The 60,948-nt window shown below is 41.7% G+C and overlaps 7 protein-coding genes across 14 annotated transcripts; 4 read left to right on the forward strand and 3 right to left on the reverse strand.

Moving 5' to 3' along the window:
- Positions 1-3,724: 3,724 nt before the first annotated feature.
- On the reverse strand, positions 3,725-10,648 carry LOC122028613 (auxilin-like protein 1). 2 transcript variants are annotated; one of them, XM_042587455.1, is made up of 8 exons: positions 10,191-10,648; positions 6,096-9,684; positions 5,891-5,969; positions 5,700-5,770; positions 5,534-5,599; positions 5,370-5,459; positions 4,417-4,593; positions 3,725-3,963 (listed from the first exon to the last, which is right to left on the reverse strand). In XM_042587455.1, exons 1-8 carry the CDS (start codon positions 10,520-10,522, stop codon positions 3,928-3,930), a joined length of 4,440 nt encoding a protein of 1,479 aa, XP_042443389.1. In that variant the 5' UTR covers positions 10,523-10,648; the 3' UTR covers positions 3,725-3,927. The 2 variants fall into 2 exon arrangements, with proteins under 2 accessions (XP_042443389.1, XP_042443390.1); XM_042587456.1 differs by having other exon boundaries at positions 5,700-5,767; positions 10,191-10,647.
- Positions 10,649-17,837: 7,189 nt separating this feature from the next.
- On the reverse strand, positions 17,838-20,265 carry LOC122029663 (zinc-finger homeodomain protein 6-like). 3 transcript variants are annotated; one of them, XM_042588748.1, is made up of 2 exons: positions 19,381-20,265; positions 17,838-19,296 (listed from the first exon to the last, which is right to left on the reverse strand). In XM_042588748.1, exon 2 carries the CDS (start codon positions 19,134-19,136, stop codon positions 18,018-18,020), a length of 1,119 nt encoding a protein of 372 aa, XP_042444682.1. In that variant the 5' UTR covers positions 19,137-19,296; positions 19,381-20,265; the 3' UTR covers positions 17,838-18,017. The 3 variants fall into 3 exon arrangements, with proteins under 3 accessions (XP_042444682.1, XP_042444683.1, XP_042444681.1); XM_042588749.1 differs by having other exon boundaries at positions 17,838-19,292; positions 19,376-20,265; XM_042588747.1 differs by having other exon boundaries at positions 19,376-20,265.
- Positions 20,266-25,977: 5,712 nt separating this feature from the next.
- On the reverse strand, positions 25,978-27,605 carry LOC122030080 (GATA transcription factor 19-like). Its single transcript, XM_042589229.1, has 2 exons — positions 26,578-27,605; positions 25,978-26,487 (listed from the first exon to the last, which is right to left on the reverse strand). Exons 1-2 carry the CDS (start codon positions 27,022-27,024, stop codon positions 26,191-26,193), a joined length of 744 nt encoding a protein of 247 aa, XP_042445163.1. The 5' UTR covers positions 27,025-27,605; the 3' UTR covers positions 25,978-26,190.
- Positions 27,606-28,876: 1,271 nt separating this feature from the next.
- LOC122029932 (1,4-dihydroxy-2-naphthoyl-CoA synthase, peroxisomal-like) lies at positions 28,877-35,111 on the forward strand. The gene is made up of 9 exons (XM_042589073.1): positions 28,877-29,245; positions 29,599-29,721; positions 29,962-30,063; positions 33,626-33,664; positions 33,745-33,843; positions 34,005-34,052; positions 34,215-34,310; positions 34,431-34,553; positions 34,686-35,111. Exons 1-9 carry the CDS (start codon positions 28,985-28,987, stop codon positions 34,800-34,802), a joined length of 1,008 nt encoding a protein of 335 aa, XP_042445007.1. The 5' UTR covers positions 28,877-28,984; the 3' UTR covers positions 34,803-35,111.
- LOC122029933 lies at positions 34,931-36,522 on the forward strand. 3 transcript variants are annotated; one of them, XM_042589074.1, is made up of 3 exons: positions 34,931-35,067; positions 35,184-35,291; positions 35,826-36,522. In XM_042589074.1, exons 2-3 carry the CDS (start codon positions 35,254-35,256, stop codon positions 36,403-36,405), a joined length of 618 nt encoding a protein of 205 aa, XP_042445008.1. In that variant the 5' UTR covers positions 34,931-35,067; positions 35,184-35,253; the 3' UTR covers positions 36,406-36,522. The 3 variants fall into 3 exon arrangements, with proteins under 3 accessions (XP_042445008.1, XP_042445010.1, XP_042445009.1); XM_042589076.1 differs by lacking the exon at positions 34,931-35,067 and having other exon boundaries at positions 35,759-36,522; XM_042589075.1 differs by lacking the exon at positions 34,931-35,067 and having other exon boundaries at positions 35,253-35,291; positions 35,385-36,522.
- Positions 36,523-37,803: 1,281 nt separating this feature from the next.
- On the forward strand, positions 37,804-45,165 carry LOC122028616 (probable phospholipid-transporting ATPase 8). Of its 3 annotated transcripts, XM_042587460.1 has the most exons (12): positions 37,804-38,074; positions 38,171-38,276; positions 38,933-40,284; positions 40,369-40,479; positions 40,566-40,842; positions 41,199-41,287; positions 41,367-41,475; positions 41,550-41,759; positions 41,836-41,961; positions 42,838-42,936; positions 43,702-43,893; positions 44,451-45,165. In XM_042587460.1, exons 1-12 carry the CDS (start codon positions 37,875-37,877, stop codon positions 44,973-44,975), a joined length of 3,396 nt encoding a protein of 1,131 aa, XP_042443394.1. In that variant the 5' UTR covers positions 37,804-37,874; the 3' UTR covers positions 44,976-45,165. The 3 variants fall into 3 exon arrangements, with proteins under 3 accessions (XP_042443394.1, XP_042443393.1, XP_042443395.1); XM_042587459.1 differs by having other exon boundaries at positions 37,804-38,276; positions 44,451-45,163; XM_042587461.1 differs by having other exon boundaries at positions 37,804-38,276; positions 43,818-43,893; positions 44,451-44,588.
- Positions 45,166-46,413: 1,248 nt separating this feature from the next.
- LOC122029559 (carbonic anhydrase, chloroplastic-like) lies at positions 46,414-48,410 on the forward strand. Its single transcript, XM_042588599.1, has 8 exons — positions 46,414-46,561; positions 46,688-46,740; positions 46,836-46,884; positions 47,107-47,223; positions 47,311-47,364; positions 47,456-47,541; positions 47,898-48,003; positions 48,084-48,410. Exons 2-8 carry the CDS (start codon positions 46,691-46,693, stop codon positions 48,210-48,212), a joined length of 591 nt encoding a protein of 196 aa, XP_042444533.1. The 5' UTR covers positions 46,414-46,561; positions 46,688-46,690; the 3' UTR covers positions 48,213-48,410.
- The last annotated feature ends 12,538 nt before the right edge of the window (positions 48,411-60,948 follow it).

The following is a 60,948-nucleotide window of genomic DNA, read 5'->3' on the forward strand; positions in this document are numbered from 1 at the left end:
ATGTGTGATACAGGACCTTGATCTATACGAGCAGCGTGACGTGGGGTGGTTCTGTTGATTGCGGGATATATCGAGGCGGGTATTTCTTCCTTAATTCCTATTTAGTTCTTTAAACTTTAAAAGCATGGTTATATTTGGATAAGTAGGTTGCATTCCTTAAATCAGATTATTTGTTGTTTTCCTGCTTGTCACTTTTGCTTGATCTTGGATATAATCTGGGTTGATTCTTTACAGTCTCTATTCTTGTTATCTGTGACTCTATTGTTCATTCACATGTAGAGTGTTGTAGGGATGACCGTATTGGGTATTTGCGGTCTATACCTGTCTAGGTTGTGATTGGTACGTGTTAGGGGTTGTACATGATTAACATTCCATTTGCATAGTGGTATGTGTGGTTGCGTTTGTTATGGGTATTGGAGGTGTTTATGAGAGTTGAGGTTGTGGCATGGATGATGATTATATATATATATATCATGTTCATCATTCATTGCATCTGATGACCGTTGTCTCCCTTGTGGTTGAGAGAGTCATCAGTTGGTTTGGTTTAGCGTGCACCTTCGGCCACTCATGGGTAGTGGTAGCTGGAGCAGTTGCCGCTTGTCCTGTTGTGCCACCCGGTCACGAGGCTTAGTGAGATCCGGCGTTGTGAGCAGTCAGGGACCCTGATGCTATGTAGTTAGATTGCTACTAGCGGACTGTCCGCCTCGACCACTCTATTGTGGGCTGGAGGGTAGTACAGTCGTCACAGACCCAAGCCTCTCGGCCATACAGGGGTCGTGGTGTCTAGAGAGGTGGCGGGGGTGACCATGGAGCATGCATGCACTTTTGCATATGATGCACGGTGCATCTGTGGGGATACTTTTGCATACATGCTTACTAGATATTAGTTGCATGTGATTGTGTATTGTTGCATTTGTCTGAGCTATGTATGCTGCATATGGATGCCATGCTGCATACATGTCATTTACTTTACATATATTTGCAGTCGTATATGTATTGCACAGGTGTTATTGACTCGGTGGGTTTACGGATCATGGTATCAGGGTGTTGGTTCTTTTCGGGTATGTACATTTACGTTATATGCATTTATTATGTCAGGTATGTTCATGCACAGTTATTTTATCGGATATGGATAGATGAGTTATGTTATGATAGCATATTCTTATTCTTTACTTATGGAGACTGTATTCGTTGATTCCTATCTCATTATGTAGACCATGCTTTATCCTCTCTGTACCCGCTGAGTTCCCTGTACTCACCACCCCGTCTATATTATGTTGGTTTCAGGCAGTAGGTAGATGATATGGAGATGCTTGGAGTATGCTGCTGGCCGGTCCCCTTTCCCCCGTCATATCCGAGGACCTTTATCGGTTTTGTTTCTCTTTTCCTACACTTCGTATTTGTTGGGTTTAGAGTTGTGAGAACGAATTGTGTTTTTGATACGTGTATTGTGGACTTGTATCTGTGATGTGTTTCGTAGACTTTTGTATTTGTGGGTTTCCTCTTCGCCTTTCCGTTGTGTTTTGATATGGCCGTGTGAGCTACATATTAGTTGTATGCTTGTTTCCATTTTTTTTTATCCAGCCGTGTAGGTTGTGGATTTTAACTGCGTGGTTGTGTTTCTTTTGTGCACATATATTCCAGCCGCTTGTGACTGATGTATTTTGCTTGTATGTAAGGTTCAGATTGTCACCGATACAGGGGAGATGCTGCCGAAATTTTTTTGGGAGGTACTTCCCCGGGGCGTGACACTTATTATTTTCGTTCTTTTGCTTCATTTGTTACATCTATTCATTGTCTTTCTGAGCCTGAATCCTATAAAGAAGCTGTTTATAACCCACTTTGGCAAAGTATTATGGCTGAGGAACTAACTGTTTTGTAGCATAATCATACATGGGATTTGATTCCATTACCACTAGGAAAACATATCATTGGTTCTCGTTGGGTATATAAGATCAAAACTAAATCTGATGGATCTATCGAATAATACTTCTTGTTGGTAAAGGTTATTTTTAAAAGTATAACATAGATTATAAAGGAATATTTGCTCCTATTGTAAAAATGACAACTGTTCGTACTCTGATTGTTGTTGCTTCTGTTTGTCGATAGAGAATATCTCAGATGGATGTCAAGAATGCATTTCTAAATGGTGATCTTCATGAAGAAGTTTATATGATACCTCCTCCTGGTATTTCACAGAAACCTGGTGAAGTTTGCAGGCTTCGTAAAGCGTTTTATGGTCTCAAACAAGCACCTCGTGCTTGGTTTGAGAAGTTCTCTACAGTGATTTTTCATCCTAGTAATCATGATTCAGCATTGTTTGTCAGATGTACGAGTACAAGTCATATTGTTTTATTATTATATGTTGATGACATGATTATTACTAATGATTCTGATAGAATTGCTTCCTTGAAGTCTGAATTGGCTCATTGTTTTGCTATGAAAGATTTGGGTATACTACGCTACCTTCTGGGCATTGAGGTTACTTATTCTTCGAAAAGGTTATCTTTTATCTCAGTCAAAGTATATATCTAATCTATTTGAGCGTGCTCGTCTTACTGATAATAAAGTTGATACTCCTATTGAGACTAATACTCGATATTCTCCATCTGATGACTCACCTTTGTCGGATCCTAGTTTGTACAGAACTACTATATTAGAAGCTTGATTTATCTCACCGTGAATCGTCCAGATATTGCATATGTTGTTCATGTGATTAATCAATTTGTCGTTGCACCAACTACAGTTCATTGGTCTGTTGTTCTTCGCATTCTCAGGTATCTTCGGGACACTCAATTTCAAAGTCTTTTATTTTCTTCTACTTCATCTCTTGAGGTACGTGAGTACTCTGATACGGATTGAACTGGTGATCCTACGGATTGCAAATCTACCACTGGCTTCTGCATTTTTCTTAGTGATTCCCTCATTTCTTGGAAGAGTAAAAAGCAAGATGTTATTTCTAGATCTTCCACAAAAGCTGAGTATCGTGTCATGGCCTCAACTACTTGTGAGATAGTTTGGTTGCGTTGGTTGCTTACGGATATGAGTGTCTCTCTTCATCAACCTACTCTGTTATATTATGATAATCAGAGTGCTATTCAAATTACACGCAAATTCAATTTTTCATGAACGGACGAAACATATTGAAATTGATTGTCACATTACTCATCATTATCTTCAGATTGGCATCATCACATTACCTTTTGTTCCTTCAAAGTTACAGATTGCTAATATGTTTACCAAGACACATTTCATTTCATGTTTTCGTTTCTTATCTGACAAACTCTCAATGCTTCTAGCTGTAGCATCGTGAATTTGAGGAGGAATATTAAATTATATATTTATTTGTTTATATCTTTTAGGATAATTTGAATTTTTTCTTTTTTTTTATAGAATTTAAAATTTCTTAACTTAACTATATAGAACCTTATATTATACACTGTATTAAGATTTAATAATATAATTAATTTTTTTATTCTCTTAATTTCTAGCTTAACACCCTATACTGTTTCAGATAGAGTAAATTCCAGAAGATAATGTAATAACCGGGAATCAAGTTCAACTTAATCCATTTGGATATCTATGTGATGCTCACATTTTTTATATGCGAGCACACGCATACTAATGGAAGAACTCACTGAGGTTGGGAAAACTGTGGCCTTGGCAACAGAAATTGAGTGAGCTAAATGAACAGAAAGACCAGGCTTAAGTGGAGACACTTGTGTTCAATTCAACATAAATCGTTTCCTTAGCAGAAAATGTTCTCACAGCTTTTGCCAACTCCATAAACATATTTACATATGCAACGGAACGTACAAAGAATAATTGCAGAATCAAACATGCTAGTTCTATATCTAAAATGCATTTACTAACTAAATATGAAAGCTTGAGAGGTGAAAACTACACTAGTGTGAACATTCTGCATCTCTATCGCTCTTCAGAGTTGAATTTGTTCCACGCCTCCTGGATCATTAAAAAATTGCGATGAGTTTGCAGTACACAAATAAGGCAGATGAAAGGAGAACAAAAGTGACGCGTGCATCCAACATTTATGGTGCAACAGGCATGAGCATTTTTTATGATATAAAACGAGCCTCCAACCAGTTAATTAGCCACTATTTAGTAAAAAGAACTTCTACAAACTTTTCTTTTTAATTGCCAAAACACTAAATAAATTCACCAAAATCCTACACAAGATCACTGATTATTCTTTAGTATTTGCCCCCTTAGCTAATATAGGAAAGCACTTGTATTAAACACCCACTGCAAAAACAAAATAAGGGCCACTTTAACAACTATCTAATGTGCCGTATGCTTATACCTTTTCTGTTCTGTTCTTCTATCTTACATGATAACAATTAGTCAAAAGGAAAATATGAAAAACGTACACCAGACTAAAACAAATGGAGGACTCACCTTAAGCAGATCAAAGACCTTCTCACAAATGTACTTTTGCCGAATGCTAGCACCTCTTTGCTGTAATTTATCAGGATGAACATAGAGCGTAGCCTTCCTGTAAGCTTTCTTCACAGCAGTGGCAGTAATAATATCTGTCAACGAAATTGGCTGCCAACCACTCTCAGGCCCAAGGATCTGAGAAGAACAAAATACCAAATGAAAAGGCTGAAGCATCAGTAGCTCCAAATTTGTATGCTAATCCAATTCTGATTAATGATGTAACTGCACGAATTCTCAGTGATTGAATCTGCCTATCTGCTTGGCAAGCATTTAAAGGACTAATGGAGTTTCACTAATAAAGCTTTATAAACTAAAGTGGCATTGCTTAAACACAATGCAAAAACTCTCTAAAGACAATATATGCATTGATACTCCAGATTGTAAAATGATCCAATATAAGTAGAGCTATCGGATATGCTACTGGTCTTGTTTTTAGTCAAGACTATCACAGTTGCAATTCCCACACAATTTCTTGATGAGAAAGAACAATCTTTCTTTGATTTACTTCTCTTCAATTCTAACATGTCACCATACAGTCTCATGTGATACCAGAGGCTAGATAAAATGCAATCTGGAAACAGAAGACAAAAAATGAACTCGCCCACTGTCCCAAAAAAAATTCACTACATCTATTAAAATCTGGAAAGATCTAAGTTTTGGTACTTTAAAACATTTAATACATCTCAAAGATACAAATCCATTTTAGCTTCACTATAGTAATCCATAAGACAATGAAAATGCTCATAGATATTGTACTGTCCACTTGAGTTTGTGAAGTTAAAACACTATCTCCAGCAAACATACTTGAGTGGACACTATAAAACTAACATAAGTCTAAGATTGTATTATATGCACTGCACTACACTACACTACTGAGGAAAAAATTGAATGCTGAAAAGAAATGTGCATACATATTGCAGAGTTGACAACAGTGCACGCAAATTTCCTTCTTTTCCATTTGACCATCTTTTGATATCAGGATCCAGATATTCAGCCAATCTCTGCAATTACATATCAACACAAATATTAAGCAAAGTTTGAGATCTAGTATATTAATCACAAATCAAACCATTACATTTCTCTCTACTTGTTCCCTTTGAGCAAGAACATCTCGCATGTTCTTCTCAGCAAGAGCTTTTGCCTGACAATAAAGAAACATTATAATAAACAGATTTAAAAACATAAAATCAGATGTATTCCTCTCAAGCACCAAAGAAGTGAAAATCAGACAAGATGTATACCACACGTTCAGCTGTTCTTTGATGCCTCTCCAACCTAGCTCTGTACCTAAGAGTTGATTCGCTGTCACCTGCTTGTGATCAATAAACGAACACAAATATCTCAAAAAGGGGAGTGAGGCTATGGATATTCAAGTGTAAGAAAAACAATATCAAAGACAGGAGCTCTTGGCAATATTCCTCACATAGCTTACTTTGGCTATCCAAAGATGAATATCCTTTGGAGTTGTTCAAAGAACCAGTACTGTGAAACTGTGCACCAGTAGAGCCATCCTGCATGGCCGCCATACCAAGAAGTTGGGTAAATTATGAAGTTACATAAAGAGCTGAAAATGTACTCTGAATAAACAATCATGTATAGTTGTCACAAATCTTGAGTTTAAGATTATACTTGTTTACCTTATTCCGGGCCTTTGAATTCTCTACCATTCCATTTTCTTTACTCATTCTATCCTTGCAAAAACCATTTGGTCTCTCTTTGCGTTCCCTATCGTTTCCAGCAGCCTTTTCAGCAAGTGCTCTTTCTGCGGCACGCTCTCGAGCTTCAGCGATTGCTCGTTCAACAGCAGCACGCTCCGCCTTTAATCTAGCTTCTTTTAAAGCCTGGTTAGCTACTGATTTTTCTGCAGCTAGAACAGAAGCCTTATCTGCCTTCTCTTGAGCATCCTTTAGTGCTCTTTGTCGAGCCTCAGCAGTAACTCTCTCTACAGCAATCCTTTCTGCCCTTTCTCGAGCTTTAGTATTTGCCCTTTCATGTACTTCATGAATTGCTCTTTCCACTTCAACTCTGTCCTTCTCTCTTTCTCTTTCTCTCTCCCTCTCTACAACTTCCTCTAATTTCCTTGTCAGATTTTCTGATGATTTTCTTTCTTTTTCCATTCTTCCACTTTCATTATCTTCTGTCTTCTTAAAGTTTGAAATAAACTTTGAGGACCCAACGTTTTCAATGTCTGCAGCGTCTTTAGCTGATTGTAACTCTACAACTTCCTCTAATTTCCTTGTCATATTTTCTGATGATTTTCTTTCTTTTTCCATTCTTCCACTTTCATTATCTTCTGTCTTCTTAAAGTTTGAAGTAAACTTTGAGGGCCCAACATTGTCAATGTGTGCAGCATCTTTAGCTGATTGTAATTCTATATCATCATCATTTTCTGGCTGGGCATCCGAATCTTTGAACAGAAGGCTTCCCCTGGCGTCTAAATCTATGTTTAAAATGTCACTGTTAGCTGAAACATCTGGATTTGCTGCGTTTGCAAGGATCCTTCCAATCTTTTCATATCTGCTAACTTCCTTGTCTCCTTGCAGCATTGTTTGCTTCTTAGATTTTTCCAGCAAACAAGGATCATGAACTGCCTGTGGCATCTCATCATACTTCTGGTCTTCGCCTGGTAGTTGATTTGCCCTAAGTTCATTGCAATCTTGTGAGCAAGCACCGCCTGCTTTTGCATTATTGTGTTCTTCATACGGCATCACTCCAGTTCCTTTTCGGTTCATTAAGTTCCCTCCAATTTCATCTGTATCTTCATCAACTACCAGTCCAGATTTATATTTCTGAGACATGGATGGCTCTTTCTTTGAGCATGGTTCCTCCCTAGCTTCCTTCAGGGTTTCCACTGAATTTCCATCCATTTGGGCCAGGTTGTTTGAGTGACCACCTTCAACCTGCACTTCCAAAACATGTGGGTTTGCATGAATCTCTCTATTTTTTTCATTTTCTCTAATTTCCTTGTTTCCTCTAGGTGTTGTTTGCTTCTCAGATTTGTCCAGAAAACAAGGTTCTTGAATCACATTTCTGATCTCATCACCTGGTAGTCCATTTGCTTTGAGCTCATTACAATCATGTGCGCAGGTACCATCTGCCTTTGCATTCCTAGGTTCTTCATACAACATTACTCCAGTTGCTTTTTGTTTTATTGAATCATTGCCTATTTCATCTGTGTCTTGGTCAACTACCAGTCTTGTTTCATACTTCCCAGGCGTAGATGACTCTTTCTTTGAGCATGGTTCCTCCCTGGCTTTCTTCTGAGTTTCCATTGTATTTCTATCCATTTGGACATGGTTGTTTGAGTGGTCAGATGATTCACAAAGAGCATTCAACTCATTCCCTACCTCAAACATGCAAGATTCAAAAGCCACCCACATATTCTTGTCATGTGGAACAGCAGCTATCACAGATGCATCCAGAACAGCATCATCCTTAATCTCTTCACTGTTTATACCATCTACAGTCAAATCCTTCTTATGTTTTTCAGATTCAAAAGTTACTTTGTCAGATTCTAAATTTAATGTCTCTGACAATGTTACTTGGATTGCCTCAATGTCATGTAGGTTGTCCACAAATTCATCGTGGACTTTAGCATCTTTTGATTCATTGGCGTCTTCCTTGCAGTCATAAGTCCCTTCAAACTCATGGTTGTCAGATGTTTCCAGAATTTCTTCACTTCTTACTGACACAGAAACCTTCTCAACAGAGAATGGTATACTCAAATTTTCACCATGAACATTTTGAACCTCTTCAAGCTTCTTATTTTCTTCATTACAAGAAATGTGAGTATCCTTAAGGATACTGATGCTTTCTTGAAGCTGTAAGGCCATGACAACAACATTGTCTATCTCTTCAGCTGTTTCTTCTTTGCACGAATCATGGTCATCTTTCACATTTATGGCATTCTTTCTCTCATCAATCCATTCTTTATCTTCCTTCAAATTATTGTTACTTTTGAATTCAGATGACAGTGCCACGCCTTTATTCACATAATGACCATCTTTGTCAATGCTTGGTGTTCCTTTCATCTTTTTCCTAATAGCTTCCTGTTCATGTACATTTTCTACTATTACGGACCATTTTTCTCTTTCAATTTTTGAGTGTTCTCGATCCATGCTCCACTCCATGGATTCTTTTTCCGGAGCTAAACTGTTCTCTTTCATCATCTCTTGAATATGTTTAGACATTGTGACATGTCTTGTTGACTCTCCAACACCCAGACTTGCCTTAAAAACATTGATAAGTTTTGATCCATCTGTATGAATGCCATCGACTGTTTCATTGTCTTTTGCCAAGCTTTTCTGTCTTGTAATGACACTGGTGCTATCTACCAGAAAAGGTGGTTGAGCGATCTCGTGTTCATATTTTCTTTCATGGTGACCGAATTTCTTCCGGTTGTGATCATTTACACGTTTTCTCTCCATCATCTCCTTTGCGCTTCTTAATCTTGCTTCAGCTTGTTCCATTGCTTTCTTCATAGCAGCAGCAGCTGTACTTGCATCAATCTCTACATCCAAGGAAGAAGGACCATCCTTCACACCAACTCGAGGTGCATGGCTTTTGGAAACAACACCATATTCGGGAGATTCATTTGAATCAGATGAACTTTGTCTGTCTAGACTCATCTTCATACTAGGACTTGTCTTCAAAAATGGCTGATTGCTCTTGTTACATACTTTTGGAGGTGGTCTTGTTGGTGGTGGTACTTGCAAAGGTTGTGTTCGGAGACTGATGTCTACAACACTCACATACATAGCATTGGAAGATGCCAGATCATCACTGGTGACTGAATTACTGATAGAAGAAGGTGAATGGAGACTTAAATCCACATGATTAAGTTCTGAAGCAGAACATTGACTGCTAAATTCTCTAATAACTGCTTTGACTTCATCTCCCGAGGTATTTAAATCAGCACCATTAGTGTTGCTGATGGAAGCGCCAGGATTTTGTGTTTGCAAATGGCCAGCACATTCAAGAGTGGAACTAGTCCTAGGAGGATCAGTTTTGAGTAATTTCCCTCGTGCAGCACCATCATTGCTCCCAGGATTTTTCCTATTATTCGACAGGTTAGATTGCACAGAATTTTGATCTGAATGGTTGCAGTTCAACGGGCAGCAATCATGATCATCTTCTATGCAATTCATATGAAATGTTTCCACATTTTCCAGAGAAACTTCAGATTCTTTAGCGACCTGACCATTAATGGTAGGATCCTCAAAGTCCCTGTTAATGATATGGAAACCTAGTCACTCATAATTAATTAGATGCTGCTTTGATAGTTCAATATGTGTCAAAAAAGAAAAAGCGAAATCAATGCCACAAGAGAGAACAATCAAATGGTATCGATCTTTGAACCCCCTACCCCCGCCACCACACACACAAAAAAAAAAGGATATCGATCTGTTAATTTAGACCCACCTATAGATTAGCATGTCAGCATGTCAATAATGGAAAACAGAGTTCAGCCTAGACGAACGCGGCTTTCTAATGTCAAAATGGGCAGGAGTTAAACTCTTGGAATCCACTCAATACAGCAGATTCAACAATAGAGGAGTATTAGAGAGAATGCAATGCATATGTTATAGTGTAACCCGATCAAAATGACTAGCGCATAACATCCTCCTACATCTTCTCATTCTAGTTCGTTGTGCATGAAACGAAGTTTTCTACTTCAGCGAAGGGAAAGCCGATAGACAAAGACAACTAACAAAAGAGACTCCGAAGCGCACCTCCCCTTGGTGGAACCAACCTCCAGGCCTCGCGACGAGGAAAACAACTCCTCATACGATACAGCAAACCCTCCAAACTCCGAGCCTCCGAAAACCTCAGCGTAGTCGAATCCAGGGCCGTCGCGAAACCCGGGAGGTTCACCGTCAAGGCCGTCAACCGCCGGAGGGAGATCGAGGAAGGGGATGCTACAGGAGCTCGCGGAGCCTCCGAAGATCTCTACATAGTCGTCGAGGCGAGCAGGGAAGGGAGAAGCGGCGAAACGGTGCGGCCCGCCGAAGACGTCGGCGTAGGCGGACGAGGCGGGCTTCTTGGAGACCCTCTGCCCCTCCATGGCTGCGAGGAAGAGGGAGGGGAAGAACAGGTGGCTCGGTTAGGGCTTCTCCTGGGCTCCCAGTCGTCTTCGCCGTCGTCGCGTTTCGCAGTGGAAGACCAGTGAGTCGACAGTGGAACACAGTGAGACGTTATTTATTCTTTATGATATAAAAAATTATAATTTAAACGCCCAAAAAATATTTTTATAAGACCGATCAAAAAATATTCGGTAGGCGGAGGGGGTAAAATGTAAAACGTGTGGGACCCAGGAGGAATGATGCACTAGGGGTGTCAATTCGGGTGGGTCGGGTCGGGTTGGGTCGGGTTGAGTTTTTTTTTTTTTTTTTTAACCCAACCCGAACCCGACCCGAACCCGATCAACCCGAACCCGACCCATATAACCCGAAAATCCGATTCAAAACGACTTTTTTGGGCTATTTTCCCTATAATTCTTCACTTTTATCTCAATATTCCATCATTATCATACAAACATGATATTAATATACATAAAAACATCTAAATTTTTAAAATAAAATTTGATCTATGATGCACCACTACGGTGCAACTCTCAATAATAAAGAAAATGCATGACAGTCAAATAGTCTAGAAATTCTATAAATTATGATAAAGTATTTTTCTTATTTGAATTTTTTATTTCCCACTACAGATTATCTCTTTTTTAAATGACAATATTAATTATTATTTCTCCCTTTTTTTAATTTGTTTATTAAAAAAAACAAAGAAATGTTGGTTTAGGAGGATTATTGTGCATCATAATTTGTTGTCCCACATGCGATGTGAACATGATGGCCAAAATGTACGACGACGAGCCGACATAATGAAATTCTATACGACTTATTTAATTTGCACGATTATTCTCCTTCTTTCCGGTTTTTGTTCTTGTTTTAGAGATTTCTCTATACTTTATTTGCTGGAAGAATCAATCGATATCAAAGAACAGGAGCTGATTTTTGACTTCTTACAATATCCGCGATATATTATCGTCATAATGCAAACACGTCCTCTACTGCACTTGAGTCGATGCCATAATAAAACTTAAAACGAGGGTTAAATTCAATTAATCTAAAATGTTTTTAATTATATTTGATTCCATATGAAAATAGTGAGAGGTGAAGTATCGGTGATTTGATTAGAAAATGCTTACAAGCACAAGGAGAAAAATGATCGTTAATGATCCAGTGATAAGGGTTCATCCCTCATAGGATTGTTATCATGGAAGAAATTAAAGTAAAGGCGGTCAACACTCCTATATCGCTGATCGGTCGGATAATTCATTTGCACGACCGGAGGAAAGGATAGCCAGGCCGATATCAACCCGATGTTACCATAGCTCAGTCGCATACCGAGCTTCCGACGCTCAGAGGACTATGGCCCGGCGAGGCACCCACCGTGCGGACAGCTCACTCGGACTTAAGTCGAATCTCAGAACCGACGAAACGGGAGTGCAACTGAGCAATCACTCGGATAGATCTCGACACAACAGCTGAGCTCGGACAGTGGAAGGTTACCCGAGCGGCTACCCCATTCGGCCCAAGGGCCAAACACCCAGAGGCCTGAGGGTTGGCCGAGCGGGGGTCCCGCTCGCCCGACTAACAAACAAAAAGGAGGATTAACCGATATCTTTGTCAGAACTCGTGCCATCGACAGATGCCATGGTTTGCTACATGCCCCCGCAGACGATCGTACGACGGAAGTTTCCACTGTCGTGTCAGAGAAATGCTCGGGTCATTGAGGTATGGTGTCAGAGACGCTTTCTTGACATGTCTTTTCAGGGGAAAGGTTTGAGAAGCGTGCACGTCTCGAAAAGTATGCACACACACTCCCAATAGCCCTATATAAGGAGCACCAAGTTTTAATGGAGGTATGTTAAGATTACTGTAGCTACTATTACTCTGCTTCTTTCGATTCGCTTTTTGCTCTATTCCTATATCGTCGGAGGCTGACTTGAGCGTCGAAGGGTCATCGCCAGGGAACCCCTCCCTGGCTCAGCACTACGTTGTGGTGATTACAGGATTCTCCAGCTTGGAGTTCACCAACGATCAACAGGAGCGACACGTCCCCCAACATCCATTGTCTCGACTCTCGGACATGATTAGCCAGTAAGTTGACCAGGGAGTCCTTGGTACGACTACTCCAACTGTCAAGGTAATATCCTGGAGGGAAGAAGAACAGTGGAATGGGAAATGAGTTCATTGACTAGTGTACCTGCACTAACGGAGAGGGATCCCTTTTATAATACCTATGTAATCGCCAGCATTAACAAGACATTACATCCCTGCTAGACAACATGTCTAATCATTGCACTTCAAATGTATCCAACAGCTCTATCGTAAATATGGGAGGAGTATTCTATTATGTGCAAGGATATGGTCTCGCTGACTTTCTGACAAATTTATTAATAATTAAGTGGGTTAATGGCGAGAACAGTTAATGGGTCATCTGTCCCACTAGTAGGAAGATGGATCGAGGATAAGGAGTCTAGTTTCTTGTTGGGGGGTGACTAGGCGTGTAAGTTGTTAAGTGAGAAGTTACGACCTTGGAATGTCCGATCAGTATTAACCAATCGGAGTATAATGGGAAGTAGAGCCCTAAAAGTAACTGAGCGGGGAGCTAGACTTCGATGACATCCGAGTGAGGAGCTAGGCCTCCAGATGTCCGATCAGTATTAGCCGATCGGAGTGTGATAGGGAGCAAAGTCCTATAAGTAGTTAAGTGGGGAGTTGGACATTGATGACATCCAAGTGGGAAACTAGGCCCCTCAGATGTCCAATTGGTATTAACCAATCGGAGTGTAACAGGAAACAGAGCATCATAAGTAGTTAAGTATGGAGCTGGACCCCAATGACATTTGAGTAAGGAGTCAAACCTCTGGGATGTCCAATCGACTTTAGTCGATCGGAGTGTGATAAGAAGCATATCCTCGTAAGTAGTTGAGTGGCGAGCATCCGAGTAGAGAGTTGGACCCCTGAAATATTCAATCGACTCTAGCCGATCGACATAGAAAGGATTCACCGGGTAGATTATTCACACTGACCTACCTTAGACTTTAACTACCATCTACTTTGGCCTGTTAACCTTTAAACCCCAGTCGGAACTCCTCATCATCCGCTCTATCAATATTCAATCATATTATATAAACGTTAAAGGTGCGTAGGTTTTTCTTGATAGAATATTATTTGCGTCTAAAATGCGTCGAAGTGAATTGATTAATTACCGACTCATTCACCAAACTGGAAGACCAAAACGTTAGTGGAACAATCGATGTGCGATAGAGGCACTCCACCAAATCCATTCGCTGTCATAATTAGTGTTTATTAATTAATTATATAAATAATTATTGTGGTGGAACCTGATGTTCTCTTCCAATATAATTTTTTGTTAGCTAGAATTAAGTTTATTCATTCGTTTATTAACTTTACTTAAAGTTCATCAGCGCATCATCACATCAACCCGGTAGGGCTGCATTATGCTGTGATGAATGCATGCATGCACCACGTAGCGTCATTAGTTAATTATTAACAACATTAATTGAGAGTTTACTATGATATAGTGTTAATTTCTGAAAATTTAACAATATCGATCTAGTTTAATTAATTATATAAATTAATAATAACTACTCATGCATGGTGGCATTATCAAAAGAGTACCATTAATAAATCTAATCATAGATAATGAAAATACATTGTCTTCCAAAATCATTAGCTTCACAAATCCATCTTAGCCATCATTGTTGCATACAACAGGACGCGAAACACAACATTCTTTAATCTTAATGGAGGATCCAGAAAATGTATAGCAGGTGTTCATTAATTCCCCCTTTTCCTAGTTCCCCTTCTCAATTGTTATAACTGAATCCAACTTGCTTTTATGGTTTAGTTCATCCATCATGCCATACCCAACAGTCCCTTAAAGGTGTTAAAATCCAGTCCAATTGAGAACACAATCAGATCGTAGTGAATTGGTCTTACTGTATTTCCTTCTATCCATCCCCAGTCTCCTACCAGACAAGTATGCCTTTGATTATGCCGTAGAGGATCTTCAAATTTCGTGAAATATTTACAGTGAGGTTTTTGTGATGCTCCACTACTAGAGAATTTCATACATAGTAAGAGAGAAAAAATTTCACATAATTAGCTGGAAAATGATCTCCAACGCAACAACTTAAGCTTATTTTTTTTAAAAAAATGAACAAGGTACTAATTTGCAATCACTTAAGCTTTGTGTTGGCTGGCTAAATTCAGTCCACTACTGGATTATCTAGCAAGCATCTCGGATTACTCTAAATGAAGGACCACCATGGAGACAACCACAGAGAATCCAGCCATTGCTTTGTGGAGATGGACGTGATAAAGATAAGGATTCTAAAAGTCGACCGGATCTTTGTACTAATTTTGATTCCTATATGTATGTTCTAATGATGAAATCATAATCATCGGCCAGTCCTTCTTGTGGATCTTAGCCTTTCATATCACTCAGACAAGCAGAAATTTTTAGGACTTTGTATAGATTAATTAAGGATTCTGTAGGCTTTGCCACCGGCCAGCTTCCAAAGTCGTAGGAGGAGAAACACTCCTTTTACTTTTGTATCAAATGTCTGGAAAATTTTCATCTACTTTTGAAAAAGATTCTGTATTGTGGAAATTGAGATAGCTGCGGATGGTTACTGATTCACAGCAATTGGATCATCTTTAGTGAATTAAGATTAACAGTGATGTTAGAAGCTGACATTTGTATAAACAATGATTCAATGTCTCTCCAATATGCCTGGTTGCAATTCCATATCTGAAGTGGTCTTGCTTTAGGAAAGACAATGTCTTTCAAAGAAGTGGAATTGTTGAGACAGAATTAATTGCATCACTAGTTTTACTTTTCTAACATTACACTTTATCACACTGAACATTTGTGATGCATGAGGAAAAAAAGGACTTCTAGTTATGTTCTTGTTCCCACTTCCCAGTGTGCTCTAAGATCTTGACTTGTCTTTGTTGGCAATAGTTAGGCATATCCCTCCCCGTGCTTCTTTGGCCTCTGAATCTCAAGTGTTACTTATCTTGATTTTAATTAGAGGACCTGCAACTTGAAAGCAACTTGAAAGCAACTTGAATGCTCTGCAAGTACTGCTCCATTGAGCTTTGGCCTTTGGCTGCCTGCAAAGCTCCACTCTCTGCAGCAAGTCCATTACAAAACTACAAACCAAAACTCCTTTTTTGAAAAGCATCCGAAGCCACTCGATATATATTGTGAATGAGAAGTGGTTTCAAACAACAATCTGTATTTGAATATATTTATTTCTGTCTGTCAGTCTGTCTGTCAGCAAAAGGCCAACATCCGGCTCTCTGAAACTGGAATACTGGCGTATTTTTTTTAATACTTCGACACTCTAAATTACCTTTTTTTATTTGTTGAATTAGCTTTTCATTCATATCAAGGAAGGGTTAAATATAAATAGCAGCAAAACGAAAGGCTTTCGATGTGATATTGGCTGGCTTTCCGAGCTTTTGGCTTAGTGAATACGTCAGGTGCTTCTTTTGGATCAACGTTGCTTCCCTTCGCCAACTTGAAGATTTACTTGAAATTACTAAGCAACTAAACCTTTATCGACAGGTTGAAGCTTTGAAGTGCTACCTCAGCTAAAGAGGAACATCAAGAATCAAGCATTTTCCATGTGAAATTGTGTGCCAACTTAATTCTCTTTTCTGGATTTCAGAAAGCAGAATCTTATAGGACAGTATCTGTCAACTTCATTTATGTTTGTGACTTTAGAATCAGTACAAATGATACTTGAAGACTAGGATGCGTGTGGATATTAGGATCAGAGGTTAACTTGTCAATTTAGAATTAGTATATTTAGTGTAGTTTAGGACCTCAAAGTTGAGAGTCTCTCTCTCTCTCTCTCTGATTTCTCGGTAATTGATCTTTAATTATAATACAAGATTCGAAGTAAGCTTACTATTAATAGAAAGGGATTTCTAAAATGGCAATAACTTCTCTTCACATAATTTGCTTAAAAAATAGCGTACCTTATTTTAATTGCCATGACAAAGATACTCCTTCCAAATCGAGTATACGAAACGCCCTCCTTAAAAAATGAAACACATGTACATGAACAAAAGCAAGTGAAAGAACCGCCATAAAGTGCATTCTTTTCTCTCGTTTTCTACTTAGATAAATCTTATTAATTTAGAAGCATCAGAAAGCATTTATGTTTTGATGCTTGCAGAATGGCAAGATGTGATAATGGTGGACAATGAATGGAAGAGAGAAAGAGGGAGAGCCCTTGTGTCAAGGATAATAAAGAAGGGGTGGTCTCTAGCTGTGAGACACAAGTAGCAAGTGGTTATAGTGGTTATGGGAGAAGGAGGGCGAGTTAGTGAAGCATGAGAGAATAATTAGTGAGGAATCGACTAGTGTTAGTTGGGAAGGTTAAAGGGGATGCAATTTAAACATTCTATAAACTAATAGCTGTAATATTCTGTGGATCCACTATGAGATTGACATGACGTGATGATCCATTTATGTCTCTTGTCACAATGCTAGATGTTTTAGGTAAGTTTCGATGAGAAAACTATATTATCATCTACCTAATCATCAGCTTCTAATCATGTTTATCTAATCTCCTCGTTGCGGATCGACGCAGAACAGTCATTCAATTTTCCAGGGAAAAACGGAGCAATTACAGAACATAAAAAAGCATCAGATTTTGAGAAGTAGATGATCATTATTGCCCAGCAGATGCAATAGAAGAAAAAACAAAATGCAGAGAAATTGAGATGCATTTACATTGCCTCCTAACTGCAAACATAGAGGTCCAATTCCAAATCCAGAAACATTAATACGAACTAATTTTTCGTGCATGCAGATTTCATTCCCCGAGAAACAAATATGAAATTTGCAAGCTCAACTGACCTTGAAGTTGCAGAGCATGAGCTGCCAGGAAGCATGGGATACATTTCCTTTTGCTTTTCTTAAATCTTATACCTTTTGATCTTTAAAAAGTAACTCATAAACTAGAAAAAAAAAAGAATTATAATTCATTCTTTATTGCAGCAGATAGAGGGGCAGCGTGATGTAAATTGGACATGAAATAACCGACAGATTTCTAAGCAACAGATAATTAAAGAAAAAGAATGCTGCTGAATTCATGGAGAGGAACACAAACACATACAAATGTAGATGATGATGATTAAGGCACTTGATTGCTAGTTTTCAGTATGAATTCAAAACACAAACTAAGGTCCCGAGAATGTTGTTGTGAAACTCTTTGCTGAAATCAACGCGAGGCGAGATCAAGTTATAAAGTTCAATTCGTTGGATGGAGCTAAAATGGCCACGAAGATTGATAGATTAATGCGGATTGTAACATAAAAAAAAATGAAGGTTGGAGTGCCAAACAGCAGCGATTAGATGAAGAGCGAGGAGAGGGGAAGCAGCTCAAACCAGTATGAAGCCAATATTTTGAACACTAATTTGGCAACGCCGAGCAAAGTAAGCAACTACTGAAGGTGCTGCGGATGATGGTTGCGCTGTTGCACTAAGGATTGTTGCTCCTGCTTGGGATGTGGAGAAGATGGGGGCGGCGGAGGAGGAGGCTGTTGCGGCTGCTTTCTCGCGGTTGCGTGCTTGTTGTTGTGCATCCACACCTTCAAGACTTGTCTCTTCACTCCAATCTCCGAGCAGAATTGCTGCACCATGGCGTCGTCTTGCCGCTGGATACGCCACCCGATTCGCTCCGCGAAAGCCAGCATCTTGTCCTTCTGCTCCGCCGTGAACTTGGTCCGGAACCGCTTCCTCGGCATAGCGACGGCGGCAAAGGTCGTGGGGGTCCCGGTGCGTATTTTTTCCTCGCTCGATGACTCGGTGGTGGTGCCTCCGCTCCCGCTAGGGTTGTTTCCGCCGCCGAAGTGGACGAAGCCAGGCATGCCGGCCGCTGGGGATGGGCTGGTGGAGAACCCGCTGAAATGGAACTTCTGGTGGTGCGAGGGCGGCGGCGGCGGCGGGAGCAAGAGGGGTAGCCGCGTCGCTCCGCCATGGTAGTACGAGCTCCCGCTGCCGTCCGGTTCCCGACGGTGGAAGCTACGGTGGCAGCCGCAGGCCGCGCACTTGAGCGCGTCCGCTGTCTCGGGCTCGCCATCAGGCATGAACTCGCCGCAGCCATCAAGAACGTGGCCCCCGAGCGCCGCCGCGTGGTTGCGGAGGCACTCCTTGTACCTCACCAAGACATCCGTTTCAACGGCTCCAGCGGAAGTCTTCGACTTGGAGTTGGTCGTCGTGGCTACACCAGAAACCCCCGGAGGAGGCGGCGAGTTGGAGATGGAAGATTGATCTGTGTTCTTCGCGACAGACTGTGAAGGGTGATCGATGACGGTGGGAGCCGTTTCAAGAGCAGATGGCGGCGGCGGCGGCGGCGGCGGAGCATGGATAAAGTTGTTCCCATTTCTCAACCCTACTCCTCCTCCGCCACCGCCTCCTGCTGCCCTGGGCGCAACAAGAGAAGAAGAGGAGGAAAGAGTCGGCTTAGAGAAGGCGGATCCTCCTCTGACCAAAGAAGGATTGTAAGCGGTAGAAGAAGAGGAAGCGATCCCAATCTCATTCGGATTGTGCCTAAACTCCATCAAAATCTCAACTTTCTACAAAACGACCCCCCGGCGAGCTTCGACCACCTCCCGCCTACAACACGCAGCCACCGCCCCCTCCCAACTCAGATCTCGATCGGCATGTAGGACTAAATCAACTCCGCGCCGGGGCAATCGAATCCAGCTCTTCCTGCACTGACTAAAAAGCAAGCAAAAAAATGCGAGATGAGAGGGACTAAACGAGCAAGTGCAACACTAAAAGCGGCAGCGACTGGAACCTCACGGCGCGTGAATAATTGCTGGCTCGACCAAAAGAAGAGCTAGAGCGAGCTACAGAGACCGCAGCAACAGCGAGGAGTGAGTAGTGGGCGTGGCGTGGGATACGGTGTGCATGGTGATGGTCTCCTAACTCCCCTTCTGTTCGCGAAAAGGGGAAAGGTGTGAAGAAAGCCCGTTGCTTATCCTTGGCTCATCCATTCAAAGAGACGATACGAGACGATACGAGACGATCAGGAAGGAGAAGAGAAGAGAAGAGAAGAGAAGAGAAGAGAATTGGGAACAACCGACAAGGTTACGCTTCGCCCCTCCCACGCCCTGCACCCTGGTCCAACCCCTCAATAATTAACGCTGCAAACTGGTGCTGCTGTCATTTATTATTCCTGCAGAGATTTGTATCAGTCATCACGCATCGCCTACGTGTGTGGTCTCTGCTGCTTTCACGTCCACCACAGCTGTAACCCTCTACCTCGACCCTCCTCACTTACTGCTGCTCTTCCTCTTCCTTTCTTTCATCTACTCCATTCCAGCAATTGAATCAACCAACCCTCACGAGGAAGATGTGTGTCTGTGTTTGTGTCTGGGAGCTGCGCCTGCGACGGACGGGGCCCTACGGACAACCCTTCGTTGTTGCGGTGTCAGACTCTTTACCCTTCTTTCAACCTCTCTTTGATTCAACTCTTTGAAATTTAGATTTCTGCTTCCTCTCCTCCTTGTCACATACGCAAGATTAAATCTTTAATTTCTTGTCACCGTCTCATCAACAGCGATCGCAGGGAGAGTGAAGCGATTGGCTGTCCTCTGCAAGCTAATTCATTTATTGATGCGGTAGTGGAAGGCTTTAATTTCCCGCTACTCCTGTTCGTGCTTCATCAACGAGTCACCCCTTTAATGCTTTCTCCAGTAAAACAGCTTGAATTTTGACTGGAATTTTTCCAGGCAACTCTTCCCGCGAGATACTTATTTGCTAGAGCGTTTTATACCTTGCGTGAACCAGCTTGCTCGTGCAAAAATATATATAAATAAAAGATAATCACTCTAATTAAAGCCACAAAGTTTATAGGTCTTTTCTATAAACATTGTGCCGTGCTCGACAATCTCTTCTTTAATTTGTTTGTTCTCGTAATTCAGGTCAAAATTTAAGCTATCCAACAAAAAACATTATTATCCTGGATGAGCCCTTCAAAGAAGCTTCCATCTATATCTCTTCTTCAAACTCGTAAATTGATGGCCATGTAATTTTAGAGAACGGAATAATTAAAATCATTTTAAAATGAAATAAATGTTTCATGAGCTTCCATTATAATAAGCACGAATAGTGTTCTTTTTCCAATGTCTTTTAATGGTTCAAATGATTTGATTTGAACTTCCATTATAATAGCTTAACGATGAATAATGCCCGATTGTCAACTTTGAATATATTTTATGTGTAGTTTCGGGTGTGAAGTCGCGAATTAGAAAGCATTGCCTACGACTTATTCATCTAATTTACAAATGCTTTCCTTAATTGCACCAAAAATTAAAGTTAATCAAATTAATAATACAACATCTTTGGAGTTAATCTTACAATTTGCACTTACTGTGATCTAAACACAACTTTAATTAGGATAGATACTTTTATGAGTCAACTAATATAAGTCAAAATGTGGTCAAAAGTTGAGACATTGAATGCGTCCCTCCGATCCATAGATAGTGGTGTACATGGGGACGCATGAGGCAGCATTTCTATTGTCTGAGTGGACTCATCAATGCTCTTCAATTTCTTCATTGGATCCTACAAATTTCCTTCAAAACTCTACAGTGAATGTACTTGAGATCGAGTGATAGTCTAACTTCCTGAGGACGGACTTTGGGTAGTTCCTTATTGAGTTAGTTTTTATCGGGTCGGTAGTTAATCAGATCAACAACGGACCAACCGACGTTGCTTCTCCTAAATCATATCGACAACGGACCTACCACGTGGCCAATGTTCCTTCTCCCAAATCATCTCAAGTAGTATAGATTAACCATCAGATAAATCAAGGAAGCACAGATGGAAAATGACGTAACAATCTAACACCACGAGTAGTTTGAGCATCAAACCTTTGTTGGATGAGTATTCCGTCTTATCGTTTACCATTGCATCGTGTCTCAAGGATGCCCGATACGTCCTAAACTCAAAATTTGAATCTTTTAATTTGCTCTAAGTGTATTATATGATCGATGATGATAATGATGATTGACTAGTTTATTCAAAAGTATCCTTTATAATTAAATATATTTTAAAAAAAGTTTAATATTTTTCAGTGTGTAATCATATTGGTGAAGTCCGAAGCCCTAAAGAGACAATTTCCCGCCGGAGAACGGGCGGGGACCGCCGAGACCCAAGTGGCGGTCACCATCAACCAATATCATAAAGAAAATTTCGGCTCGGGATTCGATCGCAATCTAATCCTTTCCATAACAAATCGATTAGATTCTAATTTAATCTAATCCCGCCATTTTGATTTAATTTAGTAGATTAACTAACACTTTGGTCGAGCGGGCAAACGCAATGTGGCACACGTGGGATTAATTACGCCTGCTCCACTGTTAGGTACTAACTCAATAGTTAATGATTGCAATTAACGTCGAGCAGAGGAGTTGCTCATAATTAAATAATTAATTAGAGCAGAGGAGTTGCTCTTAAAATATTAAAAAGTTGTTCTATCAAATTTTTTATAATATATATATTTTTAAAAAATTATCATCTGTCTAAAAAAATACAGATGGATCAGTTAACCAATTTAAATATATATAAAAAATACGTTTTTATATATAATCTTTGAAAATTACTACGTTATTTATTAGGAATATAAACAAAGTACAGAATTTCTTTTAAAGTGCATCGGATATCAGTAGAAAAAACAATGGAGCATCCTCTTAATTATTAAACCCCCAAAATAGAGACGCTAATTAAATTAGTCTTTAATTAAACAATTGTCGGGCAAAGTTAGTCGACCACGTCTCCAGCATTAAGGTGCTTGTCGCATGGCACACGTGGATCACCCCCAGCCGCTGGTGGGTTCTTTCCTTTCCTCAAACTTCGTACTATTAGATTAATTTTTTTTTTTTTTGTTTTTTCTTTTGTAACGAGATAAAACAGTTGAAAGTTTTTTGATTAGAAAAATAAGGTGAGGACATTTTACATTAATGACAGGATCATTATTTGATAATTATTCTTGTTAATCATCACGATCCTTATTAAATACCAGTTTGTGCAGGTTAAAAAGTGTTAATAAAGTCATCCTAACAGGGTCGAAGGCTGGATGACAAGACTTGAGAGTTGACATTTTGACTCGTACAATGAACACTTCGCCTTTGAACTTGGCAAGTCCTTTTCGCACCGCATTCTATGCGCTTACTTTTTTTTTAATTACACAAAGCCCATTACCCACCGCTAACAATCACTTCGTGGCAGGGCACTATTGGTAGTCACTCACCTTAATGATTTATAAGTGCAGTCTTACGGTAACCAAAGTGGTTAATGTTTTCACCGTTTGTTCATTATCAATACCAATTCCCTTAATCACTATATTAAAATATAATATTATAATAGTATTTAATCCGATCTACAAATTACAAAGACAACGTCCTAGTTAACTTAAGGATTAACGGGTAGAAAATTTAATTCATGAAATAATTTTCTCTCACTCCTGAATGCATGGAGACGATTAAACAAAATATTAGTGTCTAGAAAATAAGAGTGATCAAGATCCTCCAATATTTAAGTTAATTTTAATTTAGACGGATGGATAAAAAATAATAGAGAAGGTGCATGTAATAATAAATTGTTGATGTTCAGATAACATACCTTACTAATTAACGGATAGGACTCCCTTTTTATATACCACCTTTGATAACCTCTGCAATCATATGTTGGAAAAAATATATCAAAGGTCGTTAGGTAAAGAAGAGTATACAACTTAAATAATATGTAATAATTGTTCGAGAAATCTTTCATTAACTCATATGTATATTTTTTTTTGTCGTTTATAGTTCATGTCATTGTTGAGGCAATTGAAAGAATATGTTATCATTAGTGATCGGCTGATTGAGAACATAATAACCCCTTATAAGGTAAGAAAATATTCTTTAACAAGTTGTTAGGATTCCTTGAGATTATTATTTTCCAGATGCATCTCGGCCGAAAGTTGGTCAGATCGAGCGCCCCTTGAAATGAAGGATGAATGAAAACCTAAGTTTTATAAGACTGGCCAATATTCTGTACTGCTCTACTATACCTGTGTGGTCATGTTAGAGCTCTGAATGAGTTACTACTTGATTTTTGCTGTACTGCTCTACCATATCTGTGTAGTCATATTGGAGCTTTGAATGAGTTACTGCTTGGTTCTTATTATTATTCTATGTCATACCTACATGATTATATTAGAACTTTGTGCAAGATACCGTCCGATTTTTAAGGACACTCAAATATATAAAAAACAAGCTGTATTTATAGAAAGCAAGTTATATATTTTTAATTATAAAAACTGCATATATTTAGAATATGAATATTTTAATTTAGGTAATCTAGAATATGCTCTAATATTGTTTATTGTAAGACAAAAAAACCTTTTGCAAATGTATCTATTTTATGGGATGAATCTGAAATAGAATTAAAGTATTATTCTGTAGATATATAGAATCATATAAATGAGTTCCTTGAGTTAAAATTACCTTATGATTATTCTGTTTGATTTTGTCTGTCACATCATTCTCTGAGTCGGTTCGTTACATATTAATTTTAATATTTACATGAAATGGTGTTCTTCTTTAAAATTTAACATAATGATATATTTTTTTAATACAATATGAATCGAAGCCATTTAGTGCTGTGATAATCTCTATTCTCCGCGACTTCTTCTTATCTAATTCATCTTCCTCACGAACTCACCAGACAAATGAGTTCAAACCATATCTAAATCTACAGTGTTTTAATGTATTCAGTGGTCGTCTTATCGTACAGTACTTGGTGTATTATCATTACTGCAAGAAACAAAAACAATAGTTTAAGTACCATCCAAGTCGTTTTTGCACGTTGAGAACTCTTCTGCTCGATGATCTCTGCGAATCAGCAGTTGACAGAAGCACTAAATCAATCAGAATTGACAGTTTATCCAAAGACAGCAGTTCGCTGAATGACAACCAATTCACACCTCACAGATTCATCATGATCAATATCTCAACATCTCACTGAAAAAAACTTGCACAAACAATAATTAATGCAAACGTAAAGACAGGGAGACATGTAAAACTTGCACAACTCGCAGCCACGCACCTAAACCTTTTGTTTTCTTAAACAAAAAAACAAACATGAATTGAAGGAAACTGTTTTTGCTTCAGTAAGTGAGATTGGGTCTGTTTCGGATGGCCCCAAAGTCCTTTCCTTGTTGCTGATCTCACGGCATTAGCATTTTATCAGACCAATGTGATGTACTGCAAAGAGTGTACGCAACAATAACAAACTATATATTCAAATATTTGTGATTGGCTACGTGTACCTTTCAATCATCCAAATTCTCCCAATTCAGAGTTCCTAGCTGTATACTTTTTTTGCCGTTCTAACATTAATCAGACTTTTTCACTGATATAAGCCCAACAGTTTTCAAGTAAGTTCAGTGAACTAATATGAAAACCAGAATTCAATAACTGTTGTAAGTTATCTTTTGGAAAGGTCAACAAAGAATTTGTTTCTTCAAGAAGATGGTTACAGGATCACATAGATGATGGAAACAACTTAATGCTACGCAGAAAAAGTATATATATAAATGGGAGTCGCCATTCTTTTAGATCCATAGATGCTATAATTAATGTGGGGCACTATGTCATCTTCGTGGTATTCTTAATGATGAGAAGAACAGTCCTATGACTTTTTCTAAGCGTTTTGGATACCCGTACCGTCATGTCTGGGAAAGAAAGAAACATTACATAGATACAAGACTCGTCGGCTATATTTCATAAACTCTTGCAATAGAACTCTCTATTGATTTATTCCAGGGATCATAGATCGGTCAAACCAGGTCAAATAAATAAGTTTTTCTTGTATCATTTTGACGAACAACATAATTGCAATATTGACAATAATTTTCCAGAACAAAAAAAACTTAAAGCAGAGTACAAGCAGTATAGTACTATGCTGAAGTATCAATGAACTACCATGTCATCCTAAGCACAACTAATTAGCACATTTTGTATTGTTCACAATTCACAAATAGTCGAGTAAAACCACAGATCAGTGGGGATGGAGCATAATCTAGTTAACAAAGTATGCACAAAGTCAGCTGATTCTGAAATTAGTTGGTTAGAGCTGAGTTGTTTAGGCAAAACCATTAAGATGTATGCTCCAAATGCATCATTTTGTATAAACAAGATTTCAAGTTTTGTGCAGCTTCTTTCCCAAGTATGGTCGTTTTCATTTATCCACCTTCTTTCCCTTCCCTCATCCAAGTACATAAATCTTGTTGATTTTCTTACTTCCTCTTCTGTCTCTTTCTCTCCTCCTTCCCCTCCCTTTGTGTGAATATTGATTAGTCCATTGCTGTATGTTAGCTGAAGCGGTTTAAATAAAGTAAAGAAAAGAAAGTATGTCTGAAATCCTTTCATTGCTAACCAACAAAAATGACAATAAAAAGGTAAAAATATACCAATGAAGGATATTAAATTCCATGATTAATGGTAAATTAGTAAACTTAGTTAATTTTATATCATCGACTGTGGTGGCTGCAAAATGTCGTAATATTGCCGACGATTCCATCGGGCTTTTAATCAAACACTTGGAATTCTTGCGCATTTCTAGTTAATTGTATTGGGAAAGGCCGGGCCGATCTCGGGCCGAAGAAAACTGCCCGGGAGGTTCGATGTTGAATTGCCACGACAGGTACGGAGCCTCCGCGTTGTCAGCCACGTCATCGTACAAGGTCAGCGATGAGCTGCTCTTGATGGCGGACGAAGCGTAGCAGCTCCACGGTGGCGGGTGCTGCCGGTCGTGGTAACCAAACTCCCCGGTCACCGGCGACGACGAATGTGGCGCCGTGGACCCCGCCGCACGGCGCTCTTCCTTCTTGAAGCGAATGCCGCAGGCGTTGCACAATGACTGCGCCGAATCAAACCAATGAGACAAATGTTAGTTTTTTGATAAATAAGATGCATTGACAAAATGCAAGCTTGCGTTGTGACTGATTACTTTTGGTCCACGCGGTCCATTTCTCCACAGCGGCGTGGAGGTGGTGTCGCAGTTGGCGCACCGCCGGGCGAAGAGCTGCGGGTCGCCGCCCAAAGCCGACGGCAACCCTCCACCGTTCGGCGACGCATTCGAGCCCATGGAGGAGTTCTTGGACCGAGACCGGATATCCCACACGCACGACGATGGCCGTTGGATCTTGGCGGAGGATTCCGAGGTCCCGTGCTCTGTTTGACGCGTGGAAGGGGTGCCCAACGAAAGGGTACAGTCCACCGACGAAGGCGAAGAGCAGCCGGAATACTCGTCCGAGTCACAGCCTTCTTGCATGAACTGCCGCGTCATAGTGACCGGGTAAAGAAAAGAGGAGGCGGCACCGCCACCGCCACCACCGTAGACGAACCCGCAAGAGCAGGGGTACACGCTGCTCTGATGTTCGCACTGGTGCAGCATAGCTCGGGGAATGAAGAAAGAAAGAGCTAATAAATCGGAAACAGAGGGACGCAGCAGGATGTGGGAGCTCTTTTAAAAACGGAACAGAGCACGCAGTTCTACGCCTGCGAGGAAGACTAGCATCGGGATGAAAAAAGTGAAGAAAATAACTTAATTAATGGTGCTTGTTTTTAATAGGGAAAACACACTGTATAGAATGCAGCCTATGATCATGCTTTGGGCATAAATTATATAAGTATCAATGTCGGTAAGAGATGAGCGATCCTCCTCCGGGAGTGTGAGCGCTTCAATTTGCGTCGCCTCCTCCTCGTCACTCGCAGTGAGCGGGTGGGTGGCTGCCTCGGGGCTTGAGAGCGGGCAAGAGATCAGAGAGAAGGAACTTGGCGTTGTGCGTCGTTGCCGCTTGCTCTGCTTCTTCTGATGCGAACACTGCCAGAACAACGACGTATGCGCAGGGTTGGCTGTACGCCAGAACAAGGCGATGTGTGATGACACGGCGGTGGTGTCACAGTCTTAAGAGGCGGAGGCGGAGGCGCAGCAAACCATGGGCATGCCGGTCAGAGGCGACAGATCGCGTTGGTCATCGGGCGGTCAAAAGAGGCGTAGGCCACGTGACTCTCAGAACAGTCTTCCACGCATGGAATGCAACGGAATGTAATCTAGCACTAGGCACGTGATCGTCCCTGCCCCTCACGTGACGCTCTACGTCGGAAATATGCACAGAAAATAAAGAAAATGGAAAAGCAAAGAGGCGAAAATACAAAGACGAGAATAAATTCAAATCTTTGCTGCGTCTTTTGACATGCTGCCAAGCATTCTTAAGTTCCATTCGCTGTGAGTCTCTACGTGGAGCCATGGAGGCATCTTTTGGAAAGCGGAGAAGGTCAGGGGAGAAACGATCGCTCGCTGCGGCATCATGCTGCAAAAGGTTGGAACCGTCAACCTAGCGGTCCTCTCAACTCGGCCCCACAAGTATGAGAGGGAGTAAATCACGATGAATACGGGCCCGGTTATGACATGATGGTCTCAGGTGTTTAGCACGGACAGATATTGATATTATCGTATTTACTGTCGCAGACCCTCGACCTCTCGACTCATGCTGCAAGAATCCATGCCATCATGCCATCATCCTAGGCGGAGCCTACCGAATCCAATCGTCGTGAACTACTACGAGCGTTGCGGCGGACCCGAGAAAGCTAAGGGAGCTTGGGAGCGAGCAAAAGAGAGCGACCGAAGTCGCCGATTCGAGCATCATCATCCCCGTCGCGCTGTCGCGCCTCGAGGACGGAGTTCCCTCGCTTTCTTGACCACAAGCTACTATGGACGACTGTACACGCGGCGGTCGCAGGCGCGCCAGGTGTGTGACGTCGTCGCGAGATGGTATTGGCTGTGATGTGATAAGACGGTTTCGGATGGATGGGCGCCAACTGGCGCCGTTGCTTTTTCAAGGAATAGGAGTTACGTTGCAGTTGATCTTCCTGGCGAGATGTGACTGGTCGTGTGTGGTGGATGGTGGTCCCGGGCATGGTGGTGGCCGCGAAGACCGTCGCCGTCTTTTAACGCCGGCGACGCGGGGATCTTGGAGGTCGCTTCCGCCGGAGGCAAGTTAGGAGGCGGTGGGTCCCACGTGGTTAAATCGTTTTACACCCCCGAATTGTCTCCTGCCATTTTCTTTTGTTTTTCTCACTGGTTTTCTCTCCCGATCAATCTGTCTAACACCAAATTTAGTCCTACGTCGATCTCAAGCTCGGTCCGGCAGAGCCCAGCCCAGTCCAAATTTAACAATTTCTCTTCTCGGTGTGATTGCGCGCACTGTAGGCATTGGTTGCCTTATCCAATATCCTGATTCCGTTGGTCGTCGTCAGGTCCATTTATCCTCAATGCATTCGAGACTTAACTTCCTTCGGCGGTTCCCATCTCGGAAAGGGAGCTCGGTGCCGCAGAGAGAACGATCGCTACGATGGTTGACATATCGGGAAGGCAGCTCGGCGCAGCAGAGAGAAGGATCGCTAACATCGCCAATCACCTATCACCTCCGCCTTCCACTTCACCCCTGCCTTCGATTGTCCGGCAAGCGACCGCTTCAACGGGCGACAGTTACCATAGGGTCCATGGTCAGGTGCCGACGCGAGAAACGACGTGGAGACCGGCCTGCGACGAGTCCGGAAAGGAGTACATCGACATTCTGTATGAAAAAGCGGTGGGCGAAGGGATTGCGAAGGTAACATCTTTACCAAGTTCATTTCTGAATTTTGATGTTCCTGAGTTCCTAGATATCTTTTCTATTGGGGAAAGTACTCGGGAACGTTTTCTTTCCAAAAGACTCAAATAGGTCTAGTTTGTTGAACAAGAGATAATGCAATTTCTTACTGAAAATTTCTCCTTACGGGAAGATAGTCATGATTTTCCATTTAAATAGAATTATATAGATCATGTATACAGTGAAGAATTCTTTTCATCTGTAAAATGATTTATATTCTTCTGTAGTTTCTTGTTTGCTTTGAACCAGTATGTTCAGAATGAGTATATATATTGGCTTCAACATTGTAACTCATTTTAAGCGTTCCTCTACAGATCACAATCAATCGTCCAGAAAGAAGGAATGCTTTTAGGCCAAATACTATCAAAGAACTTATTCGGGCGTTTAATGATGCGAGGGATGACAGCTCTATTGGTGTCATCATTCTTACTGGAAAGGTACGCTGTAGATGTGAAATGAAAGCCATTTAAGTCGATTATTTGCTTCCATAATACGACTTGGTTATTGAAATGAAATTTACCATTTATGATGTATCATTGACCCAAATAGAGAAAGATAAGGGGAGAAAGAAAACCCAAAAAAATTACTCTCTATTGTGGATTGTGAAGAGACATATCTTAAAATTAATTTACTCTTTCTTGCATTTTGTTTTACTTCTTGTATTTTGCTTTGAATAGGGAACCAAAGCTTTCTGTAGTGGTGGTGACCAGGCACTAAGAGGTCCTGATGGTTATGCTGATTTTGAAAATTTTGGCCGTCTTAATGTGTTGGACCTCCAGGTGAATGTTTTTTCTTTATCTGTTGGATGAGTTGTACACCTTAATGCTAACAAATGTTTAGATGCCACGGCTCTTCCATACATGTATATAATGCGCCTGTAAATTTTTGGATATAAGTTAGAACTGTAGGTATAAGAGAACCCTTAAGCATGTTGATATTATTTGGAAACTAATGCTTCATGAAAACTAAGTATGTGCCTATACCATGTTTGTTCTTAAATGTGAATCTTGTAAGCCTAACTTTTCTCTTGTTTCTTTGTTTTGTAAGTTTATAGTTGGTTCTGCTCTGTTCATTTATGGTAAATCCTAGAGTGTAATTTATCCTTGTTCAGATACGGGCTCGAATGTACAACATGCTTGAGAAAAGAGTAGTTGCTACTTGGCTTCTTTGAAATCTAAGTACGTAGTTTCTAGTGTCTTACTGATAAGAAAAATAGATGAGTCAAGGACACAAGGAGGATAAAAATAAGTTTTTCACATACTTTCATTGATCATTACATATCCTATTTATAGGCTAATACATCACATATTAAAAAACCCACTAACTCCACTAATACCACAACATTAACCACTATCCTCCACCACTAACTCAACTTGCCAACTCATTGACCCACTAACACTACATTACAACCATTACCCTATTATTTCTCTCCACTAACTCAATTAAAACATGCTATCTAACACACTAATTTATCAACAATCCCTCCGTTAAATTGATATTCCAAATATAATAATCAGTTTAAAAAGAGTCAAACTTTTAAACTCCATGTAGAAACACCAAGTAGCTTTCTAAGATTTTGAAATGTAGCAATTTTGAGAGGCTTGGTTAGTATATCAGCAATTTGATCTTCGCTTCTGCAATAAACAAGATTAATGACTTCATCATTTGTGAGATTTCTCAAAAAATGATACCTCACATCTATGTGTTTACTTCGACCATGTATCACTGGATTTTTAGAAAATTTTATTGTTGAATTGTTGTCACAATAAATCCGAATAGGTCCATCCTCTTTGAAATATAATTCTATAAGAATCTTCTTTAGCCAAATAGCTTGACAAACACAAGATGTTGCAGCAACAAACTCAGCTTCCGTGGATGATAATGTAACGATTGATTGTTTTTTCGAAGATCATGAAATAGCTCCTGTACCCAACATGAAAATATACCTAGATGTACTTTTTCGATAATCTAAATCTCCTGCATAATCACTATCTGTAAAACCAAATAGATCTGACTTTTCTCCCTTTTTATAAAACAATCCAAACTCTTTAGTACCTTGCAAGTACCGAAAAATTCTCTTTGCAGCTAAGAGATGCATTTCTGTAGCACAATCCATGTATCTACTAATCATACTTACAGCATGCATAATATCAGGTCTCGTCGTTGTCAAATACATTTAACTCCCCACTATCTGTATATAAAGTGTGGTATCAACCTTCTTTCCTCCAATAACTTTATGTAACTTCACTCCAAATTCAGAAGGAGTATTTATAGGATTGCAATCTTTCATTTGAAACCTGTCTAGAATTTCTTGCACATATCTTTTTTGAGAGATAAAAATTCCAACAGAAGCTTGCACCACTTCAATACCAAGGAAATAATGCATCATACCAAGACCAGACATTTCAAATTCTTTCATCATAGATTTTTTAAAATTTCCAAATATAGATATGTAGATTAAGTCACCTGCATATAAACAAACTATCAATATTTTTCCTCCATCATCAATCTTAATAAAAAGAGTGTTCATAAGAGCATTTTTGAAAGCCTTCCTCCAAAAAATAAGTTTCTATATGATTATACCAAACTCGTGGGGCTTGTTTTAATTCATATAGAGCTTTCTTTAATCTATAAACTATATGCTCATTACCAAATTTCACATTAATTGATTTTCTGCTCATGTACTAATAATGAACTTTGTAATTCATCAATTGAAAGTAGACTTACATCATTTGCTTCTTCAATAACACAGACAACAAAATTAAATTTTGGTGTAATAGATCAAAGATTTTTTTCGACAATGAGAACATCCTCTGTCTTGTCGCCAAGGATCCGCATTTTATTGACGATTGTCATCGTTCTTGAAAAATAATCTGAAACTGATTCTCTTTATTTCATTCGGAGCATTTCGAACTTCGAACGAAGTGCTTGAAGCTGCTGCCTCTTAGCTCTTGATATTGTCCATTTTGGGCATAAGTCCTTATGGTTTTGCTCTTGGGCTCTACCCAAAAGGTCTCATGCCAATGGAGATATCTTTTTCTTATAAATCTATGATTTTTTTCATGTGTTTTCAATGTGGGACTATGTTTGCAACTTTGCAACTCCAACAATCCCTCCCTCAAACAAAGGACCACAGACTTCCCACGTCCGATCCTCGACCCACCAGGTATTCCTGCCTCTCGGTCCACCCAACCTACTAGGACTTCCTTGCCTAGCCGCAACTAGGACTTCCTGCCTGGTGTTTAGTCCTCTTAATCCGAACATTGGAGCCCCCACTTCCTTTGTTCGAGGTCAATATTGTACCCACATGGCTCAATCAGACTATAGCTCTTGTGCATAGTCGGCAGTTAAACCTTCTGCCAGTCCGGGCTCTGATACCAATTGTTGGATCGAAAAGAATTTAGATATCTCTACAAAGGTATGATATTGTCCACTTTAGGCCTAAGCACTCATGGTTTTGCTCTTGGGCTCTACCTAAAAGGCCTCATGCCAATGGAGATATCTTTTTCTTATAAACCTATGATCTTTTCCATGTGTTTTCAATCTGGGAATATGTTTGCAACTTTGCAACCCCAATAAGTACTTTTTCATAGAATCCCAGATATCTTTGGCAGTATCCTTGTAGAGAATGATTTCCAAGATTGAGCGATCAATCGCTTGGAAGAGATAATTCTTTGCTTTAACACCTTTCAATTGTGCATCTGTTAGTGCAACACCTTCTATCGGTTCTGCTACTCCAGAAATCACGACCGTCTAATATTCTTTGGATCTTAAAAAATTCTCCATGAGCATGCTCCAATGGTCATAGTGACCATCAAATCGAGGAATGGTAGGTTGTACAAAACTTTCAGAAGACATAACTCTCTTCGAAACTTCGCTCTGATACCACTGATAAGAAAAATAGACGAGTCAAGGACACAAGGAGAATAAAAATAAGTTTTTCATACATTTTCATTGATCATTACATATCCTATTTATAGGCTAATACATCACATATTAGAAAATCCACTAACTCCACTAATACCACAACATTAACCACTATCCTCCACCACTAATTCAACTTGCCAACTCACCCACTAACACCACATTACAACCATTATACTTTTATTTCTCTCCACTAACTCAATTCAAACATGCCCACTGACACACTAATTTTATCAACACTTACAAGATTGATGTTACTGAGTTTCTTAGTTTGATACATGTTCCTACTTTATGAATCTTATAATTCTCATTGAGACTTGTTTATATTGCAGTGTTACATGAAAGATTTGCTGAAAATATTGGTTATTCAGTATTCTTTGTTAAGAGTAGTGCTAGCTCATTCACAACTTTTTTCAGGTTCAAATACGTCGGCTTCCCAAACCAGTAATAGCAATGGTACACTACTTTTATGCCACTCTCCCTAAGCTTTGTTCTTCCACCTCTATATGTAGTTGTATGCTATGATTTGAAATCAGGTAGCAGGTTATGCTGTTGGTGGTGGTCACATATTACACATGGTTTGTGACTTAACTATTGCTGCTGATAATGCAATTTTTGGTCAAACTGGGCCAAAGGTACTAATTTTCTTCTTTGTTCTTGAAGACTTCTTCATATCATTTTATCAGTTCTTGTGCAGAAGAATGCTTCTTATATCAATTGTTTCTAGTACCATACAGTTCAAAATATTGAATTTTTCATACTTTCTTTTATATCGATCGATGCATATACGTTACAGGTTGGTAGCTTTGATGCTGGTTATGGATCCTCCATCATGTCCCGTTTGGTGAGTTTTACTTTGACACTAACGATGTTCTAGAAATGAGGTTATGTTTACTAAAGATAAAAACATGGCCATTTAATTTGGTGAATGCATCATCTTTATTCTCTTCAATTAACCTTCTTAGTTTTATAAACTGATCTCGTGTACTTGCTATATTACATTTAGATTGGGCCAAAGAAAGCACGTGAGATGTGGTTTTTGTGCCGTTTCTACGATGCTTATGAAGCAGAAAAAATGGGACTCGTGAACGTAGTAGTACCTGTAAGTCTGTTAAAATAAGTCAGTTCTCTCTTTAAACAAGTCTTAAACAGATTAAGAACAAGTCTTTGTTCTTATCAGTTATGTTTTCATGAAAACTACAACTATTTTCTTTCTTTAAAGCTGGAGAAATTGGAACTCGAGACACTGAAATGGTGCCGTGAGATTTTACGCAACAGTCCAACGGCAATCCGTATCTTGAAATCTGCTCTTAATGCTGTAGATGATGGCCATGCTGGTCTGCAGGTATCCAATTCTTGATGCATTTCACAATAGAACAATGTCTATTAATTTCATTTGAAAACAAGAACAATGAGAAACAATAATACACGAAACATCATCTGCTTCCCCTTATCATCGTTGTTTTCTTCTTCTTAGGAGCTGGGAGGAAATGCAACGTTAGTCTTCTATGGTACTGAAGAGGCTAATGAAGGGAAGAGAGCATATATGGATCGCCGGCAACCAGATTTCTCTAAATTTCCACGAAGACCTTGATCTCACTTTCTTCGATCATATCATCTACTTTTTAAGCTTCATTTCGGACCTTTGCTTGTTCATCAATTAGCACCTTTCTTGATATCGCATGCTATACAAAAGACTGATGATCTGAAAATGGCGATCGAGTTCGACAAATAGCTAAGGATTCAACTTTGGCCCGTCTCCAATTCATTATCTTCTTGGATTGTATATTCATCCACAATCATTAGGACGTGCAGGGTCAACGCAATAGTTGACATTATACTCTTTAATTGATATACCTGTAAGTTCATATGTATTAATTATTTCGGTGCAGAATTTATTTTATTGCTATCTTCTCCCGTAGTTGGGTCCAGCTTTGCCTTGTTCTAATATATACAAAGGTTCTTGTGATAACAGAGACCAAAGAAACAGCTTCTTCTTCTTCTTCTTCTTCTTCTTCTTCTTCTAGGTGTTAGCTGCAGTGACCATGTTTCAATCTTCACCAGAACTTAAATTTTCCTCCAGGTCAGTGTGGAAGCCACTTCAACTCTTTTAAGTCGATATACAAAACTCTGTTCATCTTTTTCATTTAGTCACTTAGCCGATTTCAATTATTAGAACCATATAAAACATTGGATACATTCAACTACGGGACTGCAGCTCTTCTCCCCACAGTGCCAAATTTGGAGATCCAGCTCCCAAATTACACAAACATCTCAACATCCCAATAAATTTGGCCTTGTTAAAAGAAACTGCAATCCTATACTTTGTACTACTCAGCACAGGCAAACAATGATGACTGCTCAAAAAGGCTATGAATTGATCAAAATCTTAATTTTGGAAAAATTATATTTCCTGTGGCAAAGTTAATATATAATTCAATAAGTGCATTCATATTTTAGTTAAGGCATTGGTTCCAATTAAGTATATTTTTACTATATATGGATTTTAAACAAAGATGAAAGACTCTCTTAAGTTTTTTTTTTCTTTAGATATCGCGATGATCGGATATTCATGGCAAACGGCAATCTGTATGTTTTGTTTCGATTAATTGGGCAGGCCCCCGGACGGGCTGATGGTCAGATCCAGTCCCGACGCCGGCACCGAAGCGCCGGCGAGGTACCGCCTCCCGATGGCAGACGTCGTCCATGGGGGGAATGACCACGTGGAGTGCCCCGGCGAGTCTTGCTGCTCGTGCACGGCGTTGGCGATCGGCGACTGCGTCGCGCTGGGCTGCTGCCCCTTTGCGGTGGTGAACGTGCTGGCGCTGACCCTGGTGAAGTTGCCGTGGGTGGCCTCGAGAAGGTGCTTGGCGTCTCTGCGCCGGAGAAGGGCGTCGATGCGGAGGAGGAGAGTGGCGGACGTCGGGGGCGCAGAGGAGAAGATGAGGGAGGCGGCGATGGTTAGGGCGGCTGGGAGGAGCTCCGGCGAGTGGAGAGAGGACGAAGGTGGGACGCCGCCTGGATTAATGGAAACAGAGGACGGGGTCTGGCTGGAGCTCTACCAGGTGGGGAACTGGGGGTTCGGCCGAGTTTCCTTCTCCGGCATTCAAAGGGAGTGGTGCTTGCGGCCGCGCAGCGGCGGCGGTGGAGGAAGTGCACCGGCGGCCACTTTTGGAACCGTCGAAGAGTTTAATTAATCGCTACGTATTCTGCGAAATCGCATCGGTATCACGGTATGTCAGAGAGAGAGAGAGAGATTTGTTCGGTTGTGTTCTTGCGCATTTTAATAAAAAAAAAACCTTTAACCCCTCTTTTTTCTATCCATTAACATTTTATCTCTTATATTTTAAAAAATAACATTTAATTTTTTTTACCAAAATTAAATATAATTTTTTTATAATATTAAGGGAAAAAATATATTGACTTGATATGAAAAATAATTACATATATTTTGAGGGTTAACTCTTTGATTATTGATTAATTGGATGATGTAAGAAAAAAAATTATATCTTTATCTATTTTTATGAAATCTTATATAATTATGGACAGAGATGAACTTAAAATTTTAAATTTAGATGAAATGAAGAAAATAATTATTATACATTAAGTGACAAAAATATACATTTTAAACTACTTTATTTTATTTTATTTATATAATTAAGTATTAATCTTTATATATTATTAAAAATTACATATAATTATTATATTAATTTTAATTAGTAAATCAATAATCATGCATATGATGAAAATATCAATTAGGATCTTAAATTATCTAGAATTAGTTCAAATATTAACAAAAGAAATAGAAATGACATAAATTATCAATAAATTCAATATAATTTTTCACTCTTAAAATTATAAAAAAAATCAAAAAATAATAGTATAATCTTTTATAATTTGTTTACATTTAACTATCAAAGAGGGTTAAATATATTTTAAAAAATATAAGAAAGTAAAATACTCTGGATAGAAAATAGAGGAAGTTTAAAGATATTTTTTTTCATTAAAAAAAGGGCTGCGGTAACTATTAAGGAAATTATTGAAGGTTCAATTTTTTTTAAAATAAATAGAAAAATTAACTTTATAAAATCCACACTTTTCCGAAACAATAATAAACATTGCCTGATATAAAATTATTACAATTATTTGTTTTTTTTTACCAAATCCATTCTTGCTAAATTATTAGTCCATCAAATTCGACAAATCCTAATTAAACAAATACCAAAATTAAACAGCATTCTAGAAAATAATCATAGCAAATAAAAGTTGTGGAAAGCAAATGTTCAATTATAGTTTAATTTGAAGGAAAATAGAAAACAAAATTTTATAAATTGAAGGAAAAACGTAAGAAAAATATTTGATGCTCATCAAATGTTAAATATATATTTAATGTTTTTTAAAAAATAAGAAATTCAAAATTTGAAAGAGAACAACATGAATTATTTTTATTACAAATCACAAGTCTCCGGATATACCGAGATAGGATATCCAGATTATATTTGTGGAGCGTATTTTTTTAATTTATCCCAGTGGATTTGTATATATATTTTTTTCAAATCACAAAAGGAAATTTTAGTGAAATTAAGTTTAAATATTTGTTTTTATTCTATTTTAATAAAGCGAATAAGGTTCCCTTCTGCCTGAGCGGATTCCTTCCTCCTCCACCATGGCCGGGGACAGGAGGAGATCGGTCCATCTCGTGGAGATGGGCGGTCTCTTTGGCCGCCGAGGCCACCCTTCTCCGGCTGAACCTACCTCCGTCGGCGGCGACGACGATGGCTACTCGAGGATGGTCTATTGCAACGGTACGGCGAGCCCTGAGTCATTGGATCTGGACTATCCCGACAACACGATCTCCACCACCAAGTATACGGTGGCCAATTTCGTACCTAAGTCCCTATTCGAGCAATTCCGGAGAGTGGCCAACTTCTTCTTTCTCATAGTAGCTTGCATCTCTTTCAGCCCGCTTGCTCCGTATCGGGCCGTCAGTGTGCTCCTCCCCCTTGTTTTCGTCGTCGGTGCGACTATGGCGAAGGAGGCCATCGAAGATTGGCAGCGGAAGAAGCAGGTGATTTTCATGGTTGAAGCAAGTAAACACGGGCGACCTCTTCTCGATCTCGTGTTGCCATAACTGCTCCTTTTGTTTCAAACAACTCTTGATCTTGGTTTATCTGGGATATTTAGTCATAGCTGGAAGTCATGTATTACGATTGCCATTTATTCCTCACGACTAGTCGACTACATTTGGAGAATCAAGAGAAGTGGGTTCTTAAGAACGAACACCGTTTTAGTTAGCATCTACATGCCCTCTCTTCTAGTTGTTTGCTAACATAAAGTCCAGGATGAGGCAAAAATCTGCATCTCCCTTTTTTACTTGACCATTGGCTACTTTGAAGTAAATTATGGAATGCAATTTAGGAATTAGGTAGTCATATCTGAATAGTTTTGCATAAACAGATGCTACCTGACTGACTATTAATTCATTAGATAATGTAGACATTTTACAATAACCTCTAGGTCTGATTTCATATGGAGAGAATATGCTTGTCTTAGATCAGAGATATGGAGGAAAAAAAATAAAATATACCTTAATAAATGTTTTAGTTTATTTGAATGATTAGAGTGTTGTAGTTTGTTATTAGGGATATCCATCTGACTATGAATTTAGTTTGAAACTTTAATGCATCTTGTTGTATGTTATTAAAATTTCAAAATTCTTGTCAGGATATAGAAGTCAACAATCGGAAGGTTAATGTCTATGATGGAGCTCATTCTTTTTACCAAACAGAATGGAAGAAACTTAGAGTTGGAGATATTGTTAGGGTGGAGAAGGATGAATTTTTCCCTGCTGATCTACTTTTGCTTTCTACAAGTTACCATGATGGTGTTTGCTACGTAGAGACCATGAACCTTGACGGAGAGACAAACTTAAAACGTAAACAGAGCTTGGAAGTGACTTCAACCTTGCACATTGATGAGAATCTCCAGAATTTTAAAGCATTAGTCAAATGTGAAGACCCAAATGAAAAGTTGTACTCCTTCATTGGGGTTCTGACTAATGAAGGTGTGCAATATCCCCTCAGTCCCAAACAAATTCTGTTGAGAGATTCTAAACTTAGAAATACTCATCAAGTTTATGGTGCTGTAATTTTCACTGGACATGACACAAAAGTAATGCAAAATGCTATGGATCCTCCTTCAAAGAGAAGTAACATAGAGAGGAGAATGGATAAAATAATTTATGTACTTTTTACTTCTCTGGTTTGTATTTGCTCCATTAGTTCTATCTTCTTTGGCATCAAAACAAAACAAGAAATTAATGCTGGAAGCTATAGGTGGTATTTGAGACCAGAAAAATCATCAATATTCTATGATCCTAATAGGACAACTTTGGCTGCCTTTTTTCACTTTCTGACAGACCTTATGCTATATGGGTGCTTGATTCCCATTTCATTGTATATATCCATAGAGATAGTTAAGGTTTTGCAAAGCATGTTCATAGACCGCGATCAGGAAATGTACTGCGAGGAGAGTGATAAACCTGCACGTGCTCGGACATCAAATTTAAATGAGGAACTTGGACAAGTTCATACCATACTCTCAGATAAGACAGGTACACTTACATGTAACTCTATGGAGTTTGTGAAATGTTCAATAGCTGGTATTTCTTATGGCAGTAAATCATGTGAGGCAGAGAACAATCTTTCAAGAGTCACAGAATATGATTCATCTGAACTTCATGATAAACCCGTTGATTTAATGAGGCATAATACTCAAGGATTTCTGGAAAGGTCACCCAAAGGCTTTAACTTCAAAGATAACCGGTTAATGCATGGACAATGGATTAAAGAACCTAATTCAGATATAATAGAGAAATTCTTTCAGGTGTTAGCAATCTGCCATACAGCAATTCCTGTTGTGACTAAATCTGATGAGATTGTTTATGAAGCTGAGTCACCAGATGAAGCTACTTTTGTTACAGCTTCTAGGGAGCTTGGCTTTGAGTTCTACAATAGAACTCAGACAAGCATCTCATTGCATCAGTTTGATCCTAAAACTGGCAGAAAGGTTGATAGGTGCTTCTCCATTAACTTGATATATAATGTTCAATACTAGTATCCATCCTCTATTTTTGTCATTGTAATATTTTCAATATGCAGGACATATGAACTTCTCAACACCTTAGAATTTAGTAGTGGTCGCAAACGAATGTCAGTAATTATAAGGACTGAAGGGGACCAGTTATTGCTCCTTTGCAAGGGTGCTGACAGGTTTGTTTGTTAACTTTGCACTAATTTCATAATATAATCGTGTGAGATATAATCCCTGTCCTCATACTTATTTCTTCATGGTTTAGTGTCATTTTTGAGAGGCTTGCTGAACATGGAAATTTATTTGAACATAATACCAAGCGCCACATCAGTGAATACTCTGAGTCAGGTCTACGAACATTGGCAGTTGCTTACCGTGTACTAAGTGCAGAAGAATACATAACATGGCATGAGGAGTATCTCAAGGCAAAAAATTCAATAAATACTGATCATGATGCAATTGTGGATGAAGTAGCTGACAGGATTGAGAGAGACCTTATCCTTTTAGGTGCTACAGCTGTTGAGGATAAATTACAGAAAGGGGTAAAGTGTTTCTGCCTCTAAAAGGAATGTTGTATGTAGGTTTCATTTTGATTATCCATTCACCTTTCTAGTGTTACCTGTTACTCGTTTGTATGTTTACTGTGAGGAAAAAAATATTTATATAAAGCATCCCTAAACTTGAATAATTTTTGGCTATCCAAAAGAGTAAAATTCCTCGATAAATAATGTTCTGCTCCTTACCTGACCAATAAAATACCTTTGCCATCTTGATTCTACTCCAATAAGTTTTCTTTCTAGATATCAGCTCAAAATAGATATGTGTGTATCATGTGTCACATCAATTAAGAACCCGCTAGACAGACGACCGTTTACTTATTCTTCTCTTCATTTTGTAGGTTCCAGAGTGTATTAACAAACTTGCACAAGCTGGAATTAATATCTGGATTTTGACTGGTGATAAATTGGAAACTGCAGTTAATATAGGGTGATGCTTTCTTGATATGCTATTAAACTAGGCATAGCTCCTGTCTCGCTTGTTATGACTAATCCATTAGACTGTACAGGTTTTCTTGCCAATTATTGCGCAGAGGAATGGAACAGCTCATAATCACTCTTGATCAATCTGATATTAACGCTTTAAAGAAAAATGGTGGAAGGGATGCTGTTGAAAAGGTGCAGAGATAAGGAAAAGTTATAGTACCTTTTTTTTTTTTGTGTGTGTTTCTCACAATTTGAACACTTGGTAGACTTTGCATGAAAGTGTTACCAAGAAAATACATGAAGCACAATTCAGAGTTTCTAAAATGGAAGGAAGTGGTGTTCCCTTTGCTCTTATTATTGATGGTGACTCTCTGGCCTTTGCTTTTTCAACTAATCTGGAGCACCCTTTTTTGGACCTGGCAGTTAGCTGTGCATCTGTTATTTGTTGTCGAACATCACCAAAGCAGAAGGCTCTTGTGTGTATTTCACTTAACTACTTTAACAATGAGTTATTTCACATATGGAATAATTGATTTCTAACTAAGAATTCAGGTAACAAGACTGGTGAAGAGAAAAACCAGAAAAATTACACTTGCGATTGGTGATGGAGCCAATGATGTTGGCATGCTTCAAGAGGCTGACATTGGTGTTGGTATCAGTGGAGTTGAGGGCATGCAGGTCTGTGCTTGGGATTGACATATTGTAGTTTGTCCTTTACTTTCTTATTTGTTTCTGTATGCTTATTGCTACATGGCATATGAAGACACTTTAGCTAACTGGTGTTAGCCAACTTAGCCTTTCATAGCATGGACTTCAAAGATCCCCCTCAGATAGCATGCAAACTAGAGATTAAGATTTGATAATATCATAATACACATCCCAAACTGTGTGTGCCCTGAAATTGGTACATTTTAGAATTTATTCCTCTTCAACTGGAATAGAACAATTGAAAGTCACAGTTATTAGTGAAGAGAATGTAAAGCTTCCTTAGACATGTTTGATCTTTTTCTTGTCAAACCAGATGCACATATAATATATATCTGCTTGCTTAAGGTAACGAGGAAAGCAAGTTAAAGTTGAAACATCATCAAGGGAAGGAATTATATCATCACCAATTGTGGGTATTTAGCAAGCTCAGCTATTTGTGAGCTGAAACATGATCATATTCTTGTTGAAAATAAACTTGCTTATCTGTGTATGAGTTCTGTTCATTAACTTTTACATAATTAATGATACTAAGCATGCCAACTGTAGATCATATTCATCTAAAGCTGAATTTTTGGTATTAGCGACTTTCATTAATATATGAGAACTAGATTGAGGAATGGAATTTAAGTTAATCTTATACACTTAGTTGTTTTTATTTTGAATATATTGTTAATTTTTTAAAAAAAATTCGATGTGTAATATATTTCTTTTGACAAAAATTTGGTGATGTCATCCGGAATCATATAGTTATACATAATATGCATTGTTTTTCTTTAGCACAATAACTTTTAAGCAAGATTGCAAAGATATATATTGTTATCTGTAAGATGCAATTATTTGTTGTAGGCTGTCATGTCTAGTGACTTTGCGATAGCTCAGTTTCGTTTCTTGGAGCGTTTGCTCCTTGTTCATGGGCATTGGTGTTATAGACGTATCTCAGCCATGGTGAGGAACTATTTCACATTTATGACTTCTACTTTTCTGTTCATGAATATATTTCACTCAATTCAAACTTTTTTTTCTCTTTCTGTTTGTTGATTATCCAGCTCAGCTCAAATTTGAAAGGATACCTGCACAATCTGAATCTTGTTGAATATCACATAGATTGGACCCTCAATTTTTTCACTCTTTGCTTGCATTTAGCTGTTTGATACAACCCTGTTTCACCATCTCTTAGCTAGTAGATTGCTTGCATATACATTATTTGAATTACCCCACCTGTGAACTGATTAATTAATTATGAAAACTAATTATGAAATTTTGTTAAAAAGAATGCCAGTCATATTACACAATTTCAGTGGTCTAATGAGATAGATAAACTCATTTAACTAACTAGCACTGCTTTTTAATTTCATATTTCTGTTTATATATTTTTTCCCCTTTTGTTTTTAAGGTTTGTAGTTGGTGTAGGCATCCAGTTTTGAATACTCTTTTGACTTTTTCCTGGGGGCTTATACTTCCTGAATTAATCTATCATCGACATGTTTTAGTTACCTTATTGTCATAGACAATGTGGGATTATAGTTGAGATGACAGGTGTGCCCAGAAAGTTATGTAATGGCATTATGAATTTCATAAACTGTTGTCGCCCATGTTAATGGCACATGCTTCATTGAGCCTAGAAAATTGGTGCTTGTTTATTTTGGTTCTCTCACCTATGATGATTTTCTCTTAAATTTATGTAGTACCTTATTTGTTTTATGTGAACAGATATGCTACTTTTTCTACAAAAACATAACATTCGGCTTTACTCTCTTCTGGTTTGAGGCCCATGCTTATTTCTCTGGACAGCCTGCTTATAATGATTGGTTCATATCATTCTATAGTGTTGCCTTCACATCTCTTCCAGTTATTGCACTGGGTGTATTTGATAAAGACGTTCCTGCCCGTCTTTGCATAAAGGTAAATAACCCTATTTGAATTCACTTTATACTTTCTGTACCCTTTAGTTCATGTTAAAAAAGTGATGTGTGCAAAAACCATTGACTATTATAGCTTTCCTGAAAATTACTTCTTGTTCTGAGATTTCCCATCTGCAGCAATTATTTTACTGGTTGTCATAAAATGGTGTTATTATGGCAGGTCTAGAGTTGCATATGTTGCAATTAATTTGCTTCAATCAATATATTCTTCATTGTATTTATCAAGCTAGTTCTTTGTCTGTTTCTCAATTTTGAAGGTAGTTGAAGATGAGTTCTCTAAATTACTTTGCTGACTCTTAATCTGTTCTATTTGCATGATTTTGTTTCTCTTCATGTTCACATCTTCATATAAAAATAAGAAGATAATCCAAAATTTTCTATGAATATGAATTGTTTAAAATATTCCCTCAATTTAGGGAATGGACTCTGAAGTTGTTATGGTTGGCTAGCAAAACTTATTTTCCCCTACACTAGTTATTACGAATCATGATGATATAAACTGCCGACTCAAATTCAGCTTCTTCACAATTCTTGCAGTTTCCCAAGTTACATCAGGACGGTATTCACAACATCTTCTTCAGCTGGCCTCGCATTCTTGGCTGGATGTTCAATGGAGTTTGCTGTTCTCTGATCATCTATTACTTCACGACGGGAGCCATATTTCATCAAGCATTCCGCCAGGATGGCCGTGCAGCAGGCTCAGACATCCTCGGAGTAACAATGTACACTTGCGTAGTGTGGACAGTGAATTGCCAATTAGCAATCTACCTCAGCTACTTCACATGGATCCAACACTTCGTTATATGGGGAAGTATCCTAGTTTGGTACATTTTCCTAGTGATTTATGGTTTCTTCCCGCCAATGATATCCTCGAGTGCATACCAGGTTTTTCTGGAAGCCTGCGCTTCAAGTCCTCTTTATTGGATGACTACTCTCTTCGTCGTTATTTCTGCCCTACTACCTTACTTTTTCTTCTCCACCATACGAGATACGTTATTCCCCAAGTATCATAACTTAATTCAAGGACTGCAACTGATGCCTGCGATATATTTTGCACGCTAGATCGTCAATTAGTTTCCCTTAATTTTGTCAGGCATCTCCTTTTGTAAAACTATATAAATGTAGTTCTGTAGGAAATCTTCTCATACAACTCATATATATATATATATATATATATATATATATATATATATATTCAGGCTTTGCTGATAGATTATACAAATTTTTCAATGTTGTATCGGTGATGAATACCAGTTGCACCTATAAATACACACTGATCATATTTATAATCATTCGTTATGTTGCCTAGGTTTTAATTCAGGTATCAGCTCTTCGAACCGAATGACCTAACGTTATCTTGATGGATGCTATATGGTTGGTCATCTTATTAGTTTATTCAGGATTTTTTTTTTTTGTACTTTCTCTAGGAATGTATTGCACTTTACTTTTTTAGATTAGCATGTCCTCACATTGTTACTGGTAATTTTACCCAGTGCTATTCGATCCACCATATCCAGTTTAGATTCAATTCAACCGGTCAGGTTGATCCATCAAAACATTGTGTTTGTTTTCTGACACGTTCTGCGCGTTGCTTCCTTAATGTTAAACAGATTTTCCAAGTCGACGGCACGAATAAAAAATCGACTTTAATCCTATTTTAAAGGCCCTAATTGCGCAACTAACCAATGCTATTCACATGCCAGACTATATACCGATATAAAGTTACGAAGAACTAAAAAAAAAAAATCAAAATCTTATAAAAAATTAAGGACGAAGCTTCTTCTCCTTGATTCTCTCACAGGATCTCACCCTTCCTTCCTGCAACCAAAACAAGGTCCATCCAATCTCTCTCCCGGCCCGTCTCTTTCCTTCCACATCTTCTCCGACGTCTGTTCTTTTCTGAACCTCGGATTCTGATCGAGATCTTCGTGACTGAAATTAAAATTGTACCTCTGCAAATTGTGCAGGAAATGGTAAATTAGTTTTCAAATGTTCATTCCCAATCATACATAAAAATTTGCCCAAGTCAGGAGGTGTCCCTGGAGAACCTGCAGAAGACGCGTACCCCTTCATAAGGCTTGCAGTGGAAAACCAGTGCCTGAAAAGCCAGTGGGAGATTCCTAATTTCCTACGATTTCGTCAGAGGACAATTCAAGGCATGGTCAAGGGAGGAGATGATACGTCTTCTGGTTGCGTCATTTCCCATACTGCAAATTTAGTTATCAAAAGCCTTTTCATAATTAAATTATACTATCTCAAATCGATTTCAAAAGAGACTTCGTCAGCTGTTTAGTTTACCTGTGAGTAAATTAATACTTTAATACCACTTGCACTCTGCTCATTTCATTTCATTTCATTTGATTTTAGAAGCAGTGAAGAGTTCAGAGAGAAATGCGAGGAGAGTTGCCACTTGGCGCCTCGAATTAACACAAATTAATTTCGAGGGCGGTCCGCTTGAATCCGAGTCCGGTCCTCCGGTTTCTCCGACCCGACCATCTTATCGTGTTCCCGCGAGTCATCTGAACCGATCCCCTCCTGGACAGCTAGCGATTATATAACTCCCCTCTCAATTCACAATTCACACAGAATCCGAAACGCTTTTCCGCAGCACTCTACGATCGATCACGCGCTAATCAAGAAGGTCCGCGGTATATCTCCTCCTAATTCTCCTTTCAGATCTTCACTCGTTAATTAGATCATTCATTCATTTATGTGGAATTTCCGGTTGTGTTTTTCTTTGCATAAAAGTATATCCATCTCCTGTGAATGTGCAGCAAATGGAGAGGTTGACCTTCGGCTTCGAAAGCTTCAAGAAAGACGTCTACGAGTCAGTCCGCGAATTATTTCTTTTTCTTGATCTCTTGTTCATATGCGATCGATCGATATAATGATGGCCGGCCGTCTCTTTACTTTCTCCGACAGGAAAAAACCAGAGTTGTTCTCGCAGTTGGCACAGGGACAAAGCCCCAAGGTGAGCCACGCCGCGACTACTCTAATTATAGATTATAATTAACAACGGCCTCTCGACGAGGCTTGCATGTGAACTAGCTGTCGCTTTGCATCGGCGAGGAAAGGGAGAGAATTCCGTGCCTTCCTCTTTCTTTTCTCTTCCTTCAATTAACTATTCTGCCGACCCTCATGAAACTGCGAGGCTTGATGTCGATGTTGACGTTGACTCTAATATTGATCTCAGTACATGGTGTTCGCATGCTCGGACTCGCGCGTGTGCCCGTCGGTGGTGCTCGGGTTCCAGCCCGGCGAGGCCTTCATCGTCCGCAACATCGCCGCCATGGTTCCTCCCTATTGCCAAGTAATATCTGCCTCCTCCTTACTTTCTAGTTCCATTTTTTGACTGTTTGGCGCGGTCTCAACTAACAGCGGTGATCTGTGATTGCAGAAAAGGTACTCTGGCGCTGGGGCAGCCATTGAATATGCCGTCCTGCATCTCAAGGTGGTCAATCTCTATCCTTTTTTGGGTTTCTTTTACAAGAATTAATTATTCCGTAAGGGATGTGTTTAATTCGGAAGGTTCAATTGTCCAGGTGGAGAACATTGTGGTGATTGGCCACAGCTGCTGCGGTGGGATCAAGGGACTCATGTCCATCAAAGACGACGGCACTACCACAACGTAAGAAACATAATCTGATTGAATATTCACATATATTCACTAAAAAGAAAGCTTCAGTTGTTCTTCTTTCTTTCTCTGTTTTCCTAAAAGGTTGGGGGAATTCAGAATTAGGTGGGTTCATTTACTCCTCCTCTGCTTAATTCCATGTAACAGTTCATAGACAATAACTGGGCCACCGGCCTTATCTCCACATACTGAAATAGCATTATGTTTCTCTTCCCTATAACAAAAAAGAGAAAGGGCCATCGCATCACATCACTAGTTGCAGACAGCTTTCTCAACACTTTGTGTGGCACAGAATTGATTTTCTTTTTTTTTTTCTTTTAATATTCCTCCCTTCACTTTGGTTCGCTCAGTGACTTCATTGAGGAGTGGGTGAAAGTTTGTTTGCCAGCGAAGGAGAAAGTGCAGGGAGAATTCGCGTCCTTGGCTTTTGCTGAACAGTGCACGGAGTGCGAAAAGGTCTTCTTCTTCTTTCTCCTCTTGATGATCATGAAAATCTTCAGAGCCATGCAAGACTAGCTCTGACCTTTCTGTTGCAGGCGGCTGTGAAGGTCTCCCTGGAGAACCTGAAGACCTACCCGTTCGTGAAGGACGCAGTGGAGAAGGGCTCGTTGAGGCTGATCGGGGCACACTACGACTTTGTGAATGGCAAATTCGAGATTTGGTGAATCGATTCATTAGCGGTAATTATATTATTATATGGTCATAAATTTCATGGCAGAATCAAATAAGATTCCGGAATTTGTTGCATGACTTTTGCTACTAAAGTCTCCAATATTGTATAAATTTGGGTTTCGTACTTTTGTATGTTGCTTTCGCATTCAGTTTGGAAGAATCAATAAATTGAGTGAACTTGAAGTTCTGCATCCCCGAGGGCCAATCTGAGTATTTGTCCAAAGTATTTGAGCAAGTATTTTGTAAAACACCTCTCGGAGTTTTCAAGTTGTAATAATAACCTAAGTTTAAAAATTCTCGTCATTAAAAATGTCAGTGATTAAAAAAAATAATAAATCTAGTTAGTTTCATTGATTATATTTGTTGAATATAATTAGTAATATATGTTTAGTCCCACATTAAAAAGAATAAAGATGTTTATGGACTTATTAAAGAATGTGCATCAAATATATTGTATTTGATTGATGACCAAATGAAACATATTTAAAGATGGACACGTGGGTATAGAGATAAAATTGAATTTTACATTAATTTTTTTTTATGAACAGATGTGATAGTTAATATGTCCATTCATGAATAGGTGTCTCTACAACCGTTCCCAAAGGTTGTATTGTTCACTATATATATATTTTTTAACATCTTCTCCATGATCATCTTTTTCTCTAAATTATCTCGGGAGAATTTATAGATTTGTTATCTATAAATTCTATTTTGTTTTGAATATCCTGGAGGGAATTTGTCACTAAACCCAATAACAACATAGTGGGGGCAAAATTTCCTTAAGGAAACTAATTCATGCTCAAAACGAAGTTCTATCCTCGATCTATTTCTAACAATCTTAAGGGAATTTTCGATCCATGGAAGCCACTGGTTCCAAGTCTGTCTTTAGTGCATTCAAGTTGGACTGTTCCGATGAGACGAACTTCACTCGCTGAAAGGACAAATTGTTCTTCCTCCTCATTGAATTGGGTGTCGTCTATCTACTGTTGCATGATCTGCCTACGATTCTTGCACTAACTGATAAGGATACTGATGAGATCAAAGCAACTCGAAAGAAACGGGAAGAGGATGAAGTTGAAGATACATCCTGAATGCCTTAACTGATAGATTATATGATCTCTTCCGTTCAATCAAATCTCCACAAGAAATCTGGAATGCCTTGGAGAACAAATACACATATGAAAAACAAGGTACGGACAGATTTCTAAGCATGAAGTTTTTCGAATTTCGTATGATTGATAATAAGTCTGTCATAGATCAAGTCGATGAACTACTTGTCCTAGTTTCTAGACTCAAGGATCTAAAAATAGAAATGTCTGATCCATTACAAGTGGTTATTGTAATTGCAAAATTGACAATCACTTGGAATGACTACAGAAAGAAATTGTTACACACTTCTGAGGATTTCACCATAGACCAACTCATAAGACATATTTGAATTGAGGAAGAAACTCGAATTCATGATAATAAATTTGCTTATGAGTCTGGTTCTAAGGTTAATAGCATTGAGTCTAAGAAAACAAGATATTTTGGAAAGAAAAGAAAGTTTGCTGAAACTTCTTCTGAAACTTTTGCTAACAAAAAGAAAACCAAGACATGTTACTTCTATAGAAAGAAAGGTTACTACAAAAATAAATGCATGTTTTTTAAGAAACTAAAGATGGAGGGAAATGCTTGACAAAAAACTGTGAATGTCTTTGAACGTCCACCAAGTCCTGATATCGTTACTGATCCTGTCCGAACGGCTGACTCAATGGACGCTGGGCACGTGGCGCTCTCCGGTTGCTGATGTGGGTCTTCGACTGGTCGTACGAAGCTCCGGCGACCTTGCACAGAAGTCGGGCCGGAAAGAGGTTCCCGGCGGCGACCCTCCGACGCTCAAGTCAGGCAAGCAAGTGGTAAAGAAAGTGGCTCCAAAGCTTGTAGAATGCATACCTCCGGCGAAGTCTGCGACTCTTTATATAGAGCTGTGAAAGAGCCTCTACACGCCCACCGAGGCGCGTACGTGTCCGCAGCCCATACCTAGGTATGTGTTTGTCAGAAAGCTTACCTGACGCCATACTGCAACAGTCCCATCGCGCTTTCGAAGGGACAACAAGACACCCCGTTGTCAGACTAGGAGTATGACTTAGCCATATGACTTGACGGCTGTCAGAAGATGTTCCTGTTCTCCTTTACCCACCGCCGGCCGGGACGTACGTCCGGCCGGCTGGACGGAGACCATTGTCCGGACGACCTTCATCCCCTGCGCCGGCCGGGCGGCACGCCCCTCACGTCTCGCCTGTCGCTTGCGTTGAAACACTGGGGAGACTTCCGGGCGAGTGCCTTCCGCTCGGCTCTTAGACATTGTTTCATTGAGCGTCGGAACCCCAACTTTAGTCGGGGCGCCTATTGCCTTAGCTATTCACCGGTTGGTCTGCCTGTCTGGTCGGCCACTTGGCCTTTTGACTCCAGCGTGGCATGGACCCCTCAGAATGGGGGTCCCCCGTTCTAACCGCCGGATCACTTGCCTCCCCCTCGAGTCTAGTCGAAGGAGGCGAAGTCCGACTGACTGGACTGCCGATCTGATCGAGCAATGATCACTGCATTAGGCCGCTCGGCCAGGCATAGAGATACTCATCCGTTCGGCGGTATCTTGTCCGTGCCTTGTGTTCTCTTGGAATCCATGTCCGATGCTCTCCCCTACTACCCATCACGTGCGCTGCGCACGGTAAGGGGAGCTCATTAAATGCGGCCAATATCCTGCTGACACGTGGCGATCGTGCGTTTGTCAGCGTATGGCGGTGGCGTCACTTCCGATGGGACAGCCGCCGTTTGAAATGAACGGCTGGATGATGACCTCGTTATCGACGACCTGGATCGGACGGTGGAGGTTGCTCCCGGGCGGCGATATAAAGCCCGCGACTCCGTTTCCGCCGCATTGTTGCTTCATCCTCCTCCGGCGCTCCTCTGCTCGTTTTTTTCTCCGGCGACCTCGCCCCTCAACTCTTCGGCAACTCCCAGGCCCCCGTCGATCATCTTTCTTGCTCGTAAGACCCTCTTTCTCGTTCCCAACGTTTTCTTCTTTCTGTTAATCGTTTCCTTCAGTCGGTTTTCCTCCATTCCTTGCTTGAACCTTCCCTTTTGGTCCCGTATTCTTGTCTTTCGACCATGACTAGCACCTCGCAGTCGACCGGCGGCGCTCCGGGTCTATGGTACACGACCATGGAGAGCCGTTTTGACGAGGAGGACGCGTTGCGTCTCGCTCGGACTTACGACATTCCTTCCGACCACCAAATAGTATTAGCCACACCGGCCGATCGACCTCATGAACCGCCGCCCGGCACAGTTCTTTTTTTCCGAGACCAATTTTTGGCCGGGCTACGCTTCCCACCCCATAAATTTTTCTTGCAAGTTTGCAACTACTTCCGCATCCCGCTCGGCCAACTAGTTCCGAACTCCGTAAGGCTGCTGAGCGGGGTGATAATTTTATTCAAACTGAACGGCATCCCCCTCGACCCTAAGATTTTCCACTACTTTTTTTATCCCAAGCAAGCCGAGTGGGGCACCTTTGTTTTCCAGTCTAGGATAGGTTTCGTCCTCTTCGATAACATGCCGAGCTCCAACAAACATTGGAAGGAGCATTTTTTCTATATATGTTTTCCCGAGCGGCCAACTTTTCGCACCAAGTGGCAAACGGCGATGCCAGCGCAACCGGAGCTCGGCAAATTTAGAGGCGACGCGGCCTACCTTCATGCAGCCGAACGGCTGGTTGGTCAGCGCTATCATATTGACAAGCTGCTCCTTCCGGGAGTAATGCACATATTCGGCTTGTCTTCTACCCCCGCCGATCTGCCCTGCAGCATGAGTAAGCGATTCTCATCCCTCCTTTTTCTTTTGTTCTAATTGATTTAATCTTTGTTTCTGCAGCTGAAGTTATGTGACGTGCTAAGGCGACCGAGAAGCTCAAATTAAAAGCCGCTCAGATTGAGGCGGTGAAGAACAAGGAGGTCGCCGAGCGGGGCCTTGATCCAGCCGATCCGACCGGCGAATCAGGCGAGGGGACTCAAGATGCCCCTGAAGCCTTGGCAACTACTACCTCTCACGACGAGGCAGCGGGCGGCACAAAACCTTCTTCCCAAGCCGAGGTGGAGGGCTGTTCGGCAGATGATGTTCCGCTACTCACTCGGAAGCGCCGACGACCGGAATCTGCATCTGCCTCAACTCCACTTGATGAGCCACAGCCCGACCAGGGCGTGGATGCTCCGGTGTTGTCCGGGACGGTTTCCCTAGAGAGCACCCCGACCCCACATGGCTCTCCGAGGGCAAGCTCTGAGGTGCCGCCGTCCAGCCCTTCAAGAACTATGCGCCGTATCAGGCGTTTGGGCGAGCTTCCTTCCTCGTCCACCGGTGGGCCATCCGGTAAGGCCGATGCTTCTCGGGGCGAGCCGAGCGGCTCAAATTTAATTAAAACCGTCCTGCGCCTCCCCTCAGAGGAATATATGGCTGCTGCTGATCGGCCAGTGGTCTCCGAGCAGCAGATCACCTTGACAGGCCCTCTTGCAAAAGCTTGGGAGGACCACGGCGATCGACTGGCTCGGCGACGAGAACCTTCAACAGCCACCGGTATGCTCTTTCCTTTGTTCGTGTATTTGAATTAAGTTTTTAACCTGTTCACTTTTGCTCGTAGAACTGGGTGGAGCAGATTGCCGTTAGCAATCGGTTGGCCGAGCTGGAGGATGAATTGAAAAAACTCAAAGCCGCGGGGGACAGCCAACAGTCGACGACCGCTCTGGAGAAGGCCAAAAAATTACTGGAAGCCGAACGGAAACGGGCTTCCGATCTAGCGAGCAAGGTCGTTCGGCTCGAAGCGATGGTCAAACAACGAGATAAGGATATCAAGACGGCGATCACTCGGAAGCGACAGGCCATCGATGACATGGATCGAATGAAGGGGGAGATCAGAGGGCTGGAGCAACGCATCAAGGATCTGGATGCTCTTCTGGCCACCGAGAAGGAGAGCCGCTCAGCCGATCTTCAAAGATTTGATGGAGAATTGAAGGATCTCCAAGCTGCCAGTAACGCTGCCCACGCCGCGCTTAAAGAATATCAAGAGGGGGAGTCGGCTCGTTCTGACGAAGTGAGGAAGGCGTATCTCCGCTCGGAAGATTTCGGAGAGAAGTTTACCGACAAGATATCCCTCACTTTCGAAGAAGCGATCAAGGCGGCGATGGATTACCTGAAGACCAAGGGCCACCTGCCCGCCGAGCTGGCCATCCCCCCCGAGGACCTCGCGACCGTGATGGGCGCCAACCCTGACACTCTTTTTGATTTTGACACGTGATAAGCGTTTTTTCTTTTTATGAACTTTTTTGTATTCAGGCCGTTCGACCCAACTTATTCTTGTAGCAACTTTTTTGGTTAGCCTTGTGCTTAATAGATAATCTTTTCCTTTCCTTCAGCTTTTGTTTTGGCAAGAAATTTTCCTCTCGTAATAACTAAAGTGTTCTTTAAAACTCCTCCGCTCGACACTACGCTCTGTCAGACAAGTCGATTGTCTTTAATGTCTTTCATTATGCGACTGAGTAGCCGCTCGGCGCGCAAACGTCACTCGTTCACTTGCTCACATTTTTAATTCCGATTAACCATCTTTTGCTTCGCGCCTTACCTCAAAGGGGTTTTTGCTAGATTTTCGCATGCGAGCCGCTCGGACGTTTATAGACGCCGGCTCGTCTCTCGATATTTAACGTCCGAGCTCGACGGTCTTCCGCTCGGACGTTTATAGACGCCAGCTCGTCTCTCGATATTTAACGTCGGAGCTCGACGGTCTTCCGCTCGGGCGTTTATAGACGCCGGCTCGTCTCTCGATATTTAACGTCCGAGCTCGACGGTCTTCTGCTCGGACGTTTATAGACACCGGCTCGTCTCTCGATTTTTAACGTCCGAGCTCGACGGCCTTCCGCTCGGGCGTTTATAGACGCCGGCTCGTCTCTCGATATTTAACGTCGGAGCTCGACGGTCTTCCGCTCGGGCGTTTATAGACGCCGGCTCGTCTCTCGATATTTAACGTCGGACCTCGACGGTCTTCCGCTCGGATGTTTATAGACGCCGGCTCATCTCTCGATTTTTAACGTCGGAGCTCGACGGCCTTCCGCTCGGACGTTTATAGACCTCGTCCCTCGATTTTTAACGCCGGAGCTCGACGGTCTTCCGCCGGATGTTTATCGCCGCGGCTCTCGATTTTAACGCCGGAGCTCGACGGTCTTCCGCCGGACGTTTATAGACGCCGGCTCGCTCTCGATTTTAACGTCCGAGCTCGACGGTCTTCCGCCGATGTTTAATGTCGGAGCTCTCTCGATTTTTAACGCCGGAGCTCGACGGTCTTCCGCCGGATGTTTATAGACGCCGCTCGTCTCGATATTAACGTCGGAGCTCGACGGTCTTCCGCCGGACGTTTATAGACGCCGCTCGTCTCGATTTTAACGCCGGAGCTCGACGGCCTTCCGCCGGGACGTTTAGACGCCGCTCCTCTCGATTTTTAACGCCGAGTCGACAGCCTTCCGCCGGACGCTTATAGACGCCTCGCCTCTCGATTTTAACGCCGAGCTCGACGGTCTTCCGCCGGATTGTTTAACGCCGGCTCGCTCTCGATTTCTAACGCCGGAGCTCGACGGTCTTCCGCTCGGACGTTTATAGACGCCGGCTCGTCTCTCGATTTTTAACGCCGGAGCTCGACGGTCTTCCGCTCGGACGTTTATAGACGCCGGCTCGTCTCTCGATTTTTAACGTCGGAGCTCGACGGTCTTCCGCTCGGACGTTTATAGACGCCGGCTCGTCTCTCGATTTTTAACGTCGGAGCTCGACGGTCTTCCGCTCGGATGTTTATAGACGCCGGCTCATCTCTCGATTTTTAACGTCAGAGCTAGACGGTCTTCCGCTCGGATGTTTATAGACGCCGGTTCGTCTCTCGATTTTTAACGTCGGAGCTCGACGGCCTTTACGGCTAACTTCGACATTGCCGATCGGCGGAACCCTCGGCCATCCTTTGAATTAATTTTGCTTCGTGCATTACAAGGACCTGGGCGACTAACATATACAAAAATGATTTACATTCGTGCACCTTTCACCCCGCTCGATAAGGCTGGAGATGATTCGCACTCCACGGTCGATCCAGTTGTCGCCCGTCTTCATCCTCCAAATAATAAGCTCCCGAGCGGAGTTTTTCAATAACCTTGAAGGGACCCGCCCAAGGAGCTTCAAGCTTGCCGACGTCGCCGACCGGCTTGACTTTCTTCCAGACGAGATCGCCGACCTGGAATGATCTGGGGATTATGCGGCGGTTGTAGTTTTGCTTCATCCGCTGCCGGTATGCTATCAGCCGAACGGATGCCTTGGCTCGCTCCTCGTCGACCAAATCCAGCTCCATGTTCCTCCGTTCGGCGTTGCCATCATCATAACTCTGAATCCGGACGGACTCAACGCCGACTTCGACCGGAATGACCGCCTCGCCGCCATACACCAAATGGAACGGCGTGACGCCCGTCCCTTCCTTCGGCGTCGTTCGGATGGCCCATAAGACGCCCGGCACTTCATCCGGCCAACTTCCTCCCAAATGGTCGAGTCGAGCGCGCAGAATACGAAGAATTTCCCGATTGGCTACTTCGGCTTGGCCGTTGCTCTGGGGATAAGCCACGGACGTGAAGTGTTGCTCTATGCCGTAGCTTTTGCACCACTCCTCTAGCATCTTCCTTGTGAATTGCCGCCCATTGTCGAAAACCAATCGGCGAGGGATGCCGAACCGACAGATGATGTGTTGCCAGATAAATTTTTTGACCATCTGTTCGGTGATCTTGGCTAGCGGCTCGGCCTCCACCCACTTGGAAAAATAATCGACCGCCACTAGCAAAAATTTCCGCTGCCCGGTCGCCATCGGAAATGGACCGACAATATCCATTCCCCATTGATCGAACGGACATGAAACTGTTGATGCCTTCATTTCCTCTGCCGGTCGGTGGTTGAAGTTACGGTATTTCTGACATGAGAGGCACGTCGACACGGTCCAAGCGGCGTTTGCTTGTAAAGTCGGCCAAAAGTACCCGGCCAAGAGGATCTTCTTGGCCAACGATCGTCCGCCCGGATGCCCTCCGCACGATCCTTGATGTACTTCTTGGAGGATGTAAGCCGAGTCCTCCGAGCTCACGCATTTCAACAACGGGCATGAGAAAGCCTTTTTGTAAAACTGATCGCCGATGAGTGTGAACCGACCGGCTCTTCTCGTTAGCAGCTGGGCTTCATACTCATTGGATGGTGTGGCGCCCGAGCGGAGGAACTCTATGATGGGTGTCCGCTAGTCGCTTGGAAATGTGAGGCCTTCCATCCGGTCGACGTGCGCCACCAATTTTTTCAATTGGATGGCGATCGGCGTTATTGAGCTTGCAAGTTGGCTAACTCATCACCGCTTGATTTTCATGCTCGGTATTTTCGACAACAACTTCTAAAATTGGCTTTGAGCTTCTCAAGGCTCGTAGAGCTTGAGTCGAGCATTATTAATTTCAAGGTACCAGAACTGCGAATTCGAGTGAAGCGTTACCCGACCGGCTCCCACATGCCGGGCAACCTTACACTATGAGGGCCTCATATTCTGCTTCATTGTTGATAGCTTTATAATCCAGCCGGACGGATAAGCGCATCTTTTCTTCTTGAGGGGAGAGCAACAATATTCCAATCCCGCTTCCGAGTCGAGTGGACGACCCATCCACATATATTTTCCACATAGCTTCCGGCTCCGGCCTTTGCACCTCAGTCACGAAATCGGCCAAGGATTGCGCTTTGATCGCCGAGCGGGGTTGGTATTGGATGTCAAACTCACTTAACTCCGTCGTCCATTTGATGAGCCGCCCGGATGCCTCTGGGTTTAGCAATACACGCCCGAGCGGGCTATTGGTTTTGACAATGATGGTATGCGCCAGGAAATATGGACGAAGGCGCCGAGCGGCGAGGACCAGAGCGAAGGCTAGCTTTTCGAGCCCAGTGCAGCGAGATTCAACATCTTTTAAAATGTGACTAAGGAAATACACAGGCTCTTCTCCACTCGCCCTCACTAAAACCGAGCCAATTGCATGCTTGGTTGAAGACAAGTACATATAAAGTGACTCACCTGCAGTCGGCTTGGCCAATACCGGGAGAGAGTTCAGATATGCCTTCAAGTCTTCGAACGCCCAATCGCATTCTTCATCCCAGTGAAACTTAGTGGCCTTGCGCAAGATTTTGAAGAAAGGGAAGCTCCGATCGGCAATTTTGGAGATGAATCTGGACAAAGCAGTTATCCGACCGGTCAAACGCTGCAGTTCCCTTGTGTTTCTTGGAGGCGGCATATCTTGCAGAGCTTTCACCTTGCTAGGATTTGCTTCGATGCCCCGCTCGGTCACTATGTACCCCAAGAAACGCCCTCCTTTTGCTCCGAACAGGCACTTCTGGGGATTTAGCTTGACTCCATATTTGCGTAGCGTTCGGAAAGTTTCTTCCATGTCTTTGTAGAGATCGACCGCTCGGACGGACTTAATGAGAATGTCGTCTACATAAACTTCTAGATTCTGCCCGATCTGCTCTCAGAATACTTTATTCATCAAGCGTTGATATGTGACCCCCGCATTCTTCAATCCGAACGGCATCACATTATAGCAATAAGTGCCGTCGGCCGTCACGAAGCTGACTTTTTCTTGATCTTTACGGGCGAGCGGCACTTGGTGATAGCCCTGGTAGGTGTCGAGCATACAGATTAATTCGCAGCCGGCCGTAGAGTCCAGGCAGAGGATAAAAATCTTTCGGGCAAGCTTTGTTGAGATCCCGAAAATCTATGCACACTCTCCACTTGTTGCCTGGCTTGGAGACTAATACTACGTTAGCCAACCAGCTCGGGAACTGCACCTCGCGTATATGGCCGGCTTCCAGAAGCTTTTCCACCTCCGCCCGGATGATGGCATTCTGCTCGGCGCTGAAATCTCTTTTTCTCTGCTTTACCGGCCGAGCGTCCGGTCGGACATGCAACTCGTGCTGCGCTATGCTCGGCAAAATTCCGGGCAGCTCATGTGTCGACCAGACGAAGACATCATGATTTCTTCGGAGGCATTGGATCAGCTCCTCTTTCTGCTTCTTCTCCAGATCGGACGCAATAAAAGTCGTGGCCTCCGATCGGATTGGGTGAATCTGCACTTCCTCTTTTTCTTCATAAATTAAAGAGGGTGACTTTTCGGTGATGACGTTTACCTTGATCCGGGGCGCCTTCCGACCGGAATTGGCTTCTGCTCGGACCATCTCGATGTAGCATCGCCGAGCTGCTAGCTAATCTCCTCGTACTTCTCCCACTTTGTCCTCCACGGGGAACTTGATCTTCTGATGGAATGTTGAGACGACCGCTCGGAATTCGCTGAGCGCCGGTCGTCCTAAAATGACGTTGTAGGACGAGGAAGAGTCGACCACCACGAAGTTTGTTGTCCTTGTCCTCCTGAGCGACTCTTCTCCCAGCGAGGTAGCCAGCCGGATCTGTCCGACCGGCTGAACTTCGTTACCCGTAGAGCGGGGTTGTCATGGCAGCAGCTCGGCTCGATCAATTTGCAATGATCGAACGCCTTCTTGAATATGATGTTCACCGAGCTTCCTATCACGCGGTGAATAGTGTAATTGGCTATTACCGCTTTGATGAGCAGAGCATCGTGGGGTACTTCAACTCCTCCAAGTCCCAGCCCGAAACTAATTTCGGTCCTTCCGCTGCTTCGGCCACACCGACCGCATGAATTTGAGTCGGACGCCGCTTTCTAGCTCGGTTGAGTCTCCTCCTACGACCCACCAAAGAATAACGCTGATCTCGCCTTGGGAAGTATTGTTTATTTTCCTCTTCCCGAGCGGATGGTCGGGACCGCTCCCTGACGCCCGGCGATTCTCCTTCCTTGGAGAACGATGCCGATCGGGAGTCTGTTGCTGTCGCTATCACCGCGTCCGATCGGCTTCATGAGTTCTCTGTTGCCTGTCGACCGAGGGAGACCGCCCAAGGATACGGGGTGAGCCACGAAAGGAAGACTTCGACAATCCCTTGTGTTGTGCGTATCCGTCCGGTGGAAGGAGCGTAACATCGGGTCCATCTCTTCTTTGGCTTGGGCCAGGCGGCAGCTACCTCTTGCACATGGGACCTGGCATGGGGATCGGATTGCTTCGCCCTTGGTCCTCTAGGCGGCTGATGAGCGGCGTGCTTCCGCTACCGAGGAGCCCGCCTACCGGAGTTTCCTTTTTCCGGCGCGCGCCTCTTCCACGTTGATGTATTCGTAGCCCGATGTAGCATGTGATCGTAATCTCGGGCGGCTTGATGAGTGATCGGAAAAAATCCCCATCCACTAGGCCTTGTGTGAAGGCATTCATCATGGTTTCTGAAGTGGCCGTTGGAATATCCATCGCCACTTTGTTGAATCGCTGGATGTAAGCTCGGAGCGATTCACGGGCTTCTTGCTTGATGGCGAACACGCTTACACTCGTTTTCTGGTAGCGTCGGCTGCTTGCAAAATGGTGGAGGAAGGCCGTTCGGAAGTCCTTGAAGCTTGTGATGGATCAGTCCGGCAGCCTCCGAAACCATCGTTGAGCCGATCCCGAGAGAGTGGTAAGAAAAACTCGGCACTTTACTCCATCTGTGTATTGATGGAGAGTAGCTGTGTTATCGAACTTACCCAGATAATCATCTGGGTCAGTTGTCCCATTATACTCGCCGATCGTCGGAGGCATATAGTGCTTCGGCAGAGGATCTTGTAGAATAGCCTCTAAAAATTGGCGATTAATCCTCTTGGGTGATGCGTCCGCTCGGGGGGGCTTTCCCCTTTCTGTCATCCCGTCTAGGCATTTCATCCGAAGAAGATCCCCTATCTCTATGAGCTAGTACGGCTTCAGGGGTGCGGAATAGGGCTCGATGAAATGCAACGGGGGCCAATGGTGCTTCCGCTCGACCACCAGACGCTGATGTTGCTTGCTGCTCCGGCCGTTCGGCTGTGGCTTTCTATTTTTGCTCCACGAGCTTGGCGGCCCTTATCTCGATCAGAACGTCGAGTTCCTCGTTCGAGAGCGTCACCATGTGTTGTCGTCCAGCCTCGTCCATTGCTGCCGATCGGATGCAGGAGCGTTCCCACAGACGGCGCCAAATTGATCCTGTCCGAATGGCTGACTCAACGGATGCTGGGCATGTGGCGCTCTTCGGTTGCTGATGTGGGTCTTCGACTGGTCGTACGAAGCTCCGGCGACCCTGCACAGAAGTCAGGCCAGGAAGGGGTTCCCGGCGGCGACCCTCCGACGCTCAAGTTAGGCAAGCAAGTGGTAAAGAAAGTGGCTCCAAAGCTTGTAGAATGCGTACCTCCGGCGAAGTCTGCGGCTCTTTATATAGAGCGGTGAAAGAGCCTCTACACGCCCACCGAGGCGCGTACGTGTCCGCAGCCCATACCTCGGTATGTGTTTGTCAGAAAGCTTACCTGACACCATACTGCAACAGTCCCATCGCGCCTTCGATGGGACAACAAGACACCCCGTTGTCAGACTAGGAGTATGGCTTAGCCATATGACTTGACGGCTGTCAGAAGATGTTCCTGTTGTCCTTTACCCACTGCCGGCCGGGACGTACGTTCGGCCGGCTGGACGGAGACCATCGTCCGGACGACCTTCATCCCCTGCGCCGGCCGGGCGGTACGCCCCTCACGTCTCGCCTGTCGCTTGCGTTGA

Source organism: Zingiber officinale, chromosome 10B (assembly GCF_018446385.1).
Source record: "Zingiber officinale cultivar Zhangliang chromosome 10B, Zo_v1.1, whole genome shotgun sequence".
Taxonomy (NCBI): Eukaryota; Viridiplantae; Streptophyta; class Magnoliopsida; order Zingiberales; family Zingiberaceae; genus Zingiber; species Zingiber officinale.

What these genes read in the sequence shown, in the direction of transcription:
- LOC122028613 (XM_042587455.1), bottom strand. Translation starts at nt 10,522, where the DNA reads ATGGAGGGGCAGAGGGTCTCCAAGAAGCCCGCCTCGTCCGCCTACGCC. An exon ending in ATTCAAAGGCCCGGAATAAG is followed by an intron (nt 5,970 to 6,095) that starts GTAAACAAGTAT and finishes GCGGCCATGCAG; the next exon opens with GATGGCTCTACTGGTGCACA. An exon ending in TTCATCTTTGGATAGCCAAA is followed by an intron (nt 5,771 to 5,890) that starts GTAAGCTATGTG and finishes ATTGATCACAAG; the next exon opens with CAGGTGACAGCGAATCAACT.
- LOC122029663 (XM_042588748.1), bottom strand. Translation starts at nt 19,136, where the DNA reads ATGGAGTTTAGGCACAATCCGAATGAGATTGGGATCGCTTCCTCTTCT.
- LOC122030080 (XM_042589229.1), bottom strand. Translation starts at nt 27,024, where the DNA reads ATGCTGCACCAGTGCGAACATCAGAGCAGCGTGTACCCCTGCTCTTGC. An exon ending in ATGGACCGCGTGGACCAAAA is followed by an intron (nt 26,488 to 26,577) that starts GTAATCAGTCAC and finishes GATTCGGCGCAG; the next exon opens with TCATTGTGCAACGCCTGCGG.
- LOC122029932 (XM_042589073.1), top strand. Translation starts at nt 28,985, where the DNA reads ATGGTTGACATATCGGGAAGGCAGCTCGGCGCAGCAGAGAGAAGGATC. An exon ending in TGGGCGAAGGGATTGCGAAG is followed by an intron (nt 29,246 to 29,598) that starts GTAACATCTTTA and finishes GTTCCTCTACAG; the next exon opens with ATCACAATCAATCGTCCAGA. An exon ending in TCGTGAACGTAGTAGTACCT is followed by an intron (nt 34,311 to 34,430) that starts GTAAGTCTGTTA and finishes CTTTCTTTAAAG; the next exon opens with CTGGAGAAATTGGAACTCGA.
- LOC122029933 (XM_042589074.1), top strand. Translation starts at nt 35,254, where the DNA reads ATGTTTCAATCTTCACCAGAACTTAAATTTTCCTCCAG. An exon ending in GAACTTAAATTTTCCTCCAG is followed by an intron (nt 35,292 to 35,825) that starts GTCAGTGTGGAA and finishes TTAATTGGGCAG; the next exon opens with GCCCCCGGACGGGCTGATGG.
- LOC122028616 (XM_042587459.1), top strand. Translation starts at nt 37,875, where the DNA reads ATGGCCGGGGACAGGAGGAGATCGGTCCATCTCGTGGAGATGGGCGGT. An exon ending in CACCAAAGCAGAAGGCTCTT is followed by an intron (nt 41,760 to 41,835) that starts GTGTGTATTTCA and finishes CTAAGAATTCAG; the next exon opens with GTAACAAGACTGGTGAAGAG. An exon ending in ATAGACGTATCTCAGCCATG is followed by an intron (nt 42,937 to 43,701) that starts GTGAGGAACTAT and finishes TTATGTGAACAG; the next exon opens with ATATGCTACTTTTTCTACAA.
- LOC122029559 (XM_042588599.1), top strand. Translation starts at nt 46,691, where the DNA reads ATGGAGAGGTTGACCTTCGGCTTCGAAAGCTTCAAGAAAGACGTCTAC. An exon ending in CACAGGGACAAAGCCCCAAG is followed by an intron (nt 46,885 to 47,106) that starts GTGAGCCACGCC and finishes TATTGATCTCAG; the next exon opens with TACATGGTGTTCGCATGCTC. An exon ending in AGTGCACGGAGTGCGAAAAG is followed by an intron (nt 48,004 to 48,083) that starts GTCTTCTTCTTC and finishes TTTCTGTTGCAG; the next exon opens with GCGGCTGTGAAGGTCTCCCT.